The sequence below is a fragment of the Elaeis guineensis genome, chromosome 2 (genome assembly GCF_000442705.2).
Source record: "Elaeis guineensis isolate ETL-2024a chromosome 2, EG11, whole genome shotgun sequence".
NCBI lineage: Eukaryota > Viridiplantae > Streptophyta > Magnoliopsida > Arecales > Arecaceae > Elaeis > Elaeis guineensis.
Genome location: NC_025994.2, coordinates 125,255,711 through 125,316,018, shown reverse-complemented (window position 1 = coordinate 125,316,018; position 60,308 = coordinate 125,255,711). Strand labels below are relative to the sequence as shown.

General features: G+C 35.9%; 4 protein-coding genes across 23 annotated transcripts; 3 read left to right on the top strand and 1 right to left on the bottom strand.

Moving 5' to 3' along the window:
• The first annotated feature begins 9,593 nt into the window (after positions 1-9,593).
• On the top strand, positions 9,594-14,869 carry LOC105037056 (cytokinin riboside 5'-monophosphate phosphoribohydrolase LOG4). Its single transcript, XM_073250976.1, has 7 exons — positions 9,594-9,948; positions 10,859-10,956; positions 11,836-11,866; positions 12,545-12,644; positions 12,756-12,826; positions 13,711-13,854; positions 14,034-14,869. The coding sequence occupies exons 1-7, from the start codon at positions 9,802-9,804 to the stop codon at positions 14,169-14,171; spliced, it is 729 nt and encodes a 242-aa protein (XP_073107077.1). The 5' UTR covers positions 9,594-9,801; the 3' UTR covers positions 14,172-14,869.
• Positions 14,870-26,018: 11,149 nt separating this feature from the next.
• On the top strand, positions 26,019-29,442 carry LOC105051257 (uncharacterized). Of its 2 annotated transcripts, XR_012138428.1 has the most exons (6): positions 26,019-26,112; positions 26,184-26,478; positions 26,764-26,907; positions 28,406-28,675; positions 28,845-28,901; positions 28,995-29,442. XR_012138428.1 is itself a non-coding variant. In XM_073251403.1 (4 exons), the coding sequence occupies exons 1-4, from the start codon at positions 26,062-26,064 to the stop codon at positions 28,606-28,608; spliced, it is 693 nt and encodes a 230-aa protein (XP_073107504.1). In that variant the 5' UTR covers positions 26,019-26,061; the 3' UTR covers positions 28,609-28,835. The 2 variants fall into 2 exon arrangements, 1 of the variants encoding a protein (XP_073107504.1); XM_073251403.1 differs by lacking the exons at positions 28,845-28,901; positions 28,995-29,442 and having other exon boundaries at positions 28,406-28,835.
• Positions 29,443-31,864: 2,422 nt separating this feature from the next.
• On the top strand, positions 31,865-41,710 carry LOC105051334 (ubiquitin-conjugating enzyme E2 2). 19 transcript variants are annotated; one of them, XR_012138246.1, is made up of 10 exons: positions 31,867-32,131; positions 32,942-33,075; positions 33,174-33,199; positions 36,932-37,021; positions 37,994-38,070; positions 38,185-38,273; positions 39,253-39,306; positions 39,494-39,748; positions 39,934-40,182; positions 41,419-41,651. XR_012138246.1 is itself a non-coding variant. In XM_073250975.1 (8 exons), the coding sequence occupies exons 3-8, from the start codon at positions 33,060-33,062 to the stop codon at positions 41,545-41,547; spliced, it is 432 nt and encodes a 143-aa protein (XP_073107076.1). In that variant the 5' UTR covers positions 31,866-32,131; positions 32,342-32,502; positions 32,946-33,059; the 3' UTR covers positions 41,548-41,710. The 19 variants fall into 19 exon arrangements, 8 of the variants coding, with proteins under 8 accessions (XP_073107076.1, XP_073107075.1, XP_073107074.1 ...); XR_012138244.1 differs by having other exon boundaries at positions 39,151-39,306; XR_012138243.1 differs by having other exon boundaries at positions 39,151-39,382.
• Positions 41,711-49,430: 7,720 nt separating this feature from the next.
• LOC105038689 (3-ketoacyl-CoA synthase 11-like) lies at positions 49,431-51,155 on the bottom strand. Its single transcript, XM_010914570.3, has one exon. It carries the CDS (start codon positions 50,865-50,867, stop codon positions 49,431-49,433), a length of 1,437 nt encoding a protein of 478 aa, XP_010912872.1. The 5' UTR covers positions 50,868-51,155.
• Positions 51,156-60,308: the final 9,153 nt, after the last annotated feature.

Below are 60,308 nucleotides of genomic sequence, written 5' to 3'. Positions count from 1 at the left end.
TCTGCTACCTGTTGCGCCATGGCTCCGGGAGGCCCTAATGTGGTCGAAAATGAAGAAAAATTCAAGCACGGGACGTCGAGATGGATCTGTCAAAAAAAATTCATGCTCTTCCGAGGTTCTCAGACGAAAGATCCTTCAATATATAAATTAATTAAAATTTGAGAACAGTAAAAAATGAGAAAAGAAGATGGACGAGAGTGTCAGTTTTTTTTTTTTTTTTTTCCTTTAGAATTCAACTGATTTCGAAAGTCCCTGATTATCTTTTCATATAGACATAGAATCGTAGATTACCATATGTAAATCCGATTGACTGTCTTATTAAATCGTGATTTGTCAAACCATTAGGATAGAAAATTTATTAAAAGTGAATAATATTCATATTTTGACAATTTGTTAGAAGATTCCTGATGATCCACATGGTTGAATAAATTAGTAACCTAAGATTGGCATTCAATCGAGATCTCAATTCAAAATGCCTCCATAAGTATCGATCATAGAAAATCATCCTAAATAGTTGGTGACGTTCCAGACTAGAGATCAGTTGATGCCTAAACTAGGAGGTTAGACGGGATTATTCCTTTCCGATTCTCTATGACGGTCTTAACGAGTCATCAGACGTTTTTTGCAGATTCATCTTGATATCCCGATGCTTGGATTTTTCTCCACCTTTGGCCACATCAATATCCTTCGGGGTCTTGGTGCAACATCACCGAAAAGAAATATGCTGTTGTGAGGCCTTGGGCCCATGTTGAACCAGAACGTTCTAACAAGCCAATGGGACTTGAATTTGGGTGTCGACTTAAAGCAACAGACTATCTCTTGGATCCCCTTTAAAATGTGAAAAATCAGGCGAGAAAAAAGGTGAAATAAAACGTGTTCATTAAGAACATGGAATCCTACTTTAGTTCCATATAACGACTGAAAGAGACTTCTTTTCCCCCACAAAAGAACAAAAGGAAAAGAAAAGAAAAGAAACGATGGACGAATCGTTCAGTTTGCAAATCACTCAATCAGAGAGGGAAAAATAATTTATTAAATATATATTATTAATTATTTCTAAAAAAATATTATATATATTCTTTAGGTGGAGAAGAATACATAATTCACTATCATACTAGACTATTGTGTCTAATTGCATACTAACTTTTAATATAACCAATCCATCCCTCCTCCTTTTGAAGCGATACTACTTATATTTTGATGGTGCATCATCTGATATTTAAATTTGAATAATTTAAATTTGATTAGTATTTTCTTATTTTTTTAATAAATATAATTTTTATGTAGGTGCACAGTCATTGATTGATTTTTAAAAAACAAATCTCTTGCCCTATAGCACCCACAAATCTCTTTAATATGATTGCTTTATGACTTGTACGACAACAAATCAACTTTATGGAATATGGTTGGATAGTTGTCTATCCATGTCTATATCTATTTTTTTTAATTGATATGGATATGGATACAAATATTGATTGAATCCTCAAATTTCTATCCATATCTAGATCGATTCGAATACGGATTCTGACAAATATTATCCATACTACCTTTAACCCTACTTGCAGTGTGTGTATATATATATATAGAGAGAGAGAGGCAAACTTGGATTAGATTGATCGAATCTGGGTTGAGATCTGATCAGGTCAAAATTGAAAAATAGAGAAATTCTATATCTATGATTCAAGCCGTTGGTGATCTACTATCTTAAAATTGCTTTCACACTAAAAATTATATGATTTGAAAATTCTTAACTTATACATCAAATGATAAAAAAATATATCTAGTTTGATTTTATTTAGGCTGTCTAATTTTTGACTACTAGATGCATAGACTAGAAATCTTCAAATCATATGACTTTTTATGTGCAAGTAGTTTTGAGATAGTAGATTACATTCAATGGCTTAGATCATTGAGGTAAAACTCCTATTATAAAATTTTGAGCTGATCAGATTTAAATTCAAATTCAATTAATTTGATTCTAGACTGGCTCTCTCTATATATATTATTTCTCTATCATCTCAACTAATATATTTCAATGGTTATATTAGTAACGCCAACATTATAATTATTTTTTAATTTTTTTATATAAATATTTTTGATCACTGTACATGATGATTGTAATCAAATAATAATAATAATAATAAAATAAATATAATAGATGAGATACAATGCCGCCCATGCATTACATGGTTTCACATCTACCCTTTTCTAAGATCCATTCTCTCTCTCTCTCATGTAATTGGCCGGTACAATAATTCAGTCATCTGAGATCTCAAATAATTTTATAGTCTTCCGAATTAATTTTTATTTTCAATATTTCTGATAAATTTAATTTATTAAATCAATTTATTATAAATATAATTATAATAATTAAAAAATAAAATATATAAATACAAATATAAATGAAGATTCAATATATTTACTTCTGAGTGCCTGCATGTACATATGACTAAAATGATGGTCGTAAAAAATTTTATACGTGCAACTCTACGAAAAAATCTCAGCCCATTACCTTTCATAATCATCAAAAAAAAAATTATGTATATATTCACATGTTTTAATGAAAGATAATAAAATCAAGAAAATAATTTAAAATGCAAAAATTATGGGTGGAGAGAGAGCATGATACTCGTATCTCGGTGGATTAATTATGTAAAAAGGTTATATCTGTTAACACCGTTAAAGCTCATTTTAACAGATTTTTTTTTTTTTAATTTGTTTGTCAAAACGTATTCGCCCTTGAAAAAAAGAAAAAAAGAAAAATCTGTTTTGAGAAAACATGGAGGTAACAAAAATCGTGCTACTTGAGTGGGCCGGTCATCAGTAAGTTTATCAACAAGACTAGACCGAGAGAGGGGAGAATGCGGGGGATGCGGTTTCAGTTTTACGAGTTCCCAGAATAATTCCTGACGTGTCCTTCCAATCCCCAATCATGACGCGGCTTCACCTCGTTAGCAGCGTCACCCCCAAAAAGCTTACCAGAATTAAATGCGACAGGACTCGTCCGCTCCTCGCACGCGCCACTTTGTTCTTTTTCTACTTATTATTATTCTTGGGTCTCTTTTTCTCTTATATAACAGCCGTGCGTGTTGCATTTTTCCTGTTTTGGTCGTCTAATCCATTGGAATAAAAAAATCATATTTTTCACCCCCCCATTTCAGCTTTTAAAATTTGTAGTTAATTTTTTGTAACTTTTAATTTGAGCCGACGTTCATCCTTTAATCGAAAGGATCCTAATTGATTAAGTGCTTTAAGTATATATTTATTATTAATAAAATATATTAATTTATATTTTATTAATATATTTATTATTTATTTATATATGAATAATATATTCTAGATATCATCGTTCGGTATCATTCTATATATATATATATATTATATATATATATATTAACTACATATATAAATTATATATATAATTTATATATATATAAATTATATATAATTATATATATATAATTATATATAAATTATATATAATTTATATATATATATAAATTATATATATATATAAAATTTATATATATATATATATATAATTTATCGATTTCGATATGATATTATATATTTTATATCAAATTATACAAAATGGTACGATAATTACTGATCCGGAAGTTAGTGTTGGTTTCCCACCGTCACTATACTTTTCAGTTGGCCCTAGCCCTTAATCTGTGTCAATTGGAGATTCATACGGTACACAACAATCTAATGGATGATGTAAAGTACATACACTAGTTCACTAATTTTTATGTTTAAAATCATAACGTTTGGGAGTCAGAATCAGAAATTCTTTTCATAGTTAATATAAATTTTATTATTATTTAATAATTTAAAAAAATACATCACGATTCAGACATCACATAACTCTCAAAAATTATACCCGTTGCAATAGCATGCAGAATCCCATCAGCCATTTTTTATAAATAAAATTAATATTTTATTTTTTATATTATATCAAATTTAAAATTTTATTATCTATATTATCAGAATATAATCTTTTTATTATCATTAAATTGCAAGATCAAATTGAGACCAATGAAATTGAGATGGCAACGAGATTGATAATCTCTAAATGCATTGCATAGGCTCAAGGATGTAGCTATTGATTTTACTCAATTGATGGTTTGATCTAAAATAAATTTTTTTTAATAATTTTTTTTTATCAGATTGCTCAATGTTGAAATTGATTGAAATTTCAAAAATAATCTAAAAAATTAAAAAATAATAGAGTTAGTCAATTGCTTATCCAAATTTTTGTTGACCTTCCATGTTTATGAAGTTTATTTAATTACTTATTTAAAAATTTCTTACTCCTCTTTATTCATAGAGATGGCCTGGTAATCATGAACAAGATGAGTAAAATATATAATAACTACATAGCAACTATTACCATGATACCTACTATCCATTTAGTCTCATGGTTACAATTACTTTAATCAAATCTAATGATAATGATATATTGATATAATTGTCTCCACTAATCTCAAATCTATATAATTATTTTTTTAATTTATTTATATTTATAATATATATAATCAGATATTATCGAGATGATCTTATTTCGATCGCCAATCTCTATTTTGATCATCCATTAGAGGAAATATCTGCAGCATCAGTAATTTTTTTTTTTTTTTAAAGACTTGGAAAGCCGCATAACATTTTTAGCACGAAGATTGGACGGCGGTGACAATGTTACTTCCGTTATAACCTCCGTTACATCGGGATATTTATTTACGGCAACTTGCCTTGCCGCTCGGCGCGATTTGTGCTGGGCCTGCGGCGCTCGTGGCGGCGGCGCCTGCGCGTCATTTCTCCGCCGGCATCTTCTTTTCTAGCACGTGCGACGAGGCCCCACGGGGCCATCACCTTTCAAAATTTGGTACGTCCCCTGACGCCTCGCGATACACCACAACCTCTGATCCAACGGTAGTTATCTCCCCACGCGGTTACCTGGAATCATCATCGGGCTACAGACAGGAGTACGACGACTGATGGTCACACCGTAACGGCAGGACAAACGTCTCAACTGTGATTGCTGCTTGACGAAAGGAATGAGCATACGGTGGGAACTGGTGGTCCTGATCCGTTACGGAGGGAGGGCAAGTTGTAAAAAACAATACGAGTCCCATCGTTTTTTTTTTCTTTTTGGAAACAATACCGGCATTTTCTTTTTTGGTAGAGCAACATTAGTTGCTCATATTATGGTGGTCACCATTGCAAAACCGTACACCAACTTTTAAGGCTAAGAAAATAATAATTTATGGATAAAGGGTTCAAGGAAGCAAAAACAAAAGGTTGGCACAAAATCTATTTACAACCATTAAAACTGATAGATGCAGTACAAACCAAAGACACAAAATAAAGAGCAATAAAGTAGTTGATTTCGGAGATATGTGATGGATTAAAGATAGAAGAGACTTGTGCAGGTGAAAGCAAGTCACCATTGAAGAAGCTAACATTTTCTCCTTACCATAGATAGTCATATCTGGAGATGGATTCTTATTGCAATGATCTATTTGAGAGGGAACCAACGTAAGCAACAAATCCAACAAGTGCTTAGCTTCTTAGAGCAGTTCTTGGACAATGAGCATTAAAAGCGTAAAATCGAAGAAACTGCAAAATCACAACATCTCTTCCAAATGAAAAAATTGATACAAGGTACAGGTTGTCAAGTGCAGTCCATTAAAGCAGAATAATAATTGTATATAATCATCAGCTAAACACAATTAGCCACCTGTATGCTCTTCCATATGAAGTAAAATGCATTGGATGATATGTGTTGCAAATCTAGTCCGGATACGCCTCCCATATGATGCGAATGATTGTTTATCTTGACCATATCCGATATTAAATAATCTTAACAAGATATCAGCTAGTTTGAATTATGTCGAATCAAGATATCAGATTGTGATTCATAGTGTTTATTACTTCATTCTTTTCATATTTCAAATATATTTTAAATTGAACGGATAATGACTATCTGGATCAGATAAGACAGAAATGATATAATTCTATCAGCCACTTCTATCCTTCTGTTCAAAGAGACTATTTATTTCATCGGTAAATAGGAGAGTATTTTTGGTCGAATCGTAGATAAGTTATAAAGCACCAATACCTCTCTCCTTTTCGGATGCTTTTTATCGGAAATAATTTTAATAAAAAATTTAGTTCGTTTTCCCCACATCCGATACGATATCAAACTCAAGCTACTCTATCGGTGTCCACTCTAAGTTCTCGGATTGGCCATCAGTAATAATTATATAAATTTTGGATCATTCAATAAAATGATACGGTGATGTTTCATTGAATCGCCCGATATGGTCGAGTTCTAACGGATTATTTCTCGATGAGAGGATATTATCTTTCTCCTTTTTCTTTTGTTAGCTAAGATAAAATATATAAGGATAAACAAAAGAACGGCGTCGGTTTAGGTGTGAAGGCCTCGAGATGGGCGTCATCGCGGGCGGCTCATTCCGACGCTGAGGTGACGCGGTTTTGACGTCAGGACTCAGGGGTACGAGACGACAAAAGAGAACGACGGGAGGGCTTTGTCGCGGGGGAACCCTCGTCATTAATTTAATCACACTCCGTTCCGTTTCCTTAACGATAATAATATAATTTTAAATGGCGACGTTTGTTACCGGGCATGGCCGTTTGCTGCCACAGCAACGACATTGTTGTGACTCGTGAAATAGCTTCTCAAATCAAATACAGCCAGCTCAACTGGATTTAGGTGGAGAGATGGAAGCTGAGAGGTCATTGCTGGGCCTTTTACGGGCATTCTGTCCCAGTAATGAGAAATCATCGTTTTTTTGTGGAATATCCTGCTCATCATGAGTCTATGCGTGCTGGATTATAAATAATATCCTACACCAAATGCATCATTAGGTGGCGTATCATATCAATTATAGCTGTTTGTTTTGATGAACTTCGTTCATCGAGTACTCGTTTCAATATACTATCATAAAAATAAAAAATTATGATTAACAAAATGATTTCTTAATGTATATGATAGCAGGATATCACTTCTCCATCTTAAACATGGTTGAAGAAAAATTGATATGACTGCTTAGAAAATCCAACGAGAGAAATGCGAGAAAATGACATTAGAGTGTGACACCAAGACGGATCGGCAAGCGTGGTTGGGGAGCAGAGCATATTATTGGGCTCCACATTTCCGTACAATCTCCCATGTGCATGTCCGGAGGGTAGTCTTGCCCGCAAGAATAATTATTTTTTGCCATACATTTGACTATTTCATAGCTTTATAGTTATCTTTATAAAAATTAGCTGTGTATAATTATGTTAAACAAATCCCCATGCCTTTCTTCTGAGCCTCCTATTAAGAAAGTTTCCACGTGAGATGTGTGGTGGCCTTAAAAACAAGCACCAAATAAGCACCAGGCCTTATCTATTCCAATTTGCATGCAACTTAAAAAAGTACGATCAAGTTGATAAAATCATAATATATTTCAAATTTCAAAGTCTACTTTCTTCTGTTGAACAAAAAATAAATTTTTTATACAAGTTATGTCCTTCCGGTTGGTCTCCATAAATAAGAATTTTTAATTTTATTATAGTTAATAATTAGAAATTTGGGATGCTTAGCCTCTTGATTCCAATTTTCTAGGGAGACAAAGACACTAGCTTAATTTTTATAAACAATCAACATAAAATATGGACAAGGCTATGCGATGGTTGTATCTCTATCTGCAACAAACTCTTTTAAGGAGAATCAAGGGAACAAAAATTACCCTTTACCAAGTTCAATATATAGTTATTATAGTAGTAAATAGCAACTTTCTTTTTCAAGTATGAATGACTCTCTTAGCTAACAATGTAAAGTGAATACTGATTAATTGAATTCATAATGTCAATAGGAATATTTTAAAATCGATATAGTAACAACTTTTAGAATCAGCATAGCCGCATATTGGGAGTGCAATCATGCTCATAATTTAGACAAATTGAATTCGATAAGAAGAGAAAAATATCGCCAAGATATTAGACCTAGTGTCCAAGTCCAAATTTTGAACATGCTTCTCCTTTGATTTTGCATGAAATGATTAAAAGTTGGTGGGATAAGGCCATACATCAAGCTGAAATTTAAGAGTGATGTTACTATGATATGAGCTACCTAACTTACCAACCAAAGATATCAAGAATAGTTACATATGTCACACAATCTTCTGTCCGAACTTTTAAAGGCTATTTTGGGTTTGTTGTGTTAATTTTGTTCAGCTAGAAACATATGTGAAATATAGCATGTCATCATCCATATGACCAATCGGAACTGTCAAGATATTGCTTGTACATTGGTACCATAAATATTGTTGGTGACATTTATATCTCTACAACCCATTCCAGCCTAGAAGCTTGTCTTCTTCATTTAGTTTGAGGAATATTTCCTCTCCAAGGCAATTTAACAAGATTACTTTATTATGCCAAATTCCACTCAAGAATTGTGCCAAATTCTGCTCGAGAAATTAATTTTCATCATTTTCTTTTCTAATACAACTACCATTTTTTCTTCAAATGTTTGTCTAGCTAATTTTCTTAATCCCTTTCTTTGCATCATCAATGCTGCATCATGCCTAAAGATACAATATGAGGACTGTCCAGAATTAGCGAAGGTGACAGTACATAATATGAATCATATCCATCTCAAACTACCTTCAATTCTTGATCATGTAAGGAAGCATGCCCAGCTGACCGGGATAGTCTAGAAATCACTTCTTATATCGTCAGTTTAGATTCCATTAATTTCGGATTATAATGTAATTTATCAGATTGGACATCAAATCCAACTGAATAAGATGGAAACTGCTATCGGCTGTGAACTCTGGTCTCATAAAAGATACTGGGTTTCAAAGGAGCTTCCAAGGAAGCAATAGGTCAATATTTTGACTCTTTTTTTTGGCCTTTTTTGCTCAATTTTTAAATATTTTATTTTCAAATTCTCACTGTATATGTGTGTATATATATATATATATATATATATATATATATATATATATATATATATATATATATATATATATATATATATATCCACGTTTAGTTTACTTTAATGTATCCATTTCATATAAAAAAACAATCATAAATTTTATAAATTCCAGTAACGGTACAATATATCACATGGAAAACAGGTATGCTATTTATATATCCTGTCCGCTCGCTGTGCAAGTCTTTTGGCTAATCCGGATGTCGTCACGCTGCATCGTTCCACCAAATGATCCTTAGCCTCGTTAATTACATTTTTATCCAAAAAAAAATCCTTGGTAGTTAAACAACTAACAGAACCAAGTAATCCTTATCATAAGCTCTCCTCAGTGCTCATCAAATGCATTTCCACCTAAAAATCCTAATTAGTTAAACAATTAATAGATTTCCTTTTTATTATGCACGGAAGGAAATGAACAGACAAATAGGGAAACGGGAACATTAGGGATTACGGAGATAAAAGAAGCCTAAAGCATCCACGGCAACAGCGCAAATTCTTACCAAAAAAAAATAAAAACCTTATCAGTTCAGCAATCAATATATTTCGGTTTCATATTGGAGGTGGGGAGCGGGCGTCCTGATCAGGTGCATCTCCTGCCGTCAATGGGGACCCGGCATGTTCTCCCAAACTCCGTCCCACCCCAAATTTGAAAAACCGTAAGAAAACCAACGGCGTTAGGACATCTCCCTATAAATAGAGCCTGGGGTCTGGGATTTGCATAGCCTCGTTCCCACAAGCCCAGTCGCCAGAGTGTGTGACCTCTGGTGGGAAGAGAAAGGGAGTTTGATCGAAGAATGGAGAGAGAGATGGGCATGGAGACCGTGGCGAAGGAGAAGGGGAAGAAGAGACCGAGCTTTAGGAGGATCTGCGTCTACTGTGGGAGCAAAGAGGGGAAGAAAGCGAGCTACCGGGAGGCCGCTATCGAGCTCGGAAAGGAAATGGTAATCGAAAAGATTTGACCTTTTTGAAGGAATTTCTCTCGTTGGTTTTGATCTTTTTAGGGCTCCATGGGTTTTGGTTGTTGATGTTCCAAAGGGTGTCTTGGAATTCTTTTTTTGTTGCCAAAAAAAGACCTGCATTTCTATTAAATCCAATCTCAAGTTCGATGTTTTCTGGCTTGTATGTTTGAATGGGAGGTTGGTCATCCATGGATTCCCGATCCTCTTTTCTGCTCCTTTTGAGGGTGGATTTCGATCAAGTGTTTTGTGTTTTTGTTCATCTTCGAAGGGGTTGCTTCTCTCTCTTTCTGAAAAAAAATATATCTAGGTTAATGCACGTCCTAAAATTAGGAAAATGCCTATTTTGATAATTTCTTCTTTTAAGAAAATGTTTTCCCCTTTTATTTTGTGTCAAAGATTGCATTTTTTTTTTTTTTTTGCCTTTTCTAAGTTCTAAGAATTTAGTAGTATTTGAAGGAGTGGGCGGTGGGGGATACGGGGGTTTGGCATGAGCGACTGCTAGCTGTGATCAGACTGGCCATAGGGCAGCCTTCTTGCATGATCTCTGCCAAATAGTTGTTACGGGGGCCAACAAAAAAAAAAAGGTTAAGTTTATTATTGTAGATTAAAGAAAAGGTAGGAGTGGAGGCTCTCCTGATGCCATCCTATACGAGGGAACGTGCTCTCTTGGTATCATGACTCATTACCATGTTTCCCCCCATAACCCTCCTCCTATGCTCTATGAGGCTCTCCACTTCCATAGGGATTTCCGACTTGAACTTTCTTTATCTTTTTTCCTTCTTATTTTGCTATCTAGACTTGGAAAAAATATCAGCTTGGAATTTTTGTGCAATGGGCTTCGCTGTTTGACACATGTACTTTGGTATTTTGCACTTGCATGTACGTCGTGCAGGCAGAGAGGGGCATAGACTTGGTGTATGGAGGAGGGAGCATCGGATTGATGGGCCTGGTTTCGCATGCAGTCCGTGATGGAGGGCGCCATGTCCTAGGGTTGGCTCTCTCGACCATCTATCTCTATCTCTTGTTTCTTCTACGGCTTTTCCCTTGGTCGGTTTTATTTTATAAATGACATATGTTTCTTCTTCTACCACCCTGTCAGAAAAAATGGCAACTCCTTTTACTTCGTCCCTTTTTTCGTTTCTATTTATACCAAAATGTGTCTGCTGCTTTTTATTTAGTTTCCATATATAGCATAGCGTTCTTCGCATTTTCCTAAATCGGAAAGTATTTTGGATAAGAAAAGCATTCTCAAAATGGCTTCCCTAACTTTTTCTTGTTTCATCTAGGATCGCATATCAGGATATTGTTTTTTCTTTCGGTATGGGGAAAAAAAATAGTAAAAAGGAATTGATCTGCACCCTATTTTTTTGGTAATTTGTTTCTCGTTCATCTTATATCTTATCTGGTTCGAATGAATAATTGTAAATCAATGTAATGTAGCGATTGGTGGGGGGATACATATATCATCTATCTGACTTTATGGAATTGATGGAAACGAAAACCTGTTGAACCTGAAGTAAAACAAAATCTGTATTGTATAAAATAATTTTTTTTATTAATAATTGATTTTGTTCCAGAATTTCAAAACTCATAATTTTAAGGTTCGTCTTTGAGGTTTATAGTTTATTTGTTAAAAAAAAAGGATCCTTTGAAGACTCAAGAAAAAAAATGCGGTGGATATTTCCTTCTTGTCTATATTATAGGACTCTCTCCCCACCCAACACAAACACCCCCCCCCCTCCGGACATATTCAATGTTGTTCTTGATTTTGTTTTTGTCCTTTTATGAAAAAGGCTGAGAACTTAGTTGACTTTTGGGTTTATGATTCGCACTAAGGTGTTTATGTTATGTCTCTTTGTTATCTTGCAGAATTATTCCAAAGACACTGACACCAAGGGAGGTGAGTTCCTATCTGAATATTGCCCATTTTAAGGTCATGCGTTATTCACATTTGATTTTGCTTTCCCTTTGTAAATGAAATCCATGATGTTAGGAACTTATTATGGCATATAAGGTAGTTGCACCAATGTGCTTCTGTCATGATGCTGAGCATCTGGATGTCTTTTCCCCCCATCTTTTGGTGATAATGTTGTTTCATAATATGAACTAAAATTCTGTATAAGCTGCATATCCATCCACTTCGTGGGTCAAGAAATGAGTTGAGCGATTTTAACAATTTTTCGTACTTTTGAAGGAATACATATACCAGGTAGAGATGGAGCCTTTCATATATATATATATATATATATATATATATATATATATATAGGAAGGAAAAAAGCTAGAGATGGAGCCTCTGTCTTTTAGGGGCACTCTTGCACTATACATAATTTATGTCCTTTATGGCTAATGAATCTCCATTTTCTTCTAAACCGTTTGCCAACATAATTCATCTGTATGTGCTCAGAAATTTTATTTTGCATTAACCTATGCCTGCATGCATGCATGCATGTTGTTCTTCGAGAAAATGTTACCTGATACTGTTTTAGACACACACACACACACACACACACATATATATATATATATATATATATATATATATATATATATATAGACTAACACATTTTTAATACAGCTAACTGGTGAGCCTGTGGGAGAAGTCAGAACCGTATCAGATATGCACGAGAGAAAAGCTGAGATGGCTCGTGAAGCTGATGCTTTCATTGCTTTGCCTGGTAAAATTTCTTTATAGCATAACCCCTTAGAGAATTATAAGGTCAAATGTCTCTCTTTTTTTCTTTTAAACATCACTGCAATTTTATTTCTCATCTGAGTTGATATATCAGGTGGATATGGTACACTCGAGGAACTGCTCGAGGTCATTACATGGTATCAGCTTGGGATTCACAAGAAGCCAGTAAGTTATTACATTGTTCTCCTTTTGGTAGAAGGTGGACAAGCAATTCAGTATGAATAACTAATTTCAGTTTTCTATATAAGCTAGCATTGACAACGATCGTAAGGTTGTCTTCTGCCTTGAGTTTGTCATTGGAATAGCTGTACAATGTCCTTTTGTTACAATTGAAAGGCTAAATCTTTTGAAAACTCTAACATCCCAAAACTCGGTGTTCGGCTCGGATACCCATCCCCGTTGTCCATGGGTACAAACAGTAAACATATATGTGCATGCATGCCGTATGTTCCATTGTTTTCTAGTGGGCTCCTAGCCATCATGCTTGACTTTTCTTGTACTTGCCAACCAGCCAATAGAATGATGCATGTGATATGTTGCATTCGTTTAATAAGAATAGTCAAGAAGTTTATGGCTTGCTTCTCTGTTGCACAAGTGGGTTTAATGCAATAATCAATCTAAATAATGTGGATCTTGCCAGTCTTGTCAATGGTTTGTGTAATTTCCTATTGTACTCTTTTATAATTAAGGAAACAGTCAAACTGCTCTTATATGGTGACAGGCAAGCAATACTTGGTTATCATTTCATCATCAACTTGGATTTTTCCTACCTAAGAAGATCATCCGGACTTAATTAGAATATGGATATGACTTATTTAACATGTAATACTCTTTGGTTGGGTGGGGTCAGATGCTTACTTTTTCTGCCATGGTTATGTAGATGTACTTCTACCATATGAGCAACCGAACGCATGGCTACGTTATCTTTTTTCTCGAAATCTATTAGTAATTTGTTGGGTTTATTTCTATTTAACGTTTAGCTTCTGATCCTATGTGGTACCTTTATTCTTTTCTTTGTTTTCTCAAGCAACATATTTATATCCGGACAGGTTGGTCTCCTGAATGTTGATGGCTTTTACAATTCACTGTTGTCTTTTGTTGATATGGCTGTCGATGAAGGGTTTATACCCCAAAGTGCTCGCAGCATCATCATTTCGGCCCCATCTGTAAAGGAGTTGATCGGGAAGTTGGAGGTGATGATCAACAGATCTTTCTGCAAAATATTTGGTGCTGGGCAATGTCCATGTTGTACTTAAGCGGTGCTTGCAGGCTACATTATAAGCAATCTTTAACCCAGACTTCAAATTTGGGGAAAAACCAGAATGTTATAATTATTTAGTTAAATTATACATTGTGGGTGTTCATTTTGTAGGATTGCAAGCCGGAGTATGAAGCGGACCTTGTTTGGGAGACCGAGCAGAGGCCAGAGAAAAAACCACGCTTGGCTTGGGATGCTGAGCAGAAGTCTTTGAATTTTGTGCCTAAACCAGAGCCCGGTTTAGCTACATGATGGTTCAGCCTGACCACGACCTTTTGGCTTATACCGCTCTAACGAGGCACTGCTACTCCTTGCAGGCAGATCAAACGTTTGAATGAAAGCTAGGGTTCGGTGTCCAGACCAATCAGTGGACCTTTTCGGCCTCATAAATTTAGTGAATAACATTACTTGGACGATTAAGAACACTTGTTATGCTAATAAATATATGTAGTAGTTTCAAGCGATTCTGTGTCAAGAGAATATTTATGTGCAGGCTGCATGGAAATGCTGCCATTCTGCTGTGTGGAAATGTTGACTAGGTTTTTGTTCTTCAATAAAAAGAGGAGCACTTAGACTTCTCGAACTTGAATAGACCTGTGGGCGGATCAAGGTGGTTGCCACTCTCCTCAACAGTGGTGGCATTAAATTGAATGCGGAATGTCGGTAACCATATATGAAGAGGATCGCCTGGAATTGTCCTATGCATAGTTACAAAATGATCCTTCTCGTCTCTCGGCAGTGATTTTAGCTGTACGCAAAACCTTAGTCCAAAGGGCACTGTATCTTTACTAATTGGCTTTAATATATGGATCTCAGCTTCCGCTCAGAGCCGTAGTCCACAAGCTATCTTCTACTAATGGGTGTTAATATGGCCATCTCATCATCTGTTCAGGATTTAGGCTCTCCTTGGACGACTACATTTGCTCGTTAGTCTAAATTTGAGTTGTTTTGTCAACAACATTCAATTTTTTAATATTTTCATTTCCCTTCTAATTGTTGTAGCGTGTCCTCCCGTTATACCGTTTGATTTCTCATCTTTGTTGACAAAATGTATTAAGCTTTTCTGAAGAAATTAGTCCAATGTTATTGGCGTCGGCAGGGGCAAGAAGACAGTGGACGACCTGTAGGTTGTATTGACCTTGGGATGGTGGAGCCAGTGTGTTGGCCTTCTGTACTATTATTGTCTCTACTTTGGTCGGTGCTTTTGTATGCATGGAATTTAGAGTTCGAAAAGCTACAAAACTGCATAAAGACTTTGAATTGGGATCTTCACCAAATCCTTTTCCTTTTCCGTCTCTGGAGGGTGCGTTGTAGATGTGCGAACTGGAAGGGTACTTTGTTTGACCCACCACAAGAAGGGTGGCTACCGTATGTTTTGCTTTCCTACCCAGCCATGAAATGCATCTGCCCATCTTATGAGAAAAATTCCTATATCCTTTGCATTCATGCACGTGTACGCAGAGCCCTTCTTATCCTTTCACGTACACGCCAAGGATCACGGATTATGGTGGGGCCACGTAGAGGATCACAGTCTAAGTGAAAACTGGCATAGCTTGAGGCCCCTACTCCAAGGATCACGGACTATGGTAGGGTTCACGCAGAAGATCACGCACTAGGCGAAAACTGGCATAGCTTGAATCTTGGTGGGCGATGCTGCATGCGCAATCTCATGAATTGGGGCGCAAATCCTTTGCGGTGCTGTATCTAGATGGCCATCATTAAGAAATGGATGATCCTCAAATAAAATAATCCCACAGCACAAATGATAATATATATGGTGTGTATTATTTGATGGTTGTCCATTTTTTGATGATAATTATTCTGAGATATATAATATTTTATGATGTAGCCTGCATATTGTAGGTAATTCAAATTGTATAAATTATGCATAGATAACTTCAATCTACCACGTGCAAAGATTGTAGGTCAAAATATTTTTGTGGATCTTTTTTTTTTTTTTTCTTTTTTATTCTTTTCTTTGTTTTTTGACCTTTTCCGATTAGACCACAAAACACTTCAGTATAGCTGTTTATTGCTTTTTATAATTTTTTAGACTGTACAAAGACAAATAGTCACGAGAGTCCAAAATGCTACGATAATGGGCATATCACCTAACTCTAAACAATCTTTTGATTCATGGAATCTGGATTTTTTTTTGTCAGATTTTCTTTTCCTCTTGAATATACTACTCAAATCGCAGTACCCGTCCAGCGGTTCAGCATTGGAATTTTAGAACCGTTGGAAAGTTATTATAATATATTTTAAGCATATGCAACAAAAGGAGCAGGAGATGTTTGAAAATTTTGGCCTTCTTTTATAAAGGTTCAAGCTGTCATAGGACTGAAGTTATCTTGCTTTGCATGACTGGTGCTGTAGATACCAAACATAAAATTCCTACCAAAATAAAATACTCAGAGAGGCACGAAAGGTTGTTCATAGACCACTGTGAGATGCCTTTCTAGCCCATCACTCTTGGATATGAATAGTTATCCATTGAGATAGGACTGCTGGAGAAGGGGGGTCCTTAAGGCATTCTAAATGAAGCATATCTAGAAGGAGGCTAACAAAGCTGCATGTTAGACGATGACATATGCAGCAGATTGCTCAGGATTTATCTTGTGTATGGCTGCCACTGATATTCCTTATGAGTTTTTTAATATTTTATTTTCTGATTCTTATGGATGTATTTATTCTAGATTGGTTTAATGAATTCAATTTATCAAAAAAAAAAAGCACCAAAGTTTAATATATCAAAATAAGAAGTACGGAGTTTTTGAAATTCCTAACAACTCGTTGCTCCTTGCTTTTTCCTACAAAATAGTCGGTACATTTGCACTTGCTAAGTGACATTTGTATTTTTTTCTTGGTGTTTTAAAATAAAATAATACTTGCTTGGATGGTTGACTCTTTATCAATTTGAAAAGGGGATGGGAATTGGATTCCAGTTAAAATAAGTTTTCAAGAATTGTGTGTATATACAGTAGAGAGGGTCGAGGATTAGAGTGAGTGTATGGTAGTGAGGGGGATTAGCCCTTTTTACACTCAAGGCGAAAACAGAGATAAAAGGCCCCTATGCTATTAGGCTGGCCCATGGACGCTCCTTAAATTCACACTTACGAGACAAGAGCCACGTACTTCAAACAATAACAGCCATCCATTTACTCACGTGCAGTGCACATGTCCAGCACCAGTGAAAAAGGAAAAACAAAAAGAAAACTTAGGCCCTGTTTGATATTTTTTCCCCTACTTTTTTCAAACAAAAGCATGAAATCTGATATGCAGACATAGAAATCATGTTTGGTTTATCTATTTCTACTTTTTTAAAACTACTTTCATTACCTATTTCATTATTTCCATCCTCGAGAATCTCGACAAGCGTCCCAACAATAAGGATGTCATGGAGCTCAAGCTACCCATCAATCATTAAGGTGATGTTTGGTGCATTACATAGGTATTGTTGCTATGGTAATGTGATTGCAGAGGAAATATGATTATCTGATAAAATTACAGAGGATCCTATATTGCAGTATTTAGTATATACAGCAATGTTGTTGTAAAATTACAGAAAATCCTAGATTGCAGTATTTTGTATACAATTTAGATCACATGAAATATAAGCTAATTTTTCTAAAGTACCCATATCCTTATTTGTTGATTATTATCTATTTTCTAAAAAGATAACTTAATTTTGAGACCAACCATTTTTCGTGACATCATCCATTATGTTTTCTTTTTTATTTTCACCAACTGAGACTACCCATAATTTATTTTAATTTATTTTAATGAAGATATTTTGATCCTGAAATTATCTTATTGCAAGATTACATGATTGTAAAATTACATGTAATCACATAGCCACCTTCTCCTAAACAATCAGATTATCTCTTTTTAAGATAATGCTGCATTACATGTAATGCAGCATTACTTGTGAAAGTAACTAAATAAACAATGTAATCTGATTATCTATTATAAAATTATATATAATCCTATCAGGATTATATACCACCAAACACCCCTAAAAGTTATAGTCACTCTCATGAAATATCTCCAACTAATATCCAATCCCCATCTATATTTTTGAACATGATAGCATGTTCATGCCCATTGCTTTCTTTCTTTCTTTCTTTCTTTCTTTTTTTCCGATGTGAAAATGGGAGGATGAGACCACCCCTATATTCAAATATGAAGGATTGTGAGATACAGCGGGAGACTCTAGTTTTGAAAACAACTTAGATGAGTCAATCGCAGTTAGGAAAGGATTCCAATTAGTGTCGAAGACAAACAACATAATACAGATTTTCGGTGGGCAATCCTATCATGGTTTTCTTTGAGCGGAACATCCAAGACGATGCTCTAAACTTTCTAATATAACTACTAAAACTCCAGATTAGTTATAGATCTATACCAGAAGAGCAGAAAACCATATAGGACCTGAACAATACTTATGGTTGTTGGATGTCAATTTTATACTCTGTCGTAGGGAGAAACTCGATTGCACCTACCTCATTTCAGCCTCTTAATTTTTGTCGAAGTTTACTTATCTCCGCTTTCTTGTTATCACCTGCCAGAACCAACCAATCTTCCAGATAGAACAGAGAATTCTCGAGAACTCTACAATTTGCGTTTGCTTTATATCTAAAAATCTTTCTATTTCTTTCCTTCCATAAACTCCACATGACTGAAATTGAAAGAATGTCCCAAGCTAAATTGGGAAAGAAACTTGGAAGATTGTTTCGTCACTCCATCCACAGTGTGGTGTAATTATTTGGAATGCTCTGTATTGACAATTTTTTAGTGATCTCATTCCATACATTGGCTGAAAACTTGCACGTCAAAAAATAGATGATTTATATTTTCCTCTTATGAGTAACATAAAACACAGAAAGGAGGGCTAGGAATGTTTCTTTTCTTTAGATTTTCGGGTGTAAGCACTTTGCTGTTAAACACCAGTTGAAAACTTTAATTTTGTAGGAACCGGCATCTTCCAATTTGTGGTTGCAAACTGAGATGTGATGCCCCCATGACTGAAAAAAGAATAGCAGTTTTTAACCGTGAATTTTGCCCCGATTGCTCCATTTCCACTCTACTGTATCATGTTTTGTACCATCTGGAAGTTAGACATGAGGTTCAAAGGATTTTCCAGCTCTTTGTTTTCTATAGAGCTTAGAGGCAAGTGGAAGATTTTTCTAAAATATCATAGATCAAAGAATTCATTTACAGAGATTGTTTGTATTTTGACAGGAGATTTAATTTTGGATAAATCTGCTTAAGCTCTGTTTGGCCTGCCCAAGAATCATGCCAAAAATCCACATGTTTCTATTCTCCTATCTTAAAATGAATGCTTTGATTGAAGATTTATCGTACTTTAACGATACTTTTCTAGGCATTTGATGCAAGACGATGAGCTTTTAGAGGTGCTTGTGAAGCCGTGATCTTGGTATAATAAACCTTATGAATGAGAGTTTTCCAAAGTTTCTGTGGTTCTAGATAAAATCTCCACCATCTTTTCAACAGAAGGCACCAGTTGAATAATATTAAATTTAACACCCTAAGGCCTCCGAGAACTCTCAGTTTGCAAACCTTTTCCTAACCAGCTAGGCATATGCCTCTCGAGTTGAAACCCCTCTTCTCTATAGAAAATTCCTTCTCTTTTTGCCTATTAAGTCTACCACCTTTGCGGAAAGCAGCAATGTTGACATCTAGAATGTTGGAATTAAGCTTAAAATGGACTTCACCAAAGTTAAGCGTCCTCCGATTGACAGTAGTTTTCCTTTCCAAGCAGATAACTATTTGTCCACCTTTTCAATGAGGAAGTTCCAGTCGGAGAGTTTAATTGCTCCTTTAGTTGGAGAGAAACCTAAATACTGCAATTGAAATTTAGAAGTTTTGCATCCTAGCTAGCAGTGTTGAAAAATAGCTACAAGTATCGTTTTGCATCTGTATCCCTGTTAGTGAGCTCTTTTCAAAATTTATTTTTAGCCCTGCTAGCAGCTCAAAGGAATATAATAAGAACTTTAGGTTGAGGGCATGCTGAGGGTTTGCATCGCACCAGATTATGGTGTCATCGGCATATTGAAGACCTGTGATGCAATCCCATGCATCTGGCGGGCCAATATTGGTAATGACCATGTTGTTCTTCACTTGTTTGAGCATTCTTTCCAAAATATCAGCCACCAGAATAAATAGAAGTGGGGATAAAGGGTCTCCTTGTTTGAGACCCTTATAGGCTTGAATTCATTTTGTCGGTTCCCCATTGATCATGAGAAAGATTTTGTTGGAATACAAAATATTTTCTACCCATTGGCAGCATCTAGATCCAAATCCTCTGGATTTGAGTAAATGTATGAGGAATGACCAGTTAATATTGTCGAAAGCCTTTTTGAAATCGATCTTAAGAAGCAAACCAGGTTGATGTAAATTGTGGTTATGAGCAAGAATCTCTGTCGCACGAAGAAAACAATCACTAATTTGTCTTCCCGCTACAAAAGCAAACCGAGAGTCGGATACTAGTTTGTCCATGTGCTTCTTCAATCTTATACTCAGAGTCTTAGTCAAAATTTTCATCACTCCATTAATCAAGCTGATCGGTCTATAATCACCAACTTTCAAGCTTTCTTGTTTCTTTAGTGTGATTAGAGAGTAGTTCAGCCTGTCAATTCTTACTGTAATTCCAAAATTTCCATTAAAGAGATTAAGAATATCATTCTTGATCAGTTACCAGTATCTCTGATAAAATGAGCCTGGAAATCCATTTGGTCCATGCCCATTGCTTTCGTTGCCTCTGAAATCTAACTTGAAGAAAAGGAAAGATCAAGAAGAATTAAGCCATCTTCCTCTCACATTTATATAGGTTTGTTGGCTAGTTACGTGGGCTTCTCTCCTCCACAATCTTCGTTTCCTTCAGCCACCGCCAACCCACCCATATAATAATTTTGTAATTAATAATGGAACTTTTCCATAGAGATTCACGACAGTAAAGCATTTTTTCACCAAATAAACAAAAAATTAGGAAAAACAGGGTGGAGGAGTGGTACATGCGAGTAGCCTCCTTTCATCTCAAATGAAAGAATACTAAAGGTAATTTCATCTTACAATAATTTTATGTTACAATATAATCATCGCATGCTACTATTTTGTTAACAATGATGAGAATAGGATCACCATGGAATGATTTGAAAATTTGAAGGTTGCTTTCAAAATTTTACAAATAAGAGCGTATATGCGGGAATTGCCAAAACTTAAGGGTGCGTTTGGTTACATTTTTTTGATTTTTAATTTTAAAAATATATTTTTTTTATTTTTAATTTTTGCTATTGAGCAAAAGCAAAAAAATAAAAAGCAGCATATTTGATAACTAAGTTGCTATAAAGCAAAAGGCACGTTTGATAAACATAATATTTTGCTATTATTTTACATATTAAAACATAAAATTCAAATTACTCAATCAAACCATATGCTCGAACTAATCTATTAGCAATTTTATTTCTAATTGCATCCATTTCTCATCGAGAGTTAGCAATCCTATAAATCTTTGTAGTAGCTTGGCTGGGGGGCGTCAACCTCATCTTCAACAATCATATGTTCATCTGCATACTCAATAAAGATACTATCCTATTGTGCCTTCTTTTTGATATAATTATGAATTGTACATGCAGCTATAACAGTTTGTACTTGCTTTTATAAGGAATATGGAGGCATCTCTCTTAAGATAGGAAACCACTTCTTTAATACTCCAAAACAACGCTCAATCACATTTCGCAGAGATGAGTGATGATAATTGAATAACTTTTTGGTTGTTCTTGATTGATGGCCCCTTCTTCGATAGTCTTGAAGATGATAACGTTCATCTCGATAAGGTGTAAGATAGTCATGCATGTTTGTGAAGCCAGAATCAACTATATAGTACTTGCCCTCTGGTGAATTAAGAAATCTATATTCAGGATTTGTGACCGCTGACATATAAATCTGAGAGTCATTCGTAGTACCTTTCCAACCAGATAGGATAAAAGTGAACAACATATCAAATGAGCAAGCACATAAAATATTTTGAGTTATTACGGTCTTTCTTCTTCGGTAAGAAATTTGCTTACTAGAAAGCACATAAGCACTAATATGTGTTCCACCGATAGCTCCAATACAATTCTGCACATTAATTATTTTACTTGATATCAAGATAACAAAATAATTTTATTAACTTTAAAAAATAATATGGACATACGAAAGTACCTTGAAATAAGGATAGTATTTGGAATTATAATGAATTTCTGAAAGAGTTTCAACAAAAGAAGATGGCACTATAAGCTCCTTTGTATATCGAACAACTGCCTTCAGTGTCTTTCCAAAATGGTGACTAATTGCTTGTCCAAAATGTTGAAAACGATCTATTACTATTTGATTTGACTCTCTTTGGTCAATTATCATTAAGAATATAACAATATTTTCTTCAATACTTACAAATCATGGATCATGCAATAGATTTCGTCTCAAATCAGAGCAAAAGTCAAGAAACATATGATTGTCCATCCTAAATAAATCTGGACACCTATCTGGATTCTCAAGAATTATTCTCATAACATATTCAGCATCGATCAAATTATCATTTCTATATGGTTGTTTGTATAGATATAAATTATAGTACTCTTTAGCTGTTGCTACAACAATAAGCTTTATAGCATTATCTTCATTTTTATCAAATAAAAAAAAGTACTTTATTTCTTCTTCATTACTAGAATCAGAAATATTTAAATTCTTTTCAACTGCGAAGTCAATATTTTCATTTCTACATCACTATCCACTTTCTATTAGTATAAAAGCAAATAAATATACAAATATTAGCATTGACATAATTCAAGTGATGCATATTTGTAAAACATAATAAATCCATAGTATAAAATTTAGAAGGCAATAGATAATCAATCCAAACAAAGCATAATATGCAAATTCATAATCCCTAATATAATATTCTACTATTTAAAATCTACCTAAACAACTAAAAGCTGCGTGACTATCCAACAAACTTGCCAACCACCCCAACTTGCACTCACTTGATATCTCAATAAATGTTTCTCTCCATCTCTGGTCTTGCAACTTCTCAATTGCCTTCAAATATGTAGGCATACTCACTCCTTCAATACTTTTAAGAACTTTAATACAATTTGCAATTGAGTATTGTCCATAACTCGAAGTTGCAGTTGTATGTTGTTGCATCATTATATTGTTCCTTGCCTGGTTAGTCACTGCTAGTGATCTAATGGCATCTGCTAACTCTGAAACTCTTGATTGACTCCTCACATGGTGGATACTCTCAGTAGAAATTGGATCTCTTAGTTGATGATGATTTCTTGAACCACTAAACTCTCCACCTACAGTAACATCATCAAGATGAAGCTCATTTTTTTGAGAATCACTACTATCTGATATATTTTAGGTACTTGCCATCACCTCTTTACCAGTAGTAGTAGTGTCTCCAAATATTATTATGAGTTTTTCATACTTGAGACAAGTAAAAGTTCGAAACCTCTTCGTTTCTGGATGAACCTATAATAACAAATTCATAGGTGAGCATACAAGATTAAATTAAATAAGCAAAAACATAATAAATTTCAAAAAAATATGAAAGAAAAGAAAAACAGATGGTTACGTACAGCTATGTAACTTTTCCAGATATCATTAAGAGCCGTAGCAGTTTCTAAGACTGGATCCCATCCCAACCCAGTCGGTAACTTCTTCAAGTCAGTAAAAACTCTATAGCGCTTTGCAGCTAATTGAACTTGTTCTGAAATTGCTTCAACTCATACTTCTTTTCAGTTTTCATAGAAAATTTGGCACGCATTGCCTTCCAAGATTTCTTTGTAAATGTTATGGTTAACCTATTCCCTTTCTGTAATTGCTCCACCATTAAATCTATGAATATGTTTTTCTATTTTACTGTCCAATTTGCAGAACTTACTGCAGTATCTTCAAAACTAATGGATGGTGGAACTATAGAACTTGTCATTGTGCAATTAATAATCTTAAACAACTATATAACCAATTATAATACTTAAAGTTATTTGATTCATATTTAGAAGTATACATGGTTAGAGGCTTATTATATGGTCAATTATTACTTAGAAGCTCAGACTTACTTTTGTTTGGTGCCAAATGAGTTGTGTGGAGGGATGATAGTATTCAGCTTGTTACAGGACCAACTTGCCACAATACAACATGAACATTTAAAACTTAACACATGTAATGTCCCATTAACATAAAATAATTGAGTAACCAAGACAACTATTTGACAATGATCACTTAAGAGAGATGGATTAAAGAATGTCACAGTGGTGCAATGCACATCTGCTGAGTAACCAAGAGAACATGAATCAAACTATAATGAGGTGTACTTGCAGCAATGAGTTTCCTATGTACGCATGACATGTCCTAAATTATTGCCCATCCATTAAGCACAAAAAGCACCATGCAACTTTTCAAACAACAACATTGCAGAGTCAAACTGCCTGAATTTTGCAAACATGGAAACTAGTGCATTGGCCACAAAAGTGGTGGAGTCAAAACCACACTTAATCGTCACACCATGAATCTCTGTTCCATAATGGATCTTCAAGCCTATCATAGGCTCTAAGGACAGAAGCAAAAGTACACGCATCGGGCATTAACCTCGATATCCACATTTCATGATAAAGTTTAATGGCCTTAAAAGGCAGGCTATGGGAGGCATACACTCCGATGAGGATGTTTGATGTAAAGATTGTCCTTTGGGGCATTTCTTCGAACAACCGTTGAGCAGATGATAGATGCCTACATTTTTCATACATGAACATGAGTTTGGTGCTAAGAAACCTATGTTCGGATAGAGAATTTGTTGTTACAATGAGCTTAGTGCTCAGAAACCAATAGAAGCCCAAACACATATCCTTTTCCCCAAAAATCCATCTAAACCCCACCTCTAATGCCTATAAAAAACACATCAAAATCCAATCTTATTAACCCAGCAAGCGAACTCACATCCCAAAACCCAATTCAAAGCAAAGAACAGCAAGAAAAACAAATAAATTATAAATCAAAATACAATAATGAAAAGACTCCAAAACAAATCCTACTTCGAACGATCAAAAACATCGAAAAAATAAAGAAAAATCATCTAATCTCTGAACAAAATATAGAATCTGAGAAATACCTCATTTTCCTTAGGGCTTGGCGATAATGGACAGACCAAAAAGGGATTTCTCCACTCGTCAAGAAGAGAGCGTAGCATTGTTCGGGCTCGTCGGCCAAGCAGACGGAGGGCGAGAACATAGGAGAAGGGAGGGAGAAGGGGACGGGGAGGTGAAGAGTTCGACGAGTGAGGAGGATTTGAGAAGGGAGGGAGAAAGAGGCAGGAAGGTGAAGAGCTCGAGGGAGAAAGATTTGGATTCTTTATTTTTTAGTTGGTATTTTAGGTACGAAAAAGTAGGTTTTAGAAAGTAAAAAAAAAATAAAAAATAAAAAATCAAATTTTGAAAAATAAAATTTTTTTATTTTATATATAAAATAATTATTTTAATTTTTTTTTCATAATATTACCAAATATTATTTTTTAATTTTTGATTTTAAAAAATTAAAATATAAAAAAATATTTTTTTAATGACTAACCAAATGGACTCTTAGAGTATTAAACTATAATTTTTTAAAAAATTAAATATATTTTTTATTATCAAAAAATTGAAAAAAAAAATAAAAATAAAAATATCTGTTTCCTTTTTTTTTTTTTTCTTTCCAAGAGCTTACCGAGTGTAGTTTTAAACATTTCCAGGACATCAGGATCAATCAGAGCGATTTTTAAAATTTTTCCTCTTGAATTATCGTAGCATCTATTTTCTCAAATAAAATTCTTCGCGTTCCCTCCAAAGCGCGCGCTAAAATTTTACCGGCGATTCAGCTAATAATTCCCTTCCATAAGCTAACCTATCCCAGCGATAAAAGCCAAAAAAAAAAAAATTTCTCTGCCTTGTCCTTTTGTCGTTTTACTTGGGTCACGGTAACCTATGGTGACCCTCGACTTCTAAATGCGGCGCCCGTCGGCCGCTGAGCGTTTTCCCCCCATAACCGAACATTCTAAATCCCCTCCCCATCTCTCTCTCTCTCTCTCTCTCTACTGAGGGAAATGCCGACCCTCTTCATCGCGGTTCAGTGCTTCCAATGTTCCACCATGCAGGTAAACCCCAAATTCCTCTCTCTCACTCTAACCTCTGTTTTGCTACTGCTTATGGTGTGCCTTTGGACCAGGTTAAGCAGCAGAAGAAGAGAAGCAACAAGTGGGTCTGCGTGGTCTGCAACCAGAGGCAGTCGGTGCGGCGGATCCATGCCCAGGGCCCCCTCGCCCGCGACCTCCGCCACTTCGTCCAGGCCTTCAACACGTCCCGATCGGACGGGCCCCATCCGATCCCGCCCCCATCGGAGGGCTCCCGCTCTCCGATGGCGGCCGCGGAGCACCGCGGTGGGGCGAATCGGGGGAAGAGGAGGATGGATTGGACCGAGTACTTGGATCTCCAAGAGAACAAAGGCGAAGGAGGCGGTGGAGGTGGGTATTTTTCGTTCCCAGAATGTCCGTCTTCTGCGAAATGCCCTTGTCCTTTGTCATTCCACTCCCTCTCCCTCCGTTCCCGAAATATCCCTGCCTGAAACTGTTTACATTTTGTTTCTATCACTTCAGTTCTTGCAATTTGCCACTACGAGCTTCTTATTTTGAATTTTTGAATTCCGTCTCTAATTAATTCGATAGGTGGATGAGCTTTTCATTTTGCATTTATCTCTTCATTTTCTTAATTTATTTATTTCTTTATTTTGTCGCCGATTAATTTGATAGACGAGGAGCCGGACATGGTGACGGAATTGCCCCCTAAAATGTGTAGACATCCCTTCCCGAAACGCCCTCCGACCGCTGGAAACGAAAACAAGCGTCTGAAGCCAAATTTCCCGAAGAAAAAGAAAGATGCGGCCCATCCCCAAGGCAAGGCCACCTCTTTTCTAAGAAAATTCTTCGTGGCGTAGAAAATTTGACATCTTATTTTATTATCTCATATAATTATTATTTTTAATATTTATTCAATTTATTTAATTTTATTTGTATTTAAAATTTAAAATAATAAAAATATTTTTATTTTTTAAAAAAATTATTACATTTTATATCCATATTATAACATCTTAAATTCAAAAAATTATAATTTTTATCTATAAAATTTCATAATATAATACAGGATGTCATAATATACATAAGATGTTATAATTTTTTTCAAAGAATAGAGATATTTTCGTTATTCAAAATTTTCAAACGAAAAAGAAAAACTGCAGATATTAAATGTACATTGAAAAGTGGTTGGATAAAAATATTTTTTTAATATTATAATATTCTGAATCATATTATAATATTTCATATGCAAAAAGTCATAATTTGATATAGGATATGGTAATATGTTGAGGATGTCATAATTTTTTGGATCATATTATAACATTATGCGTATAGTAAATTATAATATATTATAAGATATCATAATTTTTTTTAAAAGATGAGAGTATTTTTGTCATATAAAATTTTTAAATAAAAAAATGAAATCGTAAGTATTAAATACGCATTGAAAAGTGGTGGCTATATGGATCAATCACATACAGTAGTGTAGTCTATGTCGGATTTTTTACACCGTCCATGATGTACAAAGAATTTCTCTTTTTTTAAAGTTGCTTAGATATCGGGTCGGGCCAATCTAGGCTCTATCGTAGAAACTAAGCTTAATAGTTGTTCTCAGATCCGATCGAGCCTCTATCTTTTTGCCTAGATCTGATCCACTCCTTTGTAGAGCTACTTAATAGGCTCGATTTTGATATATTCATCTATATATAGGAGGTGTTTGGTTTGCGATTGGGATCGAAATCGAAATTGAAATTGGAATGGTTTGGAATCGAATTGGAATGGTCAAATTCCTCGAAATGTTGGGTTCGTGATCAAAATCGGAATTGAAATGAAAGTAGGGATTGTGTCTTTATAGATTGGGTTATTTTCATTCCACTTTAGAATTAAAATCGAAATGAAATTTTTTCCAATCAAATGATAGAAATGGGAGTCACTTATTCTCATTCCGATTTCAAACTTCCACTTATTTCAATCAAGCACCCTTATAATATAAAATTTTATTATCATATTAATTAAGTAATAATTATATTAATTATATCAGGTTGGTTTAATTTTTAATTTTTCAGTCCCGGCCCGATTTTCAGATCAGCCCTGTGTTTGCGGCCAGGCCCGTCCGATGGGCCTATTTAGCGTCCAAACCTGCAAAATTCCAGGCTGGGCTGGGTGGCTCGAGCGGGCCTGACGTTCTATGATCAGCTCTACTCTTTTCCCATTCTACCTCTAATTCTACAGATTGCTTATACCTGCTGCATTCCATGAACTCCACTGATCACAAAGTATAGTTGAACAACTAATCACACCATGGCTATATGGTCCGCAGATAGCATTGGATCCAAGGGAGGCGGTATATCCGTCGCAATGAAAGGACGGTCGAGATGGAGCGAATACTTGGAGGAATTTGATGGGTGCTCCCAAGGAGAGGAATTTTCCAATCCAACTGGTGGTCTGGAACCTTGGGGTGGAAGAGAGAATCTGTTACCAGATATGAGAGTGGAGGAGGAAGTCCACCCCGACTTCCAGTAATGACTTAAAGTTTCTACAAGATGTGTTCTTTCCTGGCTTACACGACTCGTTGCTTTGTTCGAGAGAGGTAAAATTAAATTATATTTCAATAGTTTTAGGATACTGAACCAAACACATGATGTACTCGTTCTGAATAGCCTGCATACCTGCATCCTCTCTTTAAGTTTGACAATAATATGCTGTTGTTCAGCTTTTAAGTTTTTTTATTCTGCTCTATCACTTGGACGTGGAAGCAGGTGATTGCTAATGCTTTTTGAAATTAATTCTGCTCTATCACTTGGACGTGGAAGCAGGTGATTGCTAATGCTTTTTGAAATTAATGCCATATGCTTTCATCTAATTATGTGCAGTATCCATAGTGTTAAAAAGGTGAATTTTCTTCTCAGCAATTCAGTGGAGATAACGTAGCTCGGATACCCATCAAGGAGCGGCCTAAGGAAGGATTTTTCTATCATGGTGGTATTGTTATTATTGTTGCATGTTAATATTGTGTATGCTTGGATGCTTGCACTGTATGCCCAATTGGTTCATTTGTTTTGACGTATAGGTGCATAATGCTTTATGCAATTTCAAATCTGTTTCATTTGTGGGGTTTGTTAGCTTCCTATATGTCAGACAGACACAATATCTATACGTCATTGTTTTATCCGCAGATATTAAACTATATTGATTCATTTCAGAAGTCCTCTAACCTATGACTTTAGAAAAGATAAGGTTGCCAATGTACCGCCTTTTGAAAATTCTCAGAAAGAAATTGAGTTCAAGCCTTCGTAAACACAAGGGATATTTTCGATCTTGTTGAATCAATATGGTTATTTTCGATTTATGTCAGTAACAAATTTGTGTCAAGCCTTTATAATAAATTTATGTCAAGTCTTCGTAAACAGAAGGAATAGTTTCGATCTTGTTGGATGTATTTATATTAAAATAGTATGACTCTTTTGCCTCATAAAAAAAAAAAAGAAAAAAGAAAAAGAGAGAGAGAAGGTCCATCCGTCTATACGATAATTACTTGCAAGGACATCTGGCATTCCAGAAATCTTTCGGAATCGAACCTGCACTTTGACACTCCACTTCTCCTACTTGTAGGACGTGTAGATGTTGATACGGCCCGTCTCGGAAGTGCAAATCAAGACCAATCGAGATGGAAAATGCTCAACTCTTGATCCCTCCCGCTAGCTTCTGCGGCTCACCCAGCACCACCACCTCCATTTGATGGCATCTTTGTTAATTATTTACTAGGTGTGGTCATTTATATTTCTCACAAATGAAACTCAAGTCCGACTTAGAGAAATTATATCCCACACGGTCCAACCGGATTATGTGGCTATGCATGACTGCATGTGGATAATTACAGTCATTATACGGTGATCGGTGCTTGATGAATGAAGCTTACCAAAATAAACGATTGTGGTTGGCAGCATTCACGGCCATACTAAAAAAAAAAAAAAATACCATATCATTAAACTCACTTGTAGAAGTCGGATTGTATCTTCCATGCAAAAGTATAATCGATCATCTTTAGCGATCTTAACTATTGGCCATGTGATGGCTATTTATTTCCGACAGCAACAGATAGCAATTATGATGCATATATAAAAATTGAGATGCAAAACTTTTTCTCATGTGGCTAACTAGGAATGTTGGATAACCGTAGTATTAGTGGATGGCTGACTGAAAACTTTGCATAGCTAGAATTTAGGGAAAATGCTTTACTAACTGAAATGTGTAACTAAAAAGTCACTCATTTGATGTGTTACATTTTTGTTGCTATTTTAGTATTTGCATGCATTGTGAAGTATGCCACATAATTAGGCGTTTAGATTTTATCTTTCACACGAAATAATGATTCATTTTTTTTATGGTATCAACCATTGGATTATGTCTAGGTCTCAAAACACTCTAAATTTTCTATTTCATCCATTCTTTCCAAAGTCTTTATGATATTTCTTAGAGCACCACATTAGATTGTAATGGTAACTTTAAAATCTATGCAGATAAATAAATAAAAAGATTTGAAATGCTTTGATGTCTGTGCATGTGTGATCCATGCGCCAAAGATACAATCACATTAGATAATTTGGGTGATCTTTTTTTTCTGGGGTTATTTTTTGAGTTGCCATGGCATTGATTAGTTCTAAATTATCTTTGAGGGTCCATTATTTTGAGGGTAAAAAGCTTATTCAGAAATCTATATTTTTTTAGATAAGTATTTTTTAAACAATATTTAAATAAAAAAATAATTTATTCGTGTTTTTTTATGCATTAGAAAATGATTCAAAAATTTGTTACCCATGTTCTTTTGCATTACTAATTTTCTAGATAAGTCGTTAAGATCTATCTATATTTTTCATATTACTTTTTATTATATAAATATTATTACATATTAATATAGTATAATATCTTATATTTTATATGTTATAATATATAATATTATATAATATACATTCATAAATATAAATGATATATGTTATGCATATAATATAATATAATAAATTATATTATATAAGATAAAATAAAATATATATTATACTATTGCATATAATATTAGTATATATATTAAAATAATATAATATTACATTACATTTTATTTTATTATAATAATATAAGATATTGATAATATATTATAATATTAAATAAGATTTTATACTATAACATCATATTATTATAATCATATATTATATTAAAATAATAAAATATTATTATCTAATAATAATATTATGTTATATTATATATAAGATAATATTATATATTATTATACTATAATATTAGAAATAAAATAAAAGATTATTTTTTTATTTGATAGAAAAATGGCTTATTCATCTCTTAGATGGATAAGATTTTTCTCTAATTTTATAGATAAATATTATTAAAAAATTATTTATCTATTTAAAGAAACATAAGAAAAAATTAAATTGATCCATAAAAAATTTAATTAATTTTTTTTATATTTATATAAAAAAATTGACCCTGGAGCGGAGATAAATGCTCTTTTTAGTACTCATTGCATCCTTTAAGTTAGCATCGTGATTTCACCCTAAAAGAAAGAAAAGGCGTCGTGAACTTTCTACGGCATTACAAGGCTCTATACTTTCTTCCAAAAAAAAAAAAAAAAACACGAGTCGATGCAGCATGACAGGATTTCATCGACTTCATTTTTTTTTTAAAAAATAAAAATCTTTAACTGAGTGAGGGGGTCGTTGGGACCCCCACGTGCGCCATGACGGCCTAGTTTGGTCGAGCGTGCTTAAATTTTCTTGGCTTCTGTTTGCTTCCTTTTCGGGCATCCCTTTCGCCTCCCTTCCCGTCCTGGGACTTCCTTCCCCTCTTCCTCTCCCCTTCATCCTCTCACGGTCGCTGATCAAACCCTTCATCTCTTTCTGATCCCTTCTTCTTTGCGCGCTCTACTAAGAGGGGAAGGAAGGAATCCTCCCGCCCGATCGAAGAATCGGTGATTCTTGCTCGTCTAGTGGGCTCAGAAACCCTCAAGGGATTCTTGGTGCTCGCCGCGCCTGCCTCGCAGGTAACGGGACTCGACTTGCTACTTTTTTCTTGTTGATAATTTCTGATTCTCTTCGGAGTTCCTTACCTTTGGTTTGGCGCTGAAATGGATCTTGAGCCGCGGACGCCACAAAAATCCTTTGATTTTGGTTGTGAATTCTCGAAACCGGGGGTGGCTTTGTTCTTGATCCTGTTCTCTTGACGATTTCTGATTCTTTTCTTTTTTTTGAAGCTTGTTTCCCTCCTGCGTGCGATTTGGTGGCTCTATTCTGTTCCCCAACTCAGACGACTTAAACCTAATTTAGTCTTGGATAACCCTTGGTTTTTGTTGCGGATCTTGTTCGTTTGGTACAGCTTGCACGATAAGGGACCTTTCTTGCTACCGTTTTGTTGGTAATGTTCGAATCTTTTTTTGATGCATGGTGCCTTCTTGTGTGCAGTCGACTTAAAAATCCTATTTTAGCTAGAAACCCTAATTGTTCTCAAATATGCTCATCTGTCGTTAAAATATTATATTTTTGGACTAAATAGTGACTGAACTTTAAGATTATGTTAGATACAACTCAAGAGTTTTGTTTAATCTCTTCCTCCGTCTTGTTTTCTTACTAATCATTGGATTCAGTTGGCTTTGTATAATTTGGCGAATAAGAACAATCTTTGGTTTTACATTTTCTTTTGTTTAAAATATTTAGAATTGAGTTTCCTTTGAATCCTCAGGATTCAGGCAGATTACAATATGTTAGGAAGTTCAAGACATGTCTGTTTTGGAGGGAAGTAATTAGTCTTTCTGTTCTTTTTCTTCTGGTCATTGTGTTATGTTTTAATGTGCTAGGCAGTGAGAATGTCGACTCCTGCAAGGAAGAGGCTGATGAGGGACTTCAAGCGGCTGCAGCAGGACCCCCCTGCTGGTATAAGTGGTGCTCCCCAGGACAATAACATCATGCTCTGGAATGCAGTTATTTTTGGGTATGTTTAGAAGGAACAATTTGATCTATTCTTACTTGTTAGAGTCGTTTGTATTTTCACATTTTGCTTGAACTTTGTGCATGCGTTTTGAATTGCAGTCCTGATGACACACCTTGGGATGGAGGTAAGGCAACTCAACTCCTCAAGTATTGTTTCCAAGAAATATGTGAGGCATTAGAATTTTTTATATCAATTACATGTTGTTGCTAGTGCTATAAATCTTTTTTATATTGATTCCAATAACATGTTTGCTTAATTTAGGTTTTAGCTGTCAGGTAGTTTCGCCCCGCGAAGGCATGTTTAATCATATTTCATTCTAAAGCATGCTCCTCTTTTTTTGTGCATTAAAATTCAGGAAAAACTGGCTTTGTATGCAAAGAGTAACCAGCATATAACCCGTACGATGCGCAGGATTTTTTTTTTGCTTATTTAAAAATATATCATCTACAAATATTTTTAAATTAATATATATTTTATTTTAAAAATAATATATATTTTATTACTAATTTAATAATATATGATTTTATTAATATATTATTAAAATTTATTAATCTTCTAAAAATATTTTTAATAAAAATCTATTATTATTGAAATATGTTATTGTTATGAAAATACTATTGATCTTATCAATAGTACTAGTATTTAATTTTATCATTTTTATTAAAATTTTATTATTTTAAATAAATATATTAAAATATAATACTCAAGATCTGTCATCCACGTACACTCTTTTGAAGCCATCCAGTCCAATAGTATAAATTTTTAAACCTCAAATATAAAAATATTCTAATCTGTCGGAAGGATCAAGCGACCATCACTACCAACGGTAGCAGCATCTTTGAGCTCCAAGCGAAGTAGGAATACACTAGTATATGGGACTTGATCGTAAAGACATCTCTAGCGGCCACATTCTCGTCTCTTGTAGGAGAAGGTAGAAATGAGTGGTGACTTTGTGAGATCCTGATCAAGAATCAACTGATAAAGCAACCAGTGCAAATATCCCTAACTGATGCCTTGTGAAAGAATCCACACAATGGTCATACTCCTTCGGCCCCTACAGCCATTGGGATAGTGTCTGTTGCTCCAACGATTGCATCGTTGCCATCCAAGTCAGCAATTGGGCCTTCTTCGACGTACTTCCATCGGATGTTTGCAACTTCACCACCCTTACCCACGTCGAGCTCATGAGCAACCACCTCTCCAGTTCCCTCCCCTCCCTCATGGCTTTAAATAGTTCTGGCGGTTTCTTGAAGGAATTCTTCTAAGAGTAGGAAAAAATTTCTAGCAGGCTTGTTTTGATGTGACCACTCGCCACTGGATTGATGGCTTGTTGTTGAATGTACCACAAAAGGAGGGAGAGGGAGTCGTAATCGATATTAGTTTATTAGTTCGAGAAGACAGATTAATACAACTTTAAAGTGGAGTTAATGCAGTATTTTATGAGCGGATGCTTCGAAATTTTTTCATGTCGGGGTGAATTAAAGGCTTTTATGATACGTGGCAAAATATTATGGAGATAAATGTCAAACAGAGGCTCTACTAACGCAAAAGTCTCCATTTTAATATATATTAGATGGAGACAAATGTCAAATGGAGGCCCTGCCAATATAAAAGCCTCCATTTTAATGTATATACTAACTTATAACCCTATACGATGCATCGGATGCAATTTTTTTTAAAATAATATTTGATTGCATTTATATATTTTATTATATCTATTATATATATTTTAAAAATAATTAAAATAATTAAAAAAGTATAGTTTATGTATAGTATGCATTATAAATTATCAGACAAATCTTATGAAGATCCAATATCCTGACTCCATGAAGCTTCTTCCTAAATGCATTGCGGATAATGTTGCCCTTCCGCTTCCATTGCCACTAATGGTAGTAGCATCTTCGAGCTCGGGATGGAAAGAAAATGTACCAATATATGGAATTTTAAGTAATTTATGAGGATGAGTCCATCATATTTTTAAATTAATTGATAATATATTTGTATTTTTTAAACTCTTACATAACCAACACAAAATCTGAGCCATCATCTAAACTTCCTTGTTGGGCCACGCCAAGCCTCTCAGGCTCTCACCCAATTGAGATTCGAAAAAAACAGGGGAAGCACTAGACACCCCCTCAAATCGCACAATCCAAACCCCCTCCTTTTCAGAGACAAATCTTCGAATGGATTACCTCCAAACCCGAACTAATCAAACACCTGGCCGAATCCAACATCCAGCTCGCATTGCTGGCATCTCCTTCCCTCCTCTTCGCCTCTTGGTGGTGGAGATAAGGACTCGCCATGACCTCCGACCGCTTTGTTGTGTTGTTGGGGAAGGATTAGCGCGGGATTGAAGTTAGGATCGAGCAGGAGGTGGAGGTCTTCGTTGAGGCTAGGTGGGAAGACAAAGCAGTTGTCGTAGGCAGTGCCAACGACGACCACCTTCCAACCCCTGTCGTTCTCCTCCACTGTAGGCAGAGGCACCGGCCCCCACCCATCACTATAGACGGTACCATCATATTTTTTTTCCTTCTCTCACGAGAGGGACAGAGAAAGAAGCATGCTCGAAGGTGAAAGAAACCAGGGAGGTTAAACACGTGGCGGATGGTGTCTTGGAAAAAAACAAGCATGTGGCGGGCAGAGGTTGATGTCTCTATTTTACTAGATGGTTCGATACCTTTACCTGACTCATCCAATACCATTGAATTTTTTGATTGGACAGCAACAAGTTGATCATGTCTTGGGTCTGAATCAAAATCTTTGATCGATAAGTTGTCGGACCCAATGAGCTAGGCAACATAGGACATAGCTTTGTGTGGGACCTGCCCGAGCCGATAATCCTAGGCAGTGTAAGATCCAATTTCAGTTCAATATCCGTCCGTTTCCACCACTCTCGGTTCTCCAAATCCTTGGACAATTGTGCGACTTTCTGGACAGAGGAAAGGCCAAACTCGAAAAACTCATTAGAAATGATGTGTAAGAAGCCCGAGGAAAGAGAAGCGGTGGTATCGGGTTGAGCAGCCAAAGCTGTCAGGTATAAAAAGGCAAATTAACGCATTTTAAGATAACAAGAAACAGATAAGATATTCAGGCACTGCGGCATTTTGATACCATCAGAGATGGAAAAAAAATTTCTAAGAAATCAAAAAAAATTGAAAAATTGGATCTATTGAACTCAATCCTCAGCCCTTGATTCTGCGTCTTCGGATGCCGAGTCGGATGCTTAGATGTCATTATTTGCAATTTGCTCATCACTGATTCTGCTTTTAGTCCCTTCAACCTCAGTTGTTGCATTTTATTATGATTTAGGCATGTTGAGCAGCTACATATATGTGCATCTTATTCTCTATGCATATCAGCCTAAGCAGTCAAGTAACAGATTAATAGATTTTATTTTGCTTATCATTAGATGGCATGTTCTCTGCTAACTGAATTAGTTTTGCTTGGAAATCCATATGCCTCTGCATAACAGTGAGGCCATCTGATGGGCCCTTGTTTCCTGGCCTTAAGTTGGACATCTTGCTATACAAAGTACTTTGTATATAGAATGATTTGATTACTGAAGCCCAGAAATTAATGCATAAGACTTATCTGATAGTTATAAGTATCTGTTTGTATCACTTTCTTTGGTTTTGATTCTTTGTCATTCAAACTTCTTTAAATGTTTTCCTCACTTGTTATCGTTGCTGCAAGGTGTAGAAAATAAGAATGGGATTTGTTTAGTGATGTGCTTGTTGGAGTACTGATTTTGCTGATTTTTTCATAGTTTTAGGTTCTTCCTTAAATTTGATAGCTATTCTTGTATTTGTTACTTAAATATGTGTTTTCCTTACATATAAAATCTTGAGTTTTCCAGGAACATTCAAACTTACTCTTCAGTTTTCAGAGGACTATCCAAACAAACCTCCAACTGTCCGCTTTGTTTCAAGAATGTTTCATCCAAATAGTAAGTCTTAAATACCAATTAATATTATTTATGTAGTTGAAATTGTCTTAAGTTAGCATTTCAGTTGAAGTTGTTTTAAGGTAGCAGACCATTTTGTCTATCATCAGAATATCATTGTTGGGAATGCTAAAACCGTCATCTACCTTGATCCTAGGAAGCTGCATATCCAAAAGTGATGTTGGTTTTGTTAGCAATCTAGATTAACTTGCTCCTGCGAATATCAAACACGTTACGGGGTATGACGGTAACTTGTATGCTTCTGCTTGGGTTTATTGTGTCATGGTATATGTTGGGCATTCCATTTGCTCATGTTGATAGAGAGCAGCTAACGTGATTATTTTTGGGGTTGGACTGGGTTCTCAATTGACCTTTAGAAGTTTTAGGTGGTTAGATCTCTGTCTCTCTCTCTTTTTTGTTTTCTATCTCTCTCTTTGGCACTCTTGTTCATGATTTTCTTTTCTTTTCTGTTTTTTTTATTGGGGGAGAGGGGGTAAGGCGGGTTGAAGGGGTGGCCTTGTGGAACTACACTAGTTTCAAGGTCTATAAGAGCAATAGGTATGCTCATACTTTTCTAAGTGCAACTTCTTTGTTTTATTTAATTACTTCGGAAAGAGATGTGATGTTATTTTGCTATCTAGATTAGAAAAATGAAGTGTTCCAATGCCCATAAGGTGAATTTAGAGACGTGCCCTTGCTTGAGGTGAATGTAGAGATGATTAAATATAATGTTATACACCTTATTTGGGATTTTGTAACCCAAGGTCATGCTTGATTGTTGGAAATTATGATAAAAAAGTGAGGAGTGTAAGCAGGGTTCTTGCTAAGTCTTAAACATGGCTTGGTGTATCACTCCGAACTGCCCGATTTGGGGTGATTGTGCTTCCATTTTCTTTTTTTTAAAAAAAAAAAATTGGCTCAATTCAAAACAACCCCCCCCCCTCCTCTCCCTGTTTTTGGTACGCTCCAGAACAGCATGGTGTGGATCCATATTGTATCAAACCAGTTGCCAATTGGTACGACCTTCAGGACCAGTTTGGCGAACTTCAATCGTAAGTGTAGGGCGAGCTCATTCTCAAATTGACAACAGAGTATTTTATCAGTCATTATTTTTGGTACACCATTTTCATGCTGCTCTGACCTAATGCTATTCTGTATATATTTAGTTTACACAGATGGAAGCATTTGCTTGGATATCTTGCAGAACCAATGGAGCCCAATTTATGATGTCGCTGCAATACTTACATCAATCCAGGTTCACTAGAAGCCTCCATTATTCTACGTTCTTTTCATACTAAATAGTTTATACATTTCTTAAATTATACATTTGATATACCAAGAAATTTCTGTTCCCATTATATGCATCTTGCAAGATATGTTAAATGACATTAATCTATCTTTACATACGTGCTTGTTTTGGTAAAGATGTGAAATATAACAAATGGAAGCCCTAATGGTTTCTCAAAATCCATTCCTCTTTATGTGCTTGTATTTCAGGGCCATCCTTTCATATTAAGCATTTGGTTAAAGTTTAACTTTAGGCGCTACTTGATTGGTATTGAGTCCATGATGTAATGTAGATAATTGATTATGCAATCATATCTTGTTTGGTTTCACCCATTATTGGAATACTGCACTTTATAAAGCACTGTTATGGTAAGAATGTTTTTGAGTTATCAAAGAGTTGTAGGTGAAGTTATTTTTTGGAACTCTTTTGAAAGCATAATTGTGTTTCTGCTAGAATAGAGTACTTGTGTTATTGTTTCTGTTGAGCTTCTTTTGAATATGGTCAGGTATGTTAGAATTTGCCTCAATATGACGTTCTATCAGGATCGTCTTACTCCCCTTGAAATAAGTATAGCTTCTTCTCTGTTGGGAAGCCTTTTTGTTTTTATATCATATTGCTTCCATATTAAAAAAAGAGGAAAAGGATTTCACTTTGAAATATATATATATATATATAGCCAGAGTGGGACATCTGGTCAATTAATAGGCCTGATGATGTTTAGAATATCATTAAGTTCCATCCATTTGGAGTTTTCAATCAGAGTTAAAGGACCTCTCGAATCAGTTTTTCAATTCATTTTTCCTTTCTGTTCCATAGTTCTGATACTACTTTGTTCTTTTTGCAGACAGCTTGGTAGAGATTTGGGAATAGGACCTCTCGAATCAGCTTTTCAATTCATTTTTCCTTTCTGTTCCATAGTTCTGATACTACTTTGTTCTTTTTGCAGACAGCTTGGTAGAGATTTGGGAATAGTGTGCATAGAGAGTTATTATTGAGCCAAGTATCCTCCCAAAATTGAATCTTCTTCCCTTGTCATAGAATAGAAATTAGACCACCAAAATGGCTGCCTTACCTTTGTAGGTGTCCTTCCAAATAGGAGAGTCCTTGTAGTCTTCCTTCTCATTCTAAATCTTCTTTTGTTGTGGTATGCCTTGGATATAATCCTCTGCAATATGGGTCTTTTGCAGGTGAAATTTCCAAACCATTTTGCAATGAGAGCCTTGTTGAATTCCTCGATGTTTTTTTAATACCCAAGCCCTCCCTTGTATTTGTATTTACAAATGTTATCCCACTTCATCAAACATGAAAAGCCGAAAATAGAGGAAGTTCCTTTCCATAAAAAAGCCCTTCTAATCCTGTCGATGTGCTTGATAACCCAAGATGGAAGTTTGAACATAGATATTTAGCATACTGGCAGATTTGTGAACACAGAGTTTATTAAGGTGAGTCTACCTGCAGTGGACAGTGAGCTTCCTTTCTAGCTTGCAAGTTTTTTGTCAGATCTTTCTATTATCTGCATCAGTTGTTACTTTGATGACCTCTTAACCCCCAAGTGGGGCATACCTAGATATTTGATAGGCACTCTCCGGCATTCAATCAAGCATAATTGAAAATTGATCTGCTGCAGCCTCATCATCTCCAAGACCTATTAACGGAGCTTTTCCAGAAGTTGATACTCAAACAAGAGAGGATCTTGAAGTTATAAACAATGCATTTTGGAGTCAATACCTGATCCTTCCGTGCCCCGCAGAATAATAATGTATCATACCCCCATAATGTGAACTATTGATGTCTTCACCGGTTCCCAGTGGATCTATGCAACTAAGTAAACCATGCTGCCTGGCTTTGTTTAAAAGTGTGGTTAGTACATCCAGAGGTAAGAGGAAGAGAAATGGGGGTAAGGGGTCACCTTGCCTAATTCCTCTACTACAGTTTATCCAGTTTTCTGCTTGTCCATTGACTAATGCAACTTTAGTGGGTGTTTAACGGCTTTGATCCAAGCTATCCAGATAGAGGGGAATCCTCTCTTCCCAGTACCCTTGGAATGAAATCTAGATTGATTTTATCAAAAACTTTTTCAAAATCCAGCTTGCATAACAATCCTTCCATTTATTTTTCTTCTTGCAGAAATGGAGTATTTTATGAGTACAAAGGAAGTTATCGATGACGGGTCTGCCTTTAATTCAATTAGATCATTCATAAAAGCTCTTGGCCAAGTAGCTAAGACTGGAGATTATTCTCATCCAGGTTGTCTGAGCAGATTCCGGTTAAATTGAAAAAGCCTCCCCCTACCGGATGACTTGTGCACTTGTGTGTTGTTGTGGATGAAATTCGTATGGATAGATCATAGGTGCTTAAGATGAACTGGCTGAATGATTTATGCCGCTTTAACAAGAGTAGGGGAGTACTAGATGGGATCAAAGGGTTTTAACGGGCCAAGGTTTTTGGCTGGGTGACAAGATCTTTAGCTGCTTTTGTTCTAACCTATCATTAAGCATAAAACCTAGTTGATCGTTAACCCCAATCTGATCAAGCCATAAAACCTAAAAGAAAATGATAAAGCCTTAAAAAAAAAAAAAAAAAAAAACTTCTGTAGCATGTGATCTAGTTTGATTATTTGGCTTGTTACTTTGTGTTTAGATATTATTTTAGTTTCTGATTTCAAAATCTGCCTTTATCCCTTCTATCTTGATTCGTTCAAGTCCACTGGGATATTGGAACTGTTCTTTAATCACGGTCAGTTCAGTGAACAGTGTAGTCTCCACAACCTTAAAATAGGCCTGCCAATTGTTATTTCAAGGTTTCATGGTTGGTCCCTTGCTTGCCTGAAGGTTGGCCAGGAATTTGGTACCAATGCTTCGTACTGATTATATATTGCATTAGATATTCTCGAATTTTGATGGATCATATCTTGATCATTCAGAGAGTGTCACGTAAATGGGATTATTGTTTTTGATCAAGGTATATCAACCATTTACATGGCCAATTTATTGCCATGTTTGTGCTAAGGTTTGAATACTCACAGGGTGGGTTGTCCAATTTGAGTATTAGTTTTGTAGTTTTTGGTCATTTATATTGATTAGAATACATCTTTACACTCTTGTATTGGCAGTCGTTGCTCTGTGACCCAAACCCAAACTCACCTGCAAATTCGGAAGCTGCACGGATGTTCAGTGAAAACAAGCGTGAATACAATAGGAGAGTGCGTGAGGTTGTGGAGCAGAGCTGGACGGCTGACTGATGAAACGCTCTCCTCAACAATGGTTGTTGTAAGGCTTGGCTCCTCTGTTTGAGTGGTGGACTTTGAATACTTCATTCCAACTAGACATTTCCTATTACTGTGTATGTGCTTGGTTTGTGAAAATTTTCCGAATCCAAATATATTTGCTGAAATCATTTTGACCTCTCTGCTTTGAAAGAAGTATGATGTAGATGCCTTCAGGCCCTTTAAGAAGCGAATAGCTACCGCTAGTTTTTGTCTGGTTGGGATGCTCTTGGGACCCTTCTCGACGTCTTATATCATACATATAAGGTGGGTAGGTGTGCAACCATTTATCTCCGTGTATGCTTTTATGAAAAGAAAAGATGGTGCAGCTATTTTGCATCAGCGATAGTACCGTTTGTTAGGAGGTGCGGTCGAGTCTTTAGGTTTGCTGATTTTACTTGCGAACAGCATTGACTTCCAAAGATGAACTTGTGAGGTTCAATTTTACGATAGCATGTCAGTCCCAACACCAAAATTTATCCATTCAATTTTTCTTTGCTTCTGTTCAATCATGATTTCTCTTTCATTCAGCAAGCTATGTTTGATCAAACTCTTATTCAGCTGTTTTTCTATTTTTCATGCTTCCCCTTCCTTCAACCTGCTTGAATCTGTTAGATTGTACCGTCTCGAGTTGCAGTCTCTCTTTTTTCGGTGCACGAGTTGCAATCTTTGAGCATGGTAGTTATTTTCATAACTTTGACTGTCGACAGTCTCTTGCCAACTAGAAAAAGTTGATGGGGAATCTTTTTTGGCAAACAAAAGGATTTGTCATGCTTGTGAATGTATGTTTCGGAAAAATAAGAGATGTATAGAGAGGGTTATACAGAAAAATCTTAGGCGTTCGCATGAGGGAAATAACACGTGAAACCATAGGCTTGAGAATGATTATTAGCTTTGTAGCTGTAAGATTTTCATCCCCTGGTGTCAATGCGGTTCCATCGCTGAGCTTCTTTAAGTTATGTTTCACGTCGATCATTGTTGTTTTACCATGATAATGCTAATCATCAAGCTGTGCCTGCTGGGGCCAAGGTGATCATCAACTGTGGACCTATGTCGATTTTCATCGTTGGTAGAGTCTGACAATGGAGTGCAGGACTCTCGCTCTGTTTGGTTAGGCAGATGAGGAGAGAGAAGAGGGATATGGAGAGAGAATATAGAGAATTCTGGATGTAAAACAGAGAAATGGAGTTTCTTATCTCTCGTACTCTATTATCGGAGAGATTAAAAAGTGAGAGTGAGATAAACCTCTTCTGTCCTTGTTTGTTCCTCTTATTCACGTACCGAAAAAAGAGAAATTTTCCTTTCTATTTTCTCCAAATCTCTCAATAATCCATAATCCAGTGTGCAAGAGAAATAGATTTAAGGATGAGTAATGCATCCACCCTACTGTAGCAGAGCACTAGATGTCCCAAGAATGCCTCAGTCCATCTTTTGAGAAACCTGCCAGTGAAAATATTTTAGCTGAAATATTTTTTTTCAAAAAATTGATGTCGATATCTGAAAAAATATTTTTTGCATATTTGATCGGCTATGAAAAATTAGCATATTAAAAAGTGGCTTATGTTTTGAGTATCTATTTTTTTAAAAAAATTATATAAAAGATATATTATGCTCTTAATAAAGAAAAAGAATCTACTTCTAATAGGAAAATGATTTGTTTTATATCTCATATGAATTTTTCTTTCTTATAAAAACTATAAATTTAATAAAAAAAAGATTTTTTTATCTTTCTTCTTCAAAAACTCTAACTAAATAAATCTTGTTCTTGCTTTTTGTCCCTTCTTTCCCACAAATGCGGAGGGGATGGTAAACCGGCGGTGGTTAATAAAACTGCGCCCCAACTCTGTCGACTACAATTTTCATGAGTTATCTCTTTCCTTTTTCAATCTATCACACACACAGATATAGATATATATATATATATATAATATCCTATTCTTTGTGAGATCCAGCATATCCTTAATTAAGAAAGAACCATATTTCAAATATTCAATTTTGATGACAGTAGAGAAGACTAGTGCAGCTCAGACGACTCGTGACTATATTAGTTGAAAAAAAGGTGCAAGTGTGGCTTATTTAGGATCCAGGAGTTGTTGCCAAAAGTAGTTGAATCTTTGGGCAATGCATTAACCATGTTTGTAAAAGCTAAAAGCAAGAAGAATCTCATTGGAAGCTGATGCATATGCAGACAGGAAATCTATATTGTGGCCCATCATTTCCTCTCCCTGCTAATGATCGGCCGACCTGTTCCGTTTATCTTGTCCCTGGGAGTCTCGCTACCTTCTTCAAGATAAGAGAAGTTTATCTTATCCCTAGGGATTCATTTGGTTGACGAGAAGTGAAAAAAGAGAAGGAGCATTTTTTGAAAAGTGGAGAGGGAGCTTCTTATTTGATTGGAATTTTAAGAGAAGATAGTGAAAAAAACTATTTTCATGGAAAATCACTTCCTACATTTCATAGGAAATGGAAACCCATAGGAGAGATGGATTTTGGCACTTCCCATGAATGGGAAGTGGTGCTACTTTTTTTTCCTCAAAATATCTCTTTAGATCCACGGCTAAATTTTTATAAAATATCAATGGATGGTTAAAATAAAATACTGAATAGTCTATATTTAATATTATATTTAATATTATATTTAATATTCTATTTATATCTATATTAATAAATTTATTATATTAAAATATTAATATTATATTAATATATATTAGTATTATATTAACATAATAAACTATTATAATTTAATATTATATTATAATATATTAATATTATATTAATATTAATATTAATATAATATTTATATTTATATAAAGTTTATGAGAAAAAAGATATGGTCTTATATTTATTATTAAGGATATAATAAGTATTTTACATAATTTTTTCAGGATAATGGGTGCTCAACCAAACTAGCTAATCTACAATAAGTCACTTTCTTATGGTCAACCAAACATATCAAAATTCTATTCCTAAAAAATAATTTTTTAAAAAATATTTATTTATTTATTTTTTTTTTTTCGTGAACCAAATAAGTCCCAAGAGTCTCACTACCTTCCTCAGGATATGGGAGGGGTAAGTTCATACTTGTGCTCTTAGATGTATGACACAAAGTATATGCCCTCCTCCTCCTCCCCCTCTTAAAAAAATGAAGAGTTTATGCGCTATCTAATTCAGCTCCTACTTCCTAACAACGTCTACCCAACCAGGGGCTTTCTACAATGTAGTATCTCGGCTTTCCCTCCCTTTTCTCTCTGAGAAAAAATTGGAGAGTTTCCAAATCAGCTAGTAAAATATGGTTTTGGCTAATTTTTTTCCCCATATAATATGCATTTGCACCCATTCTTCATTCTCAAATACAGATATTTAGATGTACCATTTCAGATCCTAATGATTATAGTTCCCCAATTACTTTTAAGGGTTTGTTCAGATTCATGGGGCCAAAATCCTATAAGATTCATGGTTTAGACTTATATAATTGAGAAAAATAAGCTTGGGTTAGATCTGTATCCAGAAATATTCAGGAACCGTGGAGTGGACCAGCGTGAATCTCATAGGATAAACAAAATGGGTTGTTGGGATTCCGACCAGCCCACAGATCTAACTCAAGCTCATTTTTTTCAATTGTATAGGCCTAAACCATGGATCTTATGATATTTTGGGCAAATGAATCCAAACAGATCCTAAATAGACTGAATGCAACAGGATAGCTCCTTCGAGCATGGTAATGCCATTTTATTTCTTTGACAGAATTATGAACGGTCAAGATCGCTGGACTTTCTTCCTCCATCACTGAATGTTTAACCACATACGCTAAATAATCTTCTCGAATTCAAACGGATCTGATGGCGCTCATTCACAGCTGAGTTGGCGGAATCCCGAGTGAGGTCAAACATTTCATTTTAACCCCTTAAAAGTCTACACAACGTGGGGACCACCAGAATCAATTATGTTCCAAATGGAAAACTAAGCGTGTAGGGAGATTCTTGGATAGGCTTAATCTATAATAAATACCACAGGCTTAATCTATAATTAATACCACAGATATTAATGGGTTCCTAAATGGGTTCGGAAAGTCATTTTGATCGGATGGTCAGCCTATTTTCTCAAAAATTATTCTTTTTTCTCTTGAGCCATGACAGAAGACTCCTATCTTACGAGAAGTTATTAGATAGACTTAATTTATATATACCGTTGACTTAGTTTACTCCTCATCTTGCTTTCAAAACCTCTGTTCACGTAGGGGCCGGGTTCCGTTTGCGGACGCCAATCCCATTCGTGTAGGATTGAAGAAGATTAGTTTGGAGCCAAGGATTTTGATGCCATTGTGTTGATGGGGTTTTATCTTGAAGCTTCTTTAAGATTGCATTATGCAAACGTTGTCCACGTTTATAACCTCAAATTTGTCATTTATTCTTACGAGCTCCTAACTGATTTGCAGAACAACTTTCAAAAATTATATGTGCTTGGCATCGGTTTATGCAGCTCTCACGAGTGTAACTTTTGCTTAAAGCTGTCAAGACGGGCCGACCCATCTCGACCCACCCCAACCTGCTCTAACCCATCTCTAAACTAGGCGGGGAAGACTGACCCATTTAACCAGCGAGTTAGAAAAACTCCAACATGATCCGACTCATCGTGGGCTAAGGGTTAAACGAGCCAACATGCCAAAATTCACCTTCTCTCTCAAAAAAAAAAAAACCGTTAATCCTTTCCTCTCCTCTCCGCATTCCCTCCATGATCTCTAGAAGGTTGGTAATTTTTTTTACTAAACAAAATAGGTGGATAACTGAACAAGGATCAAGACCTCCAGGAGATTTGGTAATATTTTTTTTTTACTAAACAAAATAGACGGACCAGCCCACCCCGATCTGCCACTCAAACGAGATGGATTATTTGATCTGCTTTTAAATGGGTTGCTAAAATATGAACTCAACTCACCCCATTTATATAGTGAAGCGGGCCAACCCGATGGGCCTAACCTAAATTGACAGCTCTACTTTTGCTGCTAATATACTGGATAGTAAGAAGGCTAAGTTTTCCATTATTTACTTGGATATGCTACTTCACCACTCATCCCTCAAAAAATTTGATTGAAACTTCCTTCTTGAAAAAATGGAAAAAAGATTAGTGGGATGGAAAGCAAATATCTTATCGATTGCTGGAAGCTTAACATTTATACGATTCTCACAGCCATACCAACCTACTGGATGTCTGTCTTTCTTTAATCAAAGGAGATCATTTGAAAAATTGATAGGCTAAGAAGATCATTCCTGTGGAGAGGTAAGGATAGCTACTTACCAGGTCTTTGCCTAGTTAAATGGACAAATATTGACAGACCTAAGAAATTTGAAGGCTCAGGCATTATTAATCTTTTCATCTTCAATCAGACCTTGCTCCTAAAATGGTGGTGGAATCTTTTCGAAAGCAAGTAAGCCACGATGCATATTGGTACAAAGGATTTACTATAACTAATTCTTGTCGTCCAATCCTACAAACAACATTCATAGGCATGCTTCGCCCTTTTGGAAGGATGTTTTGCGAAATCAAAAACTATTTCGAACCCTATCATTCCCCCTAGTTGGAAATGGTCTGAGAATTTCATTTTGCTATAACCAATAGATGGGCGATGTACCATTGAAAGAAAGGCTCTCAATCTTCTTTTCGAAGGCTATAGATCTTAAAACCTCTCTTAACAAATTTATCCAATAGCAAGACCTCCTCACAAAGTTTCGATTGCCACTCTCATCACGAGCACCCGAAGAGTTTCAGATGCTTACCATAGTAGTCTCCAATGATTCCACTAGATCTTTGGGTAGTTACAATATATTTCCAAGCGATTGTAAAACATTCCAGATTGTTGAGATATGATTAGTAGGAATTTGGACTTCTACATTTATAAATAGACCCAAAGATCCTCCATGAAAGATAATTAGAACAATCCTACTTGACTGATACTCTGTCTCTCTTATTCTTTTTTCTTTTTGCTCATCTCCCATCAAAAATCTAGTTTACGCATGGAAGGATCTTGTTGGAGTCAATTCAACCAGCCCTCTTAACTTCTATTGTTGTCTTGTAGATTTATGGAAGTAGTCCATATCATCGATCCAGGGATCGGCAGCAATATCAGTAAATCTTTTAGCTCTTTCGTCGTTTTAATAGCATTACCTCACTAGTTCCCTTGTGCTGGTACGTACATAGTTTCCACGTGGAGGGTGAACCATGTCACCACAGGCTTGAGGCACTTCTAGGATATGTATGGTTGGAAGTAGAAAATATTAGTCGTGGTCCGTAAAGAAAGTTTTGGTCCGAAGCTTCACTCATTCTATGCACACGCACGCATACGTATATACGTACGTATGTATGTTCATTATTGATATTAATCAGACTTTTTGCCAAAGAAAAGGAATTTACAAGTTGATGTCACGTAGTTGGAAAATATAAACTACATTTGCTATTTCCTTCTCGATTTTGCCAACCAGCGAGGGATTCGCTTGATGCCGCCTAAAAACGTGAGACAAAGCTCCTGTTCATCATATCACTATTTCATGAGAGATTAAAAAGTGAGATAAAAACCACTTGAGTCTTGTCTCCGACTCCCCTCTTTTTATTTAACTAGAGTTACCAGACAAACTGGAGATTCTAACTCTCCCATTCCCCCTTTTTTTTTCCTTCCAAGGATTAATCGAAACAGATTGCAAGGGAAGGACACAGCGGATGAGTAATTCAATCAGCTTGTCATAGCAGGGAGAGTGGGTGTCCCGAGCAGTCCACAGGTCACCATAATATTTCTCACAAATGCTCATTTCTGCCTTACAGTTACAGTGGACTAGCCTGAATTGAAGAGGAATCAATTAATTTCTGAGCTCTTCTCCCGCGTTCGTTGCGTACAAGTATTTACCACCACCTCACTTTTTCACACGTGGAGAGCAATGAATCTTAACCTCAGATTGAGGAAGTTCCAGCCTGAATACCCCTAAGATAAATGGAGAAATTATCAGGGGGACTAGGTCCACCATGTGCCTAGAATAAAATCATTTCCTTTCCCTAGCCGCACTCTCCCGTTTCTTCTTCTTTTATTTATAATAGCAGCACAACCTAGGATGATTTTATTCCAGGTCCTTAATGGAGCTTGGTCCATCTAATAATTTTTTTTTGGATGCATCCATTGTATAGTGGAAACAAGAAATTATACTTGAATGAGACACCGTCTATCGACGGCTTTGAGATTCATGTATGATGATCATTGCCACCTCATCACACCAACAACATATCTACATCATCTGCTGTCCAGCAACAATCTCAAAACTATCCATGGACAACATCCCGCTTCCTAGGTACTACTGCAACCGACCGGACAATGGGAGCGATGACATATATGAATCCTTGCATGCACGCATAGTTTTTTGAGTTTTTTTTTGGTAAGTAGTTTTTGAATTAAGGGTGTGTTGGGAGAAATCACTCCCTACACTGCATGCATCACGTCATCCAATTACGCAATCAATCATTTCCATGAGCCCTATTCATCGACTGTTCATTTTTGTGCACCACTGCAAGCAGCAGCTATAATATACGATCTGCGCGAATCATATAGTGGATACAGTGTAAGAAATAAATTCTTGTGTATCTGGTTGGACCCTTTTTTTTAATTATAATATTGTTGGACGTCACTAGATCATATGGATCGACTGCTTTCATGAGGTGTTTGATTAAATGGAGGAGGATCGCATGAGTAGCTGTTTATAATACGAATATTACGTCGGAATATGACACACACCTATCCGATGATGATAGATAGATAAATATTAGATGTAGCATTTCTGGTAGTACAACGAAGGAAGCACTGAGATATCTTATCATAATTCCTACTTCTTTGATGGTGCATGCCACTGCAGCACAGGATACCTATGGATGCAGTCCTTCCATGGATTGTCCGGATCCATCCCGGAGTCCCTCAACGCCCTCCACACCGCACTACAGGCCTTGAACCCCGTTCCAAACGCCAGCATCCACACCCTATCCCCACTCTTTATCCTCCCCTTGGCCTCGAAGTAGGCCAGCTCGTAGAACACCAAGCTGCTCGACGTGTTCCCGAAGCGGTGCAGGCACATCCGGGCAGGCTCCGTCACGCCGTCGTCGAACCGCATTATCTTTCCTACCGCGTCGATCACCGCTTTCCCGCCGGAGTGGATGCACATGTGCTCGAACGCCTTGGTGAAGTCCGGCACGTGCACCACCTTGCGCTCCCCCGCCATGAACGACCTCGTCACGCTGTAGAGGTACCGTAGAAGCTCGGAGACCGGGAGGACTCGTGGGGCGAGGGTGGAGATGTGGCTTGTGAGTCCGGTGCCGGCCACCTGGACCAAGTCCTTGGTGAGCGCGACGCCGACCTTGCCGTCCTCGTCCTCCATCTGGATGGCGGCGTTGTAGGCTGCGTCGTCGGCGCCGTGGTGGGTGCGGAGGGTGCGGACGAGCTCCATCTTGGCGTCGCCCCGTCGGGCGGGGTCGCTGGTGACGAGCGCCGCGGCCGTCCCCTCCCGGAAGATGCAGTTGGTGACCAGCATGGGGCGGCTGTCGCCGAAGTACCAGTTGAGGCTGGTGTTCTCGGTGGCGACTATAAGAGCGTAGCCTACCCGGCGGCGGAGGATCCTGGCTGCGAGGTCGATGGACGTGGTGCCGGCGCTGCAGCCCATGCCGGCGAGGGTGAAGGTCTTGACGGAGGGGGGCAGCCGGAAGCGGTGGACGATGAGGGAAGAGAGGGAGGGGGAGGGGGCGAACATGCTGCAGGCGACGATGAGGACGGTGATGCGGGAGGGGTGGACGGCGGTCTTGGCGAGGAGGGAGGCGACGGCGGAGAACATGCCCTGCTCTGCCTCGAGGATGGCATGGTGAAACTTGGCGTCGTAGTCGGTCTGGAAGAAGAAGGGAGGGGAGTAGGTCTCGTCGCCGAGGCCGGACTTGCGGTAGATGGCACGCATGAAGTCGGCGCTGGTGGGGGAGAAGCGGCCGCTGCGGAGGCCGAGATACTCGCACACCTCGAGGCTGCATCGCTGGTCGAGGTCGGGCTTGAAGCAGGTGTAGTCGAGGAGAAGGACTGGGAGGGGCCGGGTCGAGAAGTAGGCGAGGAGGAAGACGGTGGTGCACCAGAGGAGGGAGAGGAGGAGGAGTTTGTGGTGAGAGAGGAAGTGAAGCGCGTCTGGGTGGAGTGAAGTCAGGATGGCAGGAATCAAAGGGCGGAGGGTTATGATCAGTGCTAACAGCGTGAAGATGCAAACCTTGAGCAACACGATCGTTGATCTCATGGTCACTTAATCTACGGAACACACGCACACAGAGAGAGAGAGAGAGAGAGAGGGAGGGAGAGGGAGGAGAGGGTGTTTCTATTGGTGTTGGAGCCGGTGGTGGGGGAATGGACGCTGATTTAATAGGAGAGGGAGAAGTGATGGAAAAGGCGGGCTTATGGAGCAAATAAACAAGGTTATGGAGGAGTATGGAGGAGCATTGAAAAGGGTATTGGGGAAGTTGGTTTTGTTACAATTGATGGTGCCGACCTGACTTGATGTACTTTTTTAAAATAAAGAAGGATCGGAGTCTCCCCCTAACGAAAATATCATCCTGGGTAACTGCCGCATCATCCATTATAATAAAAAATAAATATTTATAATATTTTAAAATTTATACAAAATATGGTTTAATGATCGGTATCCCGTAAGAAGATCAATCATTTTTTCGTGCCATAGGTAGAATCCAAAAGATGCATAAAATATTTTAAAATATTTTCAAAAATATTTTAAAATATTTTCAAAAATATTTTTGATAAATAAAATTGTATCTCTTTAAAATAAATGATGTTACCATAAGTCTCTGGTCCGAAGTGCATGATAATACTCGGTCATATTCCTACTTGATAGTCAGTCTCAATTTGAAAACTGGGACTCATTGAGAAATCTATAAAGCAAGTCCACTCTCGAAGATTTTTCGATGGGAGACTCTTCAATGGTTAAATCAATCGAAATTTGAAAATGGTAGAAAAAAGAGCATGAAAATAAGAGTATTACATTCTCTTGAAAAAAACTTACCTAAAACTTTCATGGGCCCCTTTTATATAGCATGGGATAGTCAAGCATTATCTCTAAGTTCGATAACGAATATGGAGAATCATTGCCTATGAACGTAAGAACCATGGATGGTGCATTATGGGCATTAATTTCATGATATTAATTCAAATATTCATGATTTAAAAAAATCGTTCGAAACTCTAGGAGGTTCCATCGGATTATTTTCTCTCCCAGTGGTCTATTGACTTTGAGTCTCATTTTCTGTCATTGGTACAGTTCCGACCCTAAGGCTGGTATATCGCCTATTATGGGGTCACGAAGAAGTCGATGTCTTAGAATTATTTTGCTTTAGTTTTCTGATCTTCTCTTCTTCACGTTCCAGAAGGTTCGATTTTTTTTTGAATCATCACGGTGAAATATCTGAGATAAGTATTCAATCATAAATCAAAAAAAAAAAAAAATCCAGATGATAGATTTCCACCATGATGGATGGTATAGCATTTATTGATAATAGTATAAGACTCTATTTTGGTAGAGTTTTTTTTTTTTTTTTCCTGTCCACTACATACATCCAAAAGATATTATTCTCCACCCATCAAACATCCAAGTAGCTAGTACTTAATTTCATGCCGCACGGCCATGGATTAAAATTTGCATGGTAGCATGTGGATGGTAAAAAAGGCACCAAACAGAGTTACAGAAAAACTATATGTTACACCATATGCATCATGTGTCCACCGTCTCATCTCATTTTTGGTGAGTTCCATCCATCGTGCATTTATCTCGATGATTATTGACTTATGGGAACGACATTAGAGCTAGTGATTGGTGTGGTGTACCACCATGCGATGCATTTGGTCTTGGGCATCATTTCGCTGGCGAAGGGGCAGTTGAGATCTCTATTACGTGGCATGTGATCTTTATTATGTAGAGAGTTGAAATGTTTGGGTTCTTTAAAGTCGGAGTACGTCTAAAGTCGTCGAACCATTAATGAATGGATTGTGAAAGGTCGAGTCAGTGACGAGCACCTGAGCTAACCTTTTTATTAGACTACAGCCTCGGCAATGAACATTATAGCATAGGTTAACCACTTTATTTTTTAATGAAAAAATAAAAAAGTTACACTGTTTGCATACTTATATATTGCAATAAATATTTTAATATATTAACATACAATATGTTTAATATAATCTATTTGCAAAATATTATGATAATTTACTTTTTTTATAATTTATAAAATATTTTATATTTATATATTAATTTTTATTCTTCGGAGACCCTTGTGATAGCTATCTACTAATTTAGCATTTTTGTAGAAAATTTTTTATAGGAAGAAACCAGGTTTATGTCTAAGTAACCATAACTTGAGATTGATGCCAAATGCCTTGGTTGCGAGCCTGACAATTCTACTATTAGTCTCAAACTCATGGTTTCATTGGTGAGGCTTCGCTCATGGTATTGTTGGTCGCCATATGTATTGCATATGATGAACTTTGATAGACAATCATTTAGATGTATCCATCATGTTTCTTCAAAGCTATTTGCAAGAATCATTTGTAATGACAGAAGTTTTCATTGTAATAATATAAAATGTGATAAGAAATATTAAGTTTTATTATTTTAATATTGCAAATTAGATTGGTTCACTATGTCTCCAAGTTATGGCTTTTGACTACTATTAGCATTTAACCAATGCAATACGTGGATATCATTTTCTATCTACTTTCGCATTGTTCTCAAATATTACATTGCAATATAATAAGTTATAATTAAAATATAAGTTGGTTTATCAAAATTATAATGATGCTATTATGATATTATAATAGTTGTTACATGAAGCCATGAAATGAATTACATATGTGTAGGCTGGAGTATAAATTATGCTAAATTTTTAGATCATAAATGGTGAATAGGCTTAGAATATTTGAATTAAAATTAAATTATAAATATATAATTATTATATATGATATTAAACATATTTTTATAATAGACTAAGAATATATATTTTTATATATTTTCTTTTAATATATGTAAATATTAGATTATATTAAATAAATTATAGATATTAGGGAGCTTTGCTTGAGTAGAGCTCTTCATTCACCGTAGGTGTCCATATTAATAATAATATTATTAGAACTTTTATTAAAAATATAATAAATAAGTAGCTCGTTAATACATTAGTAACAAATATATTACCTTATTAAATCTTATTGAGTAAAGAACTTTTTATTAGTATCACTTAATTAATGTAGAAATTAATAATATTATTAATAATTATATTTGCTTAATGTATGCAGATACTAGCAAAAAAATATTTTTATTAGTACTATACCCTACTCATATCCTGTGCAATACATTATATTATCCTAATATTTTATTAATTTTTATTGTAATTTTTTTGATCATATTTTTATTTAAAAGTAAAAATACAACCATCAATAGTCCTACAATATTGTATTTAAATATCTTTTGGATACAACACTTCTATATCTTATTTATATAGATGTTGGATCGTGATCTTATTATTTTATAACAATATATTATCTTCCTATAGCAATATATTATCTTCATGTACCAAGAATTATATATATACTTTTAAAATTTTGTATATTGATGGTATGCCATAATAGTCACATCATAAATTTATTTTAGAAGATAACTGGGCTGTTATGTCTGTTTTAGTTATTTATTCTATTATGTAAAATTTATATTATACTTTAAGAACAGCCGGAAAATAGAGAAATTGCACCCTAAATCCTTCTGGGAGGCAGCAAGTACAATAAAGGCAAATGATATGTTCCCATTTAACAGCCACGGCCTACGCATTAGGTATTTTACAAATTAGGCATATTTTTTATTTTTGATTTTTCAATTCATCTATTTATTTGCTTGAGTATTATCACCTTTTTTTGTCAAATATTCGAGAAACTATAGAATGTTTGCTCCTAAATGTAGAAACATAATTTTAACGGATGAGATTTGGAAATGTTAAAATCGATGGCCAACGAGAAGCAAAGATATTAGCTAACTGCAATCGCTAACCACTATAATATTTTATGTTAATTGTGGATGACATTTGCAATGCATCAAGATGTATAGTGCACGTTGAGATCATTATATTGTGGCATGATGGTGAAAATTCCTGCTCAATTTCAAAATGCAGTAAGTGGAAGCCGTCACGGTCAAAGTTTCTCCAAGTGAATTTTGATGGTTCTGTTTGACTTAATTATACTGGTTTTGATTTTCGTCATTCAAATCAAATGGACCAAGTAGTACGCGCTGCATCTATTCCAATCAATACAAAATCTATTCTTATGGCTGAAATAATGGCTACTTGGTAGGGATTTAAAAAGACTATATCTATGTTTCAAAATGATAGAATCATCCTAGAGGGAGACTTGGAGATAGTAGTTACATGGATTAATCATAAGGCATCTTCATATCATCCGGTATTAAAAAATTTTAAGAATGTCTCAAGTAGTTTATTTAATTTCTTCCGCACCCACATACTTCAAGAAGCTAATCAAGTAGCATATTATGTCTAGCCAATAGTGCAAGCACAGAGCAAATCGAAAGGATTTGATACGAGGACTTTTCTTCCCACCTTGTCTCATTATATCAAAGCGGATGCAGAGGACATCTCTTTCATTCAATTGCAGAGATTTATCTCACTTCCTTGTTACCAACCAAAAAATGAAAGAAAAAAAAAACAGTGGTACATAGATTTTGATTGCATGTGCTTGGCCTTGGCCCATAAAGAGGTGTATTCACTGAGAGTGCATTTGATTACATTTTTTAAATTTTAAATTTTAATTTTTTTTTAAAAAATATTATTTTTATTTTTATTATTAAATAAAAATAAAAATATAAAAAATATATTTGATAACTACGTTGCTATAAAATAAAAAACAAGATTTGAGAATGACAGGTGAAGAGCTCAACGAAGAAGAAGAGTTCAGAAAGAGATGGAGATGGAGAGGTGAAAAGCTCAACGAAGAAGAAGGATTCAGACTTTTTATTTTTTGGTTTGGCGTTTTAGACGTGCGGAAGAAAAAAAAATAGAAAAATAAATTTTGGAATGCAAAAAAAATTTGTTTTGCATATAAAATAATTATTTTGATTATTTTAACTTTTACTTTTCGAGATATTATTAAATATTATTTTTTGATTTTTATTTTTTAAAATTTAAAAAGTAAAAAAAATATATTTTTTCAATATCTAACCAAACATGCCCTAAGATGTTGATGGCTTATCTCATCCACGCTTGTGTATCAGCTAAATCATCCTTAAGGCCACCTGATTAATTCTATAGACTCTGATAAGTCATGAAGCTAGCATTGATGGCTATAATTACATCACATTACAATTCTGCATTATTCTGTGTTCAATATTTTGATTTTTGAAACGTTAGTGCAAACTGCTCATGCTTTGTGACCTACAAATCTGCGTGAATAAAATTTAAATATTAAAAAAATATTTGGATTGGGTTCAGGAGGTTAGGATATTCCAATTCTCACCCAAAATAAGAATGGGGAATAGGAGTAATTCATTCTAGACCCATTCATGGGCTGGGCCTCAAGCTTAGATTGTATTTATTTTTAATCGGGCTTCGGATCGAATCTATATAAATTTTGACATTTTCTAAGATCCAATCCAGCCCGTGATCACATCTAATTCATCCCATTTTAAATCTTAGGCCTAACTCTTTCTAATGAAACATGCCCTTTATCTCTATAGAGCATACGGGGGCTTGGCCCATAGTTCTATCATTGTTATAAAATCATTTTCATTCTGTTCTTCCTCTTTGCCTTCAAGACAAACGAAGGATTTACACATATTTATGAAAAAAAAAAATTATATTTAGGCATTAAACCCAAAGGCTCGATGGCTCAAAATGTAGCTCAGGCTCCACTTGCTTATCCTGCAAGTGACCCAATCTAGATCTAAGCCTAGCTTACTCGAGATCGGCTCGATTAAGATCATGATTTATATTTATAAAAATGATAAATATTCTATATTATTTTTATTCCTTTCACATAAAAATTATTTGTATATTTATTTAATATAAATTAACATGTTTTATATAAATTAGAATGCACTCTAACTATGACATTAAGATACAATCAAGATTAATATTTTAAATTATATAATAAAAGTCCGCAAAGTTCTTAAATTCTTGTCAAATTACTTAGATGGGCTGTTCATGAGTAGCTCGGATTCAGCTTGAATTTAATTGAGCTGGCTAAAGTTAGGCTCGCGAAAAAAAAAAGACTAAGTTTGAGCGATACCTGGCCCGCTTAATTAGGTAAAAGACTAGCTAGCGGGGCTTGTTCCAACACTAGGGAGCCGTAGGAACACGACTTCTTGTCTCTCTTGATGGTGCTGGTGGTAGAACATCTATGATGCTTGCGTTGCAATTGATTTGGACCATTCCCAATCTGCCAAATGAGAGCTTGCAGGACTTGGCAGCGTTTGTCAAAAATGTACATATGCAGCAAAAATTATTAAATATGCAAGTACTTTTTTGCTTAACTGGATGGCAACTACTCTCGTATCTGCACGATAGCCTGCATGCATCTTGGAGTATATTTTACTCAGGCTACGCAGCCGCTTGCCACAAATGAACATATATTGGTCCCATGACATGTGGGCTCGGATTGGAGCGCCGAGCACTCTGGATCCTGCTACCCCATCCATGATCTGCATCTTTGTTTCTTGCGAACAAAGGCAGCAGCAAGCTGAACCACCTCTTTTTATTACATCCAATGAGTTAGGTTGTCAAGGGAAGCGAAATTTTTAAAGTTCCTTTTCTTTTCATGTCAATGTAATCAGCTCTATTGAGCTCTATCTTTGTTCAACTAATTTTTGTAACTGTGAAGCATATTTTGTTGTCTCACCACCTAAAATGGATATTACAAAAGGATGATCTTATTTGTTAAAGGGACGGGTTTGTACAAGTATGATGCTCCCATGGATCTTCTATGGTGCTATTTTTGCATAACAAAATTTTATATCACTGTAGATAGCTGCTATATCATCTATCTTAGAGACGAATGGCTCTCATTTATTCTGTGAACATGTTCATGTACTTTTAAGTACGATACATAATGGGTATAGAACTGTTCATCTTTGAGATGAATGATATGATAACTATCCATAATAATACTAAATAGTCGGTATAGAAGTAGCACCGTGAAGGATCATATTTGCTTCCATCTTTATAGGGTTGTGATTGGGACCAGGGAGAGCTCTCTTCTAGTGGTGGTCATCCATATTTGATGCAACCATTATTATCGGATGAGACCTATTGCAACATATGGAGCAACATCCCTTGTCCAATCATAATGGGTCAGATCCAATCATGATCATCATGCTAATTGCAGATGGATATCACTGGATGATAGGCCTTCTCCCATCCAAGTCAAGATTGAAGAGGATCATGATCCAAACGCCATCTACTAATGGGCCAATATTAATTTTGCATAAAAAAAAGTCGTTATCTTGTAAGCATGCAATAGAATAGAAATACAAATATGTAAGCATGCAAAAGAATAGAAATATGAATTACCTACTACAGCACTATCGTTTCTTATAAGAAAAGCCTAAGCTTGCATAGCAAGTATTTTGAGTTCAAAAAAGTTGCTTTTCTATTGTTTTTGTGGCAATGATTCCACAAGCCAAAGTGCTTTTGGAATTGATAGACGTACCATGAAAGACGGGAGCTTCAGAAATATACATCTATTAAATCAAGAACAAGCTAACTCCTTCATGTTACCACGGAGTAACAGAGTTCACCATTCATGGTAATGTTTATAAAATAAATGATGCGTGTGAAAGCTTAGAACCGGAGGGCACTTTTAACTTAGAAACATATGATTTCGTCTTCTCGTTGCTTTCAAATATGCGGGCGCATCCATCTCAGTATGAATTGAAGATATTGACATTCACATTAGGAAAATTACCTCATTAAGCTCAAATGGTGGACCTTCCATAGCCGAGAAATTCCCATGAATAGTGGAGATCAATGAAAGAAATGTGTCAATTGGTAGCATGCTGTTGTTAATTATTTATATTTCATATGGACGAATGTCTCCTATGTACCGGCAGTCTGTATTGTTTTGTGATGGGGGCAGATTTTAAATGAAGTTAACCAAGGATCCATGGATTGCCACCATGAAGCAAGCATGCACGTTAGGCCACATGTGCATGGAATGATCTAATTCTTGGACATGCAGCGAAGATGCTGCTCCGCACCTTTCATGTATCTCAATGCATGGTCCAAGGATATACATTGTAGTGGTTCACATTGGACCTTACTCTTTTCCACCCAGATTGGGGGTGCAACTTTAGCATGGGAACGATTGGATCATACAACGATCATTTTGAGATCTAGGTTGATGAACGAAGAAGTTCGTAGTGCCTAGAGATCGGTGTGATGCATGATCCAACAGCCTACGAAAAAATCAATTACTCTTACCCGTGAAAAATATAACCCAAACCCTTTCCTCCCATTAAAATCTATTGTTCACTGGCAAACCATCCGCTTGAGTTAGATGCACGCTTGCATGACGATGGTCCAAGCAATCCTAAATTTTCCAGGAGCAGCACCCTAGAATTTTGTTCACCTCGTGTCAATCTGGAAAGGTACAACTCCGATCCCTACCAAATGTCTAATTATTACTTGGACCAGATCCAATGGACCACGCTAAATCCCACGGTGGATAACACACCACATTACCCTCGTATATCACCTATTTCCGATTGCGCGTTATCCACCGTGCATATCCTCCGAGATTTGCCCCGATTGACTTACACCTGGTCCGTGCAATGATTTCTCCTACTAAATAAAGGGAGAGGCTCCAGAGGAGCAGCAGTGGATAAAGATTTATGATGGGGGCCATCACAACTGCCACCTGCCAGCGAATGCCACGTGGAGTCCTCCCTGTCATGGAACCCCACCTCACCAAACTTTGTGTATTAGTAATAAATTACAATAACACGTTGATGTCCGCTGACTGGTACACCTTTTTTTTTTTTTGGTATGAACTGGTACACTTTAAAGCGCTCTTAGGTGTTGAAAACATTTTGATATAATTTAGCTGGGCAAGCGATGGTAACATTCCAGCGGGGGTTTATTTCAGTTTAATATTGACTTGCTTCCGGGGCGACCTCGACATATTAGAAGACTTTTGTTCGTCTCTTCTCTCTCTTCTTCCCATAAACCCGAAAAGGACAATAAACCGGCGGTAGTTAATAAAATTGGGCTTCAACTCTGCCGACCATAATTATTTGGACTTATAAAGGCTCGAGTTATCTACTTATCTCTTTATTTTTTGAATCTATTATTTTGAATATTTTTCAAAAAAATAATTATCCTTAATAAGATCCAGCATATTCTTAATTAAAAATAAATAATATTTTAAATAAAATTTATCTATGAAAAACATATTCGAACTGTATATATTTTTTTCATCATCAGATCATCTCTAATATTCAAATTTTGGTGAAATTTATGGACAATCTGATGATAAAAAATTCCGTTCGCATATGCAAATAAATTTTTCAAAATTTAATTTTTTTAAATATTTATTTCTATTGACATTGGAAGAGACAGAGTGCAACTTAGGCGATTTGAGACTATTTTAATTCAAAGAAGTTTCAAGCGTTGATTAATTAGGATCCAGG

What these genes read in the sequence shown, in the direction of transcription:
- LOC105051257 (XM_073251403.1), top strand. Translation starts at nt 26,062, where the DNA reads ATGCCGACCCTCTTCATCGCGGTTCAGTGCTTCCAATGTTCCACCATG. An exon ending in AGGCGAAGGAGGCGGTGGAG is followed by an intron (nt 26,479 to 26,763) that starts GTGGGTATTTTT and finishes TTAATTTGATAG; the next exon opens with ACGAGGAGCCGGACATGGTG. An exon ending in AGATGCGGCCCATCCCCAAG is followed by an intron (nt 26,908 to 28,405) that starts GCAAGGCCACCT and finishes TATGGTCCGCAG; the next exon opens with ATAGCATTGGATCCAAGGGA.
- LOC105038689 (XM_010914570.3), bottom strand. Translation starts at nt 50,867, where the DNA reads ATGAGATCAACGATCGTGTTGCTCAAGGTTTGCATCTTCACGCTGTTA.
- LOC105051334 (XM_073250970.1), top strand. Translation starts at nt 32,951, where the DNA reads ATGTCGACTCCTGCAAGGAAGAGGCTGATGAGGGACTTCAAGCGGCTG. An exon ending in TGGAATGCAGTTATTTTTGG is followed by an intron (nt 33,076 to 33,173) that starts GTATGTTTAGAA and finishes TTTGAATTGCAG; the next exon opens with TCCTGATGACACACCTTGGG. An exon ending in CAGTTTGGCGAACTTCAATC is followed by an intron (nt 38,071 to 38,184) that starts GTAAGTGTAGGG and finishes GTATATATTTAG; the next exon opens with TTTACACAGATGGAAGCATT.
- LOC105037056 (XM_073250976.1), top strand. Translation starts at nt 9,802, where the DNA reads ATGGAGAGAGAGATGGGCATGGAGACCGTGGCGAAGGAGAAGGGGAAG. An exon ending in GGAGGGCGCCATGTCCTAGG is followed by an intron (nt 10,957 to 11,835) that starts GTTGGCTCTCTC and finishes GTTATCTTGCAG; the next exon opens with AATTATTCCAAAGACACTGA. An exon ending in AGTTGATCGGGAAGTTGGAG is followed by an intron (nt 13,855 to 14,033) that starts GTGATGATCAAC and finishes TTCATTTTGTAG; the next exon opens with GATTGCAAGCCGGAGTATGA.